A 58,290-nucleotide genomic window follows, 5' to 3' on the forward strand; every position below is an offset into this window, starting at 1 on the left:
CTCCCATATCTGCTTGTGTATTTCTGGGCTGCCCAGCAGGAAGAAGATGCCGTGCGCAGTGCAGAGGAAGAATGGCTGCAGGAGATAAATATGAATCAGCAGATCAAGTCCTTGCAGCAGCTTCAGCTCTGAGTACTGCTGCTCGGACTCTGACGTGAGGGCGTGAATGAGGATATCGTGCGAGTCTCCTAAAAAACAACACTGAAGCGGCGAGGCCAGACTGACGACAAACTGGGGTTTATTTGTCACACCTTTGTAAATGGGACACAGACTGAGCTCACAGCCTTCAGGCAAAAATATGTACAGCTCATCAGTATCAGAGACTACACACACACACACACACCTACACACACGCTCTGTCATACTGTGGACACACAACTTTGGTGGCATAATTCACTTCCAAGAAGAGATATTTAAACAGAAACACAAAGTAGTGGCTCCTCGTTACTGATCCTGTAGTGGTAACAAAGCATCCTGTAGGCCACGATCCATCAAATTCAACAACAGGGCATCGGCTAAAAAGCGGTAAAAATAGGCCCACAGCAGCATTTAGCGGATATGAGTAATGACAACATGCTTGCACATGCACCCTGCACTGCACAGACTCTCGTTATCTCAGAGGCTCGCCATTCATTGTAGCCACCGGCAAGAAGAGCATTTTCAGCTCATTCGGCACATTAACAAAATGCTGGAAGAGGAGCAGAAGATTTTCACCGGCCGTATGCAAATAAATGCCAAACAAATGTATTTTTGAGTAAATGAAGAAGAGCTAAAATCAGATTTTAGTAGACGTAAATTCACTGTGGTACCTTTTAAAGGAGTTTTATGGATGGATACCTGGTAATATTAAAGGTAATATTAAAGAAAATGTAATGATCATTCACACACCGAAACACACCAGCGCATAATAAAAAACAATATCCATGTTCAAAAATCTAAACATCACCAAGAACCTACGTTTCATTACAAAATATGTCGCAGCAAACACCCTGACATTAAATCCAAAAAGTTTAGCACTGCATTTATAAATTAGATACACTGATTATTAAATTATGTGTTTATATCTTATATGTTAGGACCACAGCGAGGGGCTCAAAGTGGGAGATTGGATAGTTTCAGAGGAAAAAAAAACACCCTCCAGGCAAACAAACTATACAAAAGCACCAAACTGAAGATTAATGTACAGCCAGAGTTGCCACTAACGCTTGATAACCATGTTCAAAGTCTGGAGGTCTCACTGTCGTTAGGGAGATAAGCAGCAGGTGGCGCTGCGGCACATCACTGCTCTTTGTCGTGCATCTGCTGCTGCATCTTGTTCAGCATCTCCTGCATCCTCTTCAGCTGGAGACAGAGAGGAGAGCAGATTAAAAACTGTCATTTTAAATATTTTGCTGGCACTTTGGTTCTTTGTGTGTCGTTTTACGCAGCAGACATTTTCACATCCTCAACAGAATCCAACAAAATTGTAACATGTTAAATCTTATTATGGCGCACATATATTCAATTACAAGTCATAACAGTTTGTGTTTAATCTTTCTTTTTTTTAAAAAAACAACAACAAAAGTTGCTTGGTACCTCCTCATCTTTCATTTTGATCAGTTTCTCAGTGTCCACATCTGGAGTGGACAGCGGTAGGATGGGGATCGGGCTCTCCATACGGTTGTCCTGAGCCAGTTTACTGAGAGATGAAGAAAATGGAGAGAAAACATCAGCATCTATTGAAGTTGTTTGCTACACGTTTGCACGTGCTCACGCTTTCATTCCTCACGTACCTGGTCATCTCCTGTATGCACTGCGCTCTGTAGTTTTCATAGTGGACGTCGCAGGTTACGTCTTTGAGGTCGTGCATGTGGGAACGAATCAGCATGTTCCTCAGTTTCACAAAGTCACAGTGCGATTGGTTTTCCACTGCGCAAAGAAATACGCATCATTAACTTTATTAATCCAGTCAAGACATGCAAACTATTTCAATTTACATTCAGGCTGAATAAAGCTGAACAGACGTGGAATATTCGAGTGTGCATACCTTCGACGATCCCCCAGGGGTACAGCCTTCCCCTCACTCTTTGTCCACGAGCTTCCACCACTGTGTTACTGCCAATCACAGCGAACGGGGTGCACTCCTGCAGAAGGAGACGCGAGGAAAGGTTGTTATTTCAACCCCTCTCTGCTCCGAGAAAGCTGTCTGAGCATGCTGGTACACACTGGCAGTTATACACGCTCACAAAAGACCCCTGAGCTGCTCAAGACAACTGTGACTTTATTTGTTGAGACAGGTAAAAGACTGTTAGCTGTTTATTTTCTCTCCACTGACTTTCTCAGCTGATCGGTGCGTTCATGCTCCAAGCCCGCATCTATCTCCCCTGAGCCGCTGCTGTACTTTCATTTAAAAGGACAGTAAATGGTTAGGAGCCCAAAATTCCACAGAAACACACTTGGGCCTCATGCCATTAAGCCATGCAGGTACATTTAGGTTAATGAACTCACATTTTAAAGGAGATTAGGTGTGTTTTTCCTTATTTTCATTTAGTATATGTGCAAGTAATCCAAGCTTCAGACTCCTTAAAACACCCTGTTTCAGATGTTTTTTCTACTCTTGGCTGTGTATTATGTCAGTAATAGAGGATATTTCAAGCTGTAAACGTGTGTATTAAACATGTGCTTGTGAGGGGCAGCCAATCAGAGATAAGCTGGCTTAACGGGAGGATGGTCTTAAAGGTAAGGGAGCTAAAATGGGTTGTTTAAGACTGAACTTTGAACCATATTACAACATGGTGGAAGAAAGGAGAAGAAAGGTCCTTTTAATAAATTTGTCTTTGAACTTTATCCATACACCATATATATCATTTAGTTCAGATACTTTCTGCCAGCTGAAGGCTTCTCTGTATCACAGGTTTTGCTCAGCTTTCCAAAACGCCATCCAACTATCACACCCACTTCAACGTCTGGCAGCATCTCTAGATCCATCTCCATTTTCTTCACAAAAATGCTTTTATCACTTTCCATCATGCTGAAATGTGCTCCTGTGTCCTTGTTTGAATCATTTAATACGACCTCTTTTAATGGTTACAGTTCATTAAAAACAAAGGCACAAAACATTGCTGTGAGCAGCTTTCACAAGCACTTCCAACCTGCCAGCTTAACAAGTGCAGATTATCCAGAGGAGCTGAGATATACATTCTGATGCAGCTTAGCCTTTTAGCTGCTTTAAGGAGGAAAAACAAAACTCCATTCACTTCCACTGAATGCAATGGAGGTCCAAGATTTAGAGGCAAATACCTTCGAGTTATTTTCCAGAGTTTTTAACTGGATTAAATAATCTTCCAGAGAACAAGAAGTTTGTTTAGTTTTCCACACCTGACCTGAGAAAGTGACATACCAAATGCTAACTGAGCATAATCCATGTATTAAGGAAGACTGTGACAGTGTGTTGACAGATCTGGAAAGACCTCATGTTTGTTTTATACTATAAAGTTCAAATAGAGGTAATAATTCAATAAAAGGTTAACTTTCTACACTATTCACTGAAACCACTGCTGGTGTATGAGCCTGGTGGTCTGCTCCACTCTGCATGGATGATAGCCATATGTGAGTCCCCAGACTCACCTTCAGCTCTTTGTCCAGCTGTTTAAACTCCTCATCCTCGTCAGAGTCGCATTCAGGGAACTGGTACACTTTGATCCCAAACTTGTCTATTTCCTCTCTTATCTACACACACACACACACACACACACACACACACACACACACACACACACACACACACACACACACACACACACACACGAGAGAGAGAGATCATATTTCATTCACCAGCCTGCAAAGCAAACATCTTGATTTTGCTGCAGAGCTCCTTGACTCACTCTGTCTTTAAGCTTTTTTATCTCGTTGGGCGTGAGGCAGTCGGCTTTTGCGATGAGTGGAATAATGTTCACTTTTTCATGTAGAGCCTTCATAAACTCAACGTCCACCGGACGAAGCCTGAGCAAGGATAACGAAAGAGCAGGAGACTCAAAATTGTGGCTTTAATCATGACTTCTTTGTGTACACCTGTGTGTGTGTGTGTGTGTGTGTGTGTGTGTGTGTGTGTGTGTGTGTGTGTGTGTGTGTGTGTGTGTTATTACCCATGCCCAAATGGAGGGATGAAGTAGAGGCAGCAGTGGACTCTGTTATCCTGGATGTTCTTTCTGTTCAACCCGCTCTCATCCCTGAAATATTGCTCGAACTGCTGATCTATGTAGTCTGTGATCGGCTTCCAGCTGGGACAAAAAAGACACCACAGACCACATTAGCTGCTCTTGCGAGGTCCCGGGAATTCAGTCGAGCAGTCTGAATCAGACACAAGCAGATCAGCGAGAGTCTTATGTTTACCATTCATTGTTGTTCACAGCATCTCCAAACCCTGGTGTGTCCACAATTGTCAGCTTAAGCTTCACTCCTTTTTCCTCGATGTCCACGGTGTGTTTGATGATCTCCACAGTTTGATTAATGCGTTCTGCAACGTGACAGCAATGAGGAGGAGAAGACAAGTGAAGTGGGAGGTCAGTGAAAGTGTACGAGAGCCGATCAACAACTCATTAAATACTATAAATACTATACTTTAGCACTTAAAGTACTTTACACAACATGTCTCATTCACACACACAAATTCACACAAGCACATTTTTCTATGTGTAAATGCTTTCTTACTAACATTCACACTCCAATGAACACATCCAGAGCAACTGGTGGTTCAGTATTTTGCCCACGGACACTTTCGAAGCAGACTGAATCAGCCAAAAATGGAACGATGGGCATGAGCACGAGTACCCTTATAATTGGGGTGCTATTAAAACAGCTGGCACTCATTCAGCTGTGTTCCCTTGTGTGAAGTTTGTCCTGCTGGCATTAGATTAGGGAGAGGTTACTCATCACTGGGACGCTTGTATATAACTTAGAGTACCCAGAGTTTGTGGTCTGCTGACTGATGGCTGCTAAGCGTGAGTAATGTAACTGACCTGTGTGAGTCCATCTGAGACAGGGAGAGCAAGTAATTGTTGACACATTTAAACACTTTGTTAGACACACTACGTTTAGGGGTGCTACTCACTACTATAGTTTTATGTTGAAGAGGCAGGCCAGCAAGCTTAGGACTTTATTTCTTTGGCCGCTGTTAAGTAGAACAGCTTGTAGGCTTCATCTAGAGATCGCTTTGTGTTTTATTTATTTCTAAACTACTCCATCTGGTTGGTTAATGCTACCTCACTTTCCACCGTCTGCTGGGGTTGTGTTATGGTCCCTCAGCCTCTATAGCTACGTCCAGGTTTTGGTGGCTTCTTGGATCAGGGAAACGACCTTAGCAATCATTCTCTCTCGTTCAGGTCGTTTGGATTTGTTTGAACTTGTTGTTCTTTAGCTTTTGATTTATTTTTTTTATCTATCCACACATATCAATGACAACAAAAGCGCCTTGAGGTGACTTTTGTTGTGATTTGGCGCTATATAAAGAAAATTGAATTGAATTGAATTGAATTGAACATTTGACTGGGAAACGTGGTCTCTATATTTTGTGACAGATGTCACCAAAAGTTAAGTCTGTCACATTCATATGTTGTTGTTGCACCCAATAAAAAAAACTAAGATTAATTAAAAGAAATTAACACACATGGGGAATTAAAGGTGGGGCTTTGTGAAGTTGCATTAAGTATTCAGCAAGCAGTGGATTCATTATGACTGCTGCGCAGAGATAATAAAGAGACCAAGGACTCACCCTCAGCGTTCAGTAGCTTCCTGTCTTTGTAGAGGTCTGTGAGGAACAGGCTGTTAACAAGAGTGGATTTTCCCATACCGGACTCTCCTGCAGGTCAAACACAAACACACGCACAGACACACAGATAGTTATCCTGTGTGTATATTTAATTATGAGATATTAATAAAATAAACTCAGCTGCCAATTTACTAATGTAGTGCTGCAATAAATCCATCTGCCATGATGACTTTATCAATGAGGATAGGCAAAATATTAGAAACAGCTAAATGGCTCTAAAAACAACTCAAACAAAAACTGGTCCATGGGAATTTATTATATGCCTAAATTGGTTTTAGTTTAGTGTGCCTATTAAATAGGCAGCTGAGTGTAAATAGGCAAGATTCAGCTTGAAACGCACCTGCCACCATCAGCGTGAAGTCGAAGCCTTTCTTCACAGACTTCCTGTGGACCTGGTTAGGCAGAGTTGCAAAGCCCACATACTGTTTCTCCTGGAACACAAAGAAAAGGAGACAGAGGTGTTCAGTGTGTTTATGTTGCACTTTATCTCATCATACGGCAGCTGTCAGGTGTGTTGTGACATCTGCCGGTATCTGAGCTGTAAGTCTCATCATCAGCCCAGAGATGAAACACAGATGTGTTTCTGCAATGTAGGAAAAATTCTTGGCAGATTCATCGGTCGTGAAAATAATTATTGTCTTGATAAATTATTTATCTGCTTGGTCATGTAAAAGTATAAAAAACAAATGCTTGTTTAATTTCCCAAAATTCCCATTTTGTGTCGCAATCAGGATAATCTAAATCCACTAAGCTTAATTCTTCTTCGTCTTAATTTTGGTATTATTTTTTTAGTTTAGTACCGTTAGTTTACCCAGTGTATGGCTGCTCTTTCTCCCTGTTTGGTTTGCTTTTTCTCAGGATCCCATATTTGTGTTCAGATTTGTAAGCAATTATTTCAAGTTTGAGTAATTCCTGAAAGCTGGTGCAGCTTTGCGTGCATCTTATATGTTGGGTTCCTCTCAGCCATGGACTTATAAACAGTAATATATGAGTTATTTTATCAGTGAAGTTGCTGCTTGGGTTATTCTGTGTCTTTTTATAACACACTGTCATGTGTAAGCCAATATGGCTTAAGGGGCTTCATCAGTTACCCAGCGGTAAATACAACATTTAAAATTAGCTCCAGTAAAGCGATGTGCATGATGTGTAGTGATTAACACATTCGCCTTACATGTGAAAGATCCTGGTTCGAGACCAGGCGGAAGACACAAACCCAGGTGCAGGGGTCACGAGCTGGTGCCGAACCCAAGCCGAGATAAATGTGGGGGTTGTGTCAGGAAGAGGATCTGGTGAAAAATCTGTGCCAAATCAAATATGAGGATTCATTATGTGTGGCGATTCCTTTGGTAATAAGGAAGGAGCCAAAAGTATTGTTAGAAACAGCCGTGAAAACCTTTGAATTCAAGTGTTTTTAATCCCTTTTCACAGGTGTATAAAATCAAGGACCTTAGCCACATGGATTGCCTTGACAAACATGTATGTGAAAGAATGGGTCGCTCTAAAGACCAAACTGAATTCCAGCATGGCGCTATAACAGGAGGTCAGTTTGTGACACTTCTTCCCTCATAGACTTACAGCTGATTGTGGAATTTTATTGCAAAGTAAAATTGTTTAGGAGCCACAGCAACTCGGCCTCCTCTGGCATTAACATCAGCACAGAAACTGTGTACCAGGAGCTTCATGGCCAAGCTGCTCCTGCAGCTGCAATATGTAGGCTGCCCAGAGTTTTACAAGAAATATTTTATTTGAAAAACAGTTTAAATAATTGAACTAATCCAAAAAATCACCAACTGACTTTCTATTATTTGACTAACCGAATAATTCACAAGTTAAGTTGAGCTTCAGGCCTACAATAAAACAGCGAAAAGCAAAAGGTCAAAAACAGAGGCAGAAACCAAACAACTGTAAGAGAGCGCTGAGGGAGTGTAATGTGAAGACCAAATGGATCTGGCAGAGGCAATAAAATCACCACAACAGACGGACGAGGTCTGTAATACAGAAAATCTACAACTGCACAGAAAAAACACGTGCAGCTGAGAATAACCAGCATCTCAGAGTTTCCACTAAACACAAAGAGAGCCACGGGCTACCAGGCTCTCGCTGTAACGCACAGCAGTAACTCCAGTATCCCGCTGCATCTGAACGTCATCTTTACACCACAGTACGACACACTGACATGTGTGGACATAAATACACACTCGAGGCCCGCGGAGAGCATTCACGCACGGACAGAAGCTGCATTCAAAGGACCTGAAAAGCTCTTTTTTACTCTGCAAACACACGAGCCAAGCACACAGTCAGTGTACTCATACGCTGTCATAACTTGTCATAGGCATTTCCGAACCCCCCCCCCTCGGGTGAGGATCTCATTTATAAAAACACGCACACACACACACACACACACACACACACATAAAAGAAAACCCACAAGCTGCGCAATAAGACAAGACACTTGCCAAAGAGCCAGAGGTGTAAGACCGAGAGAACTGCTGAGAAAGCTGCACATAAATCATTGGGTAATCTCAGCTGCAAACCTGACGCTATGTAGAAAAATTGCAAATGGAAACTGAACTCAAACAAATCCACAGAAAGCAGCAAAAACAGCAAACAGATGCTGAAACAGGGTCTACAGGTGTGGGGGTATTTCTAAACTCATCCCGAGCTATCTGCTGCTATTTTTTCTCTTAATATCCGCGTAACTGTCTGATTTCTTTTCCCAGTCTTTGGCTTTTCTTCACACATTTCTTACCATAAATCCAACTCTTTACCTTCTGTCTGGCAGTTCTCACTCGTGGGCACAGCAGCCGTTCCACCAGTTTTTCTTGCAGCATGATGGCATCCATCCTAAACCGCTCCAACACTGACGGACCAAAATAGCCGCTGGTTTCAGAAAGTTAAAAAACAGCCCAGCAGGGAGGCGGAAAGGCAAATTTGAATGCTCTAGACCTTGATAGCTCTGTCTCTAACACACTTCCCTCCTGTTTATGAGTTTTAAATGTGTTCCTCCTGCTCTCCTCTTGACTCCCTTTCTTCTCTTTTCTCCTTTGTTTCTTTATTTCTTTTTCTCTTCTGCCCTACAGCGGTCTTACGCTCCCTGCTCAGACAGGTATGGAGGAATTCTCGCTGAGAAAGAGAGAGAGAGGGAGCAAGAGAGAAGTGGCAATTTGAGGGAGGAAACAAGGGAGGGATGGAAGGAACGAAGGTCTAAAAGAAACTCATTCATTCGGTCTGTATTCCCTCCCCCAGCTCCAACAGTACAAAAATAAATCCTTACACTGAGAGAAATGACTACCAGCTCGCAGAGAGAGAGACAGAGGGGAGAGAAAGTGTACTATATCGTAAGATAAAGAAAAATAAAAGAACGTGTTTGAGCATGGCAGTGACAAAAGTTGCAGTGCAAACAAATGATAACTGCGAGTTCAGGCCTGCAGAGTAACACAATCAGATGATCGAGTCACCTGTCAGTCAAGTGAAAGCTCTGTATCTGCTGCCTTTGCTATTAGCCGAGGCATCTGTGTTTTACTGCAGGTTTGCAGTGACAGACGGTGACGGAAGAGGACCAATACAACGAGTAAATATTCTTCATTTAAACTCTTATGTAAGTGCAGGGATTACAGCAAAATTAGATAGATAAATAAAATAAATAAAAGCACTCCAAAAAATACACTTGTGACTGATATTTCTATCATTCACTCAGTATTTGAATATCTTGCTGGTCTGATGAGTCATGAGGAGGAAGTTTTACCACATAAATGTGCAGTCTACCTTTCAAAAAAAAAAATACTTGTTAAGTTAGGCTAAACATAAATTCTTATAAGGATTCACAACCCAAAAATGAATGAGGGGAAACCCAGTATTCAATGTTGCCATGAGGGAGTCACTGTGATTTTGATGCCTGGCCTGCCAGACCCTTCATGCGTGTTTTTCCTTGGCTGTCTTTACACGTTTCTTCCAGCTACTCTGAGCCAGCTGAGTAAAGAGTACAGTGAAGCAGCTCTATCAGAAAAAAACAAATACAAGAAATGAAATTTGATAAGAATCTTGCGTATTTTTATATTTTTAATTGTATTTTGCAAGTAGCACAGCAGTAACTTAACTACAAGACTTTAAATTAACAAAAAGGTTAAATGCAGTTAGCAGTGGTTATGTGTGTGTTTTCAAGCACCTTAAAAGAAGCATTAGAGATTCAAAAACACTGGAAACACTGCCGCACATCAGAGGAAATTAATGTTTGGGAAAGTCCAACTCCTGACCTTAAACCTGCTGAAATGCTGATATAACCAAAAGGGCAGTGCAATAAGGAGCAGGTCTTCTTCTGTAAAGAGGAATTTAAAGGTTTTATTCCAGACTGAAGAACAAACAGCAGCATTGTAATTAAATCACTTTTTAACTGCTGCGTTCTACAAAAATCACATTTTATAATCAATCAGTGCAGATTCCCTGGTAACTCTGAAGGTTGGTGTAGTTTGAAGTTCATGTGCATCGTGTAAAAGCACATAAACATATAATGCAGACATAACCAGATTCATCATCTGCCTCTATGCTAAGGTGAGCAAGCCAGCTTCTCGCAGTGGCTTCACATTTACTGTACACGCGCCCGCGCGCGCACACACACACACACACACACACACACACACACACACACACACACACACACACACACACACACACACACGAGTGATATCAGAGTTTTGATCTCTTATCAAGAAAGGCCCCCAAACCCCCCAAACTGTCACATGCTGCGTACTTTAAATAATTCAGGTGTATTTTTTAGGTCAGTGAATAAATTTTGTTATGCTGTATACCCACGGTGTGATTTTCAGTGGGAACATGCACATACTTATGTGCTGCTGCTACAAACTGCCAGTTTGGACTGAAATAAGAAGGATGTAAAGAAATCACTGGGCACTGTAGAAGTGTGTATGCATTTCTGTGTGTGTGGAGATAAACGAGGTACATTTAATGGCAGAGGCTGGACTCGATTGATTCCAGATGTGACTGTGGTGTGTGTATGTCAGCGTACGATGGGATGGGTGTGTTCGACTTGTGCATGACGTGGGCAGCAGAGCTAAAATGCTCTTTGAAATAACAGAAGCTGGGTTTTTAAAGAAGAATACTGTTTTTTTCCCCTGAAAAGGAATGTCTCGCAGTGACGCCACGTATGGCGTGTGAGCACCTCGCTCCACGCCACAGGAGGGAGACAGAGGACTGAACTGGGACAAAAAGTTAGTGGTTTCAGCTTCTTGGTAAGTTTTCTCAGCTGAGAGGAAGCAAATTGAAACGTCACAAATGGCAGATGAAAAGTTTACGGTCATTGTAGACAGAGAATGCGTGTGCGTGTGTGTGTGCGTGTGTGTGTGTGTGTAGGGCAGAGGGAGGCCCAATCAGAATAAAAGAAAGGAACAGATGTCTTGAAATGCTCTTACAATAGCCAGCCCCAGCCCCCCAGTCTTTCTCAATGGCCAGCTGTCCCTTTCTGTCTCTCTGTCTCTCTCTCTCTCACACACACACACACACACACACACACACACACACACACACACACACACACACACACACACACATGCAGACTCTGCTGATGTCACTTCACAAAGTATTCATTTAAACTTCTTGCTTTATTGATTGCTGAGTAAAGTCAAAGGTCTTGTATAATCTTTTCTCTCATGTGCTCATCTTATGCCTTGCTGCCACTTGAACTTCATGGGTAACGCCTAATAAACACTTTAACTGAATATTACACAGCAGATTCACAAATTAAACAGAGTCATTCTGAAACCACAGAATTGGCTTTATCTAAAAGGCAAAAAAAACAGAACTTGTATTGAAAATATGACTGGAGTCAAAGATACCAGCGTTTATTTTGAGACGGCATGCTCAGATATTCTCACTAACAAGTCTTGACAACCAGGTAATAAAGAAAAAAATTAAAAAAGCATTAACATCATTAAAAAAAGACTGTTTTGGATCGAAATAGAGTTATTGCCTAAGATGACTTAGACCTCAGAGTGTTAAATCGACATCTGTGTATCGTCCCTATGGAAGCGCTGATGAATATGATTATATATGAATATTTTACCCTTGATAATCCAAAAGCAGTGATGATGTCTGTAAATTGAATGTTCTGCTAATTTTTCAGTTTTAGTGGTAAAACTGGGAAATATCTTTTGAATCTTCAGTTTAAAAACACAAACCTGAGAATATTTGGCATTTTTGCTGTTTATGTTTATTTTTTTTAACTAACAAGAAGAAGAAACTTTTTGGCTGTCAGAATATTATTTCTGGATCTCTGCCTAACAGTATCTTTGCCAATATGTGGGACGATCCTGTTAGGCAGAGATCCAGAAATCAGCCACTTGCTCATCAGGCAGCGCTCAACTTCCTCCTCTCAGTCATACAAAGTTGTCTTTAAAGGAAGTGACTCTCAAAGGCTCACAGCAGTTATCTCCTCTGTCACACAAACACATGAAATCGCATGTCATCACTCTGGATGTGGCTGAAGGAGGAACAACAGTTGATGAGACACAGTTTTGCTGATGAAAACTTTAAAAATCTAAATTCATCATGAAAACTTTTTCAGACTGCAGAAACAGAGATTTCTACCATCAACGTTCAAGCTGCTTGTTTTTTTACAACATCATGATTATCCAGCATATGTGTGCAAATGAAGGCTGTAGTACAGAACATACTGTAGGACCGTTATTTATACCTTGAAGTAACAGATATGCAGCGGTCAAAAACCAGTTATAAAAACAGAGCTTTAGAAGGTTTATTATGTTTAATAGGTTTTGAAACTATAAAATCCTTGGGAAAATATTTGCTGAGGTCAGATCATGAGGTGCAGTGGCTGGTTTCCTCACTGACTTCTGTACAATAGACTTCTTTTGAAACAAAAAGCCACCCTGTTGGTTATCAGAAAAAATGAAAGATTTAAGCCTCTTCTGGACAGATGTCACTTTTCAGACCAAGAAGTTATTCTAAACTTTTAAACAGAGAATGTTTATAGAGGGCTTTAGCAGAGAGTATAAAAGATCGACACACAAACCCACTGGCATGCCTGGAAATGCACCCTTTTTGCAAAATAAGAACTTTTATTTACTTTGACCTGAAAGAAGCGACTGAGTCCATAAACTCATAAGGAAACTGTTTACTGAGGTCACAGAGGAAAAGCATTGAAAGCTATTTTCCCATAAACTTCTACAGCACCAGAAGTCTTTTTGCAAATCACCCTCTGGTGGCCATTAACTAAACTACAGGTTAGAAGCACTTCTGCACTGACGTATCCAAGCTACCATGGGGCAGGAGGCGGGGTACACCTTGGCCAGATCACCAGCCTCTCACAAGACTAACACACACAGAGAGATAAGTAACTATTCACACTTGAATTCACACCTATGACCAATTAATCTATAAATGCACTGATAAGTGAACCAAAGCAAAAATCTTTATGCTTTTCAGTGGAGACTGAAGGTGGAAGGACCAAAGCACTGACCATAAATTATTGTAAAAATATATAACAGATTTCCTAAGTTGTTAGAGAAAGAGAGAGCCTGTATCCAATTATTTTCCACCCTTTTTGCTCAAGAATCTGACAGCATGCCATGATCTTGTGTAGTGGTAACAACCCGGCTTTAATTCATGTGCTTCCAGCTTAAAGCAGCCAGACGGCCTGCGATGGAGCTGAGAAGAGTTGTGACCTTTACTGTTCACTCTTCTCCAGCTCCCAGCCATCCCGCTGACACTGTCAAGCCATTAACACTGAACGCTTCCTCTAGCGCACTGCCTGCCAACCGGATGGTAGCCCAGTAAAGTGAGGCAAAGAGGAAGATGAGGAGTAGGAGGGGTGAGGGCGGGTGAGACAAAGGAAGAGGGGTGCAAAAAAACAACATGAAGATGGACCCCCCTCCCTCCTTTGTTTTGTCTCCGTGGAGATGCAAAGGCCAGCATGCCCCCGGCTATTTAGCATGCTAATCTGACAGCATGTAAATGCTCAGGCAGTGATAAAAATGTTTCAAGGACATTTGGCCGTGGTTGCCCAGTTTTAGTTTTAGCATCAGCTCATTCAAAGACAAATGATACTTGGCTATAACCATATTTGGTAAGTAATCATGCTGAGGAATGTTGGAAACTGTGCATTATAATTAAGTAACTTCTGATGCTTCTATAATTTTCTTTTTGTCAACAGATCCCATGAAAACTCAAACCAACAAAGAAAATGTTTTTTTTGTACCATAGATGTATACAGACGTTAAAAACACACCAATTAGCCAAACATGTTGCACTGATCCTAATATACACTTACAGGATTTCATTTCTTTGTAAAGAGTCATCGACAGACCTCGTCCACATGTTTGAGAAAAGCTGGTAAAAATTACACTGTCCCATTTAAGCTATGTGGAACCACCTAGGGACTAAGTGTGCTGAGAAGGGTGAGAAGAATCAGATTGTGTTGCTTTTATTAACGATGAGAAGAAAATGCTGATTTACTTGTTTTACGTATTAACTGACTGACTGCATTACAATATATCCAATTATAGGTTACAGGTGGGATCCAACTTCCGGGGCAGCAATGTCAATGTCAAACTGTTAAAAGTTGCAGTTCCTCCAGTGGCCACTTGAGGTTGGCTCCTAAATTTAGTCAGAAGACTCCCGTGTTAGACTGTCCAACTTTACAGCATTAAACTGAAGTTATGGTTCAGCTGGGTACGGTCCATCTACCTGCAGATGTGCTCTGTTGTCAGATGCAGGCAGTGTACAAAGTTACGACCTTTAAAAGCAATGAAGTGTAAACCCTTTAAAAAAAAGTTTACAGCCTGATGCAAGAGACAGTTTTGGCCTCAATATAGTTGAGGCCAAAACTTCATAACGACCCCATGAGGATGAATTTTTTTTTAATATGTCATCCATCTGGATACTGACAGGGCTTCATTTTGGTGAGTGAAATTCCAGTATTTTATTAGTTTGTTTTTTTATTTAGCTTAAGGGTTCACCTTGCTATGGGAGTGTCCCACTCTTTCATTTGGTAACTCCTGGCTTCAATGAACTAGCATAGTTGTGGCCAAAATGCTGAGTCCAAATCAGTAGTTGTAGCCCTGGGAGCTGCAAAAGGCTGCAAAAGGCTGTGTTTTGGGGAACTGATTAACTGATGTCACTAAAGTGGAGTTTCAAGGTGAACACGAAGAGGAAGTGTCAAGGTGCTCAGACACATTGGAAAAGCACAAAGAGTCACTAAGATCCTCAAGCAAACTCAGCATGATCATGATCACATGATGTGATGCAAAACCACAAAGATGAATGAGCTGTGACCTTTTTAAAATTTTTCCAAGATAAAAAATTATCTTTCACGTACAGAAAAAAATGGAATTACACCACCACAAAAACACCTCATGCTTTAAATGGAATTAAATCATTTCAATGTTTTCTCTAGTGAATAACTCCATTAACTCCATGTGGTTCATGACAGTATAATTAAGATATTTTTGATGTTTCAAGAAAGGTTACAAAATATTCTTACTGCCAAAGTCCTGATCCCCATTACCAAAGAAGTTAATCCCAAACATAACCAGGTCGACCGAATACTTTAAAAGATTTCTCTCAAAGACTCAAAGATATCTGGGTCAGCTTGCACTCACTGAGCTGTCCAAAAAATGAGCTGAGGCTGAGCTGTAGCTAAAAATCAGAGAGAAAAACTGACTGCACACACAAACACACACACATGCACACAGGCTAATGGATCACTGGCAGTATAGGCGTGTTTGCGGCATGAGAAAAATGAAAGTATGTGCATGAGAACTCACTGCAGGGCATAAGCTCCTCAAACACCTGAACAACAACAGCGCAGGTAATAACTGTTACAGAGAGAAAATAACTTTCCGGAGCAGAAACACACCCAGGCTGCCTGATCTGTTTTTCAGGATCTAGATTATTCTCAGTTATCAAACATAATGGTGTACACACTCACTCTGGAGCTGGAAACATTGCTCATTGACGACTTGATCGCATCGCGCATCGATGCTCTGCATATTCTGACCTCAGTTCTCTAGTGGGCTGAGATCTGATTAACATGGAGGTCATTTGAGTTCAGTGAAATCGTTGTCACGTTTAAGAAGGCAGTTTGAGATTATTTGAGCTTTGTGCTGCCAACAGCCATCAGAAGATGGGCGCACTGTCGTCATAAAGGGAGATGACGTGGTCAGCAACAATACTCAGGTAGGCTGTGGTGATAAATCTAAAAATAATGATCAGTTATTACTTAGGAGCCCAAAGTGTGCCAAGACAATATATCCAGCTCCATTACAACATGGTCACCAGCGTGCACTTGGTTTTAACGACAATTTCTGACCGCACCATTCGAAATTCACAGCAAAAATCAAGAACAGGCAATATCCCAATCTTCTGTTGTCCAGTTTTGGTGAGCCTGCATGAATCACAGGCCTGCGAGATGCTCTTCTGTATGCCTTGGTGGTGGCAAGTGGTTGTTTGAGTTACTACTTCCTCCGTATTGACCTCAACAAGGCGTTTTCACCAAGCGAACTGCTGCTTATGCCATCTTTTATATACAGTCTATGGCCATGAGCTACAGCTAGCTTATGAGACAAACTGTAGAAAACATTTAAATTGGCACTGTCTAAAATTAACCTCAGCAGCTCTAAACTGATGCATGTGCACTGTTACATAACGTGTTTAAGCTGTGTTATGCGCTTAACTACTTATTAGCTGGGAACAGTTATTTTCTGAGCTGTTTGTAATTTGTCTGAGGCAATACAAAGTTTGGCACCTAACACAAGTAAAACCAGTATAATCGTTTCTATACTTGGCATGCGAAATATTTTAGTGAGCGTTAGCGGTCTGGGTTGGTTTCGGTGGCAGTTAAGTTCAGTCAAGGTCAAGGTTACGTTATTTATACCTGCAGGTAAGTTTGCTTTGCAGAAAAATGATAGCACTTGCCATCCCTTCATAAAACACACACACACACACACACACACACACACACACACACACACACACACACACACACACACACACACACACCTATTTAAACCTGACAGACAAGGCTCTGTGACAGAGGTCTGACTGAACCGTGCCACTAAACAAAAAGATAAAACAGACTTAATAAAAGAGATAAGACTCGTCACACCACTAAACCAATCATCAATGACTGGATCGTGGCTAGTTTCACCCTCTTTCAGTAAGCTGACAATAACAGAGTCATCTGTGTATTTAATGATGGCCCTGTTTTCATATCTGCTCAGACACATGTTTGTATAGAGTATGAATAATCAGGGTTATAAGACACACTGGGTCAGACAGAGCCCCATTTATTCTCACTCTTTGTGACCTATCAGTTAAAAAATCTAAAATCCAGTTCACCAGGTTTTCCACCATGTTCAATTTCTTCCATAATCATTTTCTGGGGATTTTTCCAAAGACTTTCATCACGACTGAGATGAGGGCAAAAGGTCTGAAGTCGTTTAGAACTTTTGGACGACTAGATTTCGGGACAGGAACCAGGACAGCTTCTTTTCAAAGAGAGGGCACAGGTTGTATTTGCAACGATTCATTAAAAATAACCTGAAATATAGGTCTGAGTTCTTTAGCACAACATTTAATTAGGCGGCCACTAATATTATCAGGACCCTGGCTTTTGTTCACATTAACTGTATGAAAGGCCTTTTGGTCATCGCTGAGTTCAACGATAAAGTGCTGAGTGTCTTTCAGTTTCTGTTTCAGTTCCAAAATATCCTTGCAAAAATCAGAAGAACTAAAGCATGCAACATATTCAAGGAGTTTGCAAAATCTCTGTTTGAATTAAAATCGTCTAAAACGGTCTGGCTGCTGCTCTGGGGATTTTGAAGCCCCGCTATGGTTTTCACACATGTCCAGGCAGACCCCAATTTTTTTGCAGCAAATTTGCTTTCAAAAAAGTTTTTGTAACTCTGTTTTGCTTTCAGGATCTCGATTTTCAGGCCTTTGGTAACTGACGGAAAATCAATCACCAAAGTCTGAAAAGCCGACTTTCAGTCAGCCACCAAAGACCTGAAAGTCTGCTTGTGGTGCACAGATCTCCTGCTGGCTGGTGCTCTGTTTAATGACTACTTTTCTAAAATTCATCCTGGATCCCTTTTTATGACAAATGACTGATAAAATCTGGAAAGTTTGGGGCACAAAGTTTGTTTCTTTTACCTCTGAAGCTGGTGTGTAAGAAAAAGTTTGAGAATCGCTGCACTAGCCTTTGACCAAGTGACTGTTTCCCTACATGTCAAATGGTTTCTTTTAGGGGAAAATGTTGTGCCCATATGATTAATGGAAGCTCGAGGCTTCATGCATCAGCTGCTCCCTCCTTTTCTTATCTGTTGAAGAGCTGCAGGAGGCTTAAATTTCCACGTTTAAGTCGACCCCCCTCTCTGAGCTGCCTGCTCCTGCTCTGCAGCTGGTCCTCAGTGGGAGCAGCGAGGGTCCCATCTGTGGCAGCGAGAGGGTGTATGTTTAGAGACAGAGAGAGCAGGTGAGAGAATTAAGTGAGATTGTACCTGAAGTGAAGTGACACTCATGCAGACACATCTGACTTAACATCTGTTCACTGCTCACATCTCCTGCCCGCCTATATATAGGCAACAGATAAGGCAGTAGAGCAAGGCTTAAGGAAATTCTGTAAATTTACGAGTTAATATCTTTATTGTAGGGGCAGCATGGTGGTGGGCACTGTTGCCTCACAGCAAGAAAGTCTTGAGTCAGGCTGGAGTCTTTCTGTGTGGAGTTTGCATGTCCTCCCCATGTTCGCGTGGGTTCTCTCCGGGTACTCCGGCTTCCTCCCACATTCCAAAGAAATGCAGTTAGTGAGGATAGGTTAATTGGTAACCCTAAATTGCCCATAGGCGTAAATGTGAATGCAAATGGTTGTCTGTCTCTATGTGCTAGCCCTGCGGCAGACTGGCGGCCTGTCCAGGGTGTACCCTGCCTCTCGCCCTAAAACAGTAGGGATAGGCTCCAGCCCCCCACAAACCTGACAAGGATAAGTGGAAAAGAAAGGATGGATGGATGTTTATTGCACTACTTGATGCTGCCGTTACAGTGAAATAAAATCTATTGATTGAACATTCCTGGTGATAAACAGCCGACAAACAGACTGATTGATTTTCTAATCTGTGCTCTAGTGGCTGCAATTCCAGCTGCACAGCAGATTACCCCTTAACAGGCTACAACACACAAAATCTCTGTGTGCAAACTCATCCTGCACAATCAGGAGTTGAGTAATCAAACTTGGCAAACAGGAACATTTTTGGCCCTTGAAGATTCTTATTTACGTCAGGTATCATGACTTCATCATGCTGCCCTGAGCAACCAGATACAAGTGGGCTAAAATTACTTTTTTGTAGCATATATGCACTTACAACATGTTATAAAAGCATGAAACTAGTCTACTTTTACGATAAAAACATGCATTTTATATCCACAAAACTTTCGTTATGTATGATAGATCATCATCATTATCATCGTGTTGCCTAGCAACCACCCAACACCAAATCACAGACCATACAGAATACAGCAGCAGTGGCATGTACCGCCCTCTTATTCTCCCCTGCTGCTCCTGAGCCACAGTTACTAAGGGGCTCATCATGACAGCATGTCTTCACTGATTAACAGCAAACTTCCAGGAACAGAAGCAAAACAGGACAAGCAATCATCAAAACATCAAAATCAGTCTAATGAACAGAACAATGAACAGCTACTAGTGAGGGTCATGGTGAGACCGATTTACTAGCTGATGTTATTGTAGAAACACTTTAGATATCCAAAAGCACATTTTTGAGCTCAAATCAGTGATACATCATCTGTGTGTCACTCCAGCAGGGTGACATCATGCAGCCGAGTGCTGGTCAAACTGGGATTTTTTTTTTCTTTTAATCTTTAATGAAAAAATGCTCAGTGAATATCCATCCACCTACCCACTCACCCACCCACACACACACGCACACAGACTAATCACCACACAGGATTGTGAGTAGGTCAGATGGCGTCGTCCACTCCTTCATATTGGAGCAGTCATGAAAACTGATTTTTTGTCTCCACACTATCACAGCCAAGGAAGTGAGCATTCAGGGTAACGTTAATGAGGGGAACGTGGAAAGAGAAACACGAGAGTCGGATGGGAGTTTTCTAAAAACATTGATTTTAAGATTGATTGTCAGTTACGGCTGTTTCTGCAGTTATGATCTCAGCATTAAGTCAGTCATACTGAGAAGGATTACTGTGCTTTCCAGCTCTCCCTCCTCTTCCTCCTCCTTCGCAGCATAAATGGTCCAGAATAGGAGATATTTTTCTCATCAGGGTCAAAGTCAGCACAGAGTGTGGGAGTGGAGAGTGAAGTGACAGCCAAAAGCAGAACTCACAAGGTGTAAAAACACTGTAGTAATGAATATTTTTATCAAGAGGCTTTTTTTTTTTTTTTACTGTTTATGCACGTAACGTAAACCATCCTCATCCAGGTTTTCCTCATAGTCTGTGCTGGATCTGCAGTACCAATACCATGTGACCACCATGAATTTAACGACTGAACTGGATCCAATTGGGAATTTTTGGAAGAAAGCCACTCCAACCTGTTCAGCATTTTTCTACAGCACTGAGGAGGGTGGAGTATACAGGGGGTAGAGGTAAAAATGAAGATAGAAACCACCTCTGTTTTTGGTTTCAGGTGGTGGAACGTAAACAAGCACGTTTACACAAATTCTATACTTCAGACAATATGCAGATATACTTTAAGAAGTATTTTTTTGCCATCCTTGGGAGAATGGCATGTTCTGTTTTGTTTGAATACTCTCCAATTTGCTGTGATCATGCAGACAAGTCATCATAATTATTACGCCACAAGCATACCAATTGCACTGGAAAGTAGTTTAATGTGAATAAATATAGGTTCATGCTCTCATCTAGAGAGTGAAGTCTTTGACATATGGGTTACTTAAACTGATTTTACATTTGTTACTGGAATTGGCACTGAAATGCGGTGAGACGGCATCAAAACGCTCTACAAAAGCAGAGAGATGACAGATAAACACAACCCTCTGAGAGTTATTGCTGTGCATACCTGTACCCTTAAATATAAGACCTCACTGATTCTTCCAAATCCGGGTCAAAGTACACATAAAAACAAAAATAAAACTAATAGTCTTACTTGAGCATAAATTTTCATTTGTTTCAGGGGGAACTCAGTAATAAGATAAACCCGATCTGCTTTACTGTCACCCGTATGATGTTATATTGCTCGGTTTTATTGAAACTACTAATTCAAGTTGCTGTTCTGAGTGAGGTGTTTCAGCTTTGACTAGAAATCTAAACAGTAACACGTTTCATTACAGTAAATCAATTCAATAACAGGGACGGAGCCACATAACCAGTAACAAGAGCCTATTAAGGGGCTCTGAGCACAGACCGCACATACAGACATAACTGGACTTAGGTAACAATTTTTTAAGGACATCTTTTTTCCTCTGACTGTTGTACCCACAGAAACACGTTCTAACAGTTTAAATTGTAATCATTTTATACTTCAAGTCGTTTTTCCAGTTACAAATTAAAACATATAAGAGTTCCCCTGATGAAACTATGACACTCATGCCCGAAAGACCGAATGATAATAATAAAAAAAAAAAATTCCACAAATGTTCATTTCTTGCAATGGGATACTTGAATTTTGTATAAGAAATAAATTAGTCTTTTTGCTGCATGTGGTTCCTGCTTTACTCACACACACATGTGTAACCACGCAGTTACTCCTGTACTGTCACCTTACACTATCTTCAAAGAGGAAGAAGAGGAGGAGGGTCATCAGAGAGCCGGCCTCCCCTGCAGGCTCATGTGGCAGCTGTTTTTAGCTGAACAATGGTCAGTAAAGGTTTACTAAAGGCATTCAGCAGCGGCGACTGTATCCACGAGTCCTGCTGACGCAACGCTGACAATTAGGTCAGCCCATCGGCCGATTCAGTGACCGAAAAACCAGAATAAACGTGGAGGCAGCAGAGAGTCGTGGAGGAGGGGATGAGGAGGAAGGATGCTGCCTTTTGGGTACCATCACGTTGGCTGCTCGCCTCTTGTCGCGCTGGCCTGCTCTACATATGCGTCTAAAAATTACTCTACCCACCCCTCTCCGCCTGTCAGTGTGGTGATCAGCTCAGCCTGTGATGGCACGGCTACCCTCAGAGCATCGTGCGATTATTAATCTGACGCGCACATGAGAAAAAAAAGCGAAAACATGGGATCTGAGAAGCAAATACTAGTGATGCTGCTGGAGCCGAGCTCTCCCTGTGCCAAAGCTATTGCATCGTAAAAAATCCTCAACCGCAACAAATATCACAAATGAATACAATAAATGATGATTCCTACCTCCGTGCTGTCCTCTGTTAGCCATCATAGGATTGGATGAGAGGGGGTTGCAGGTGCAGGGATGCAGAGCGACGCCCAGAGAGACGGAAACATGGAGACATCACTGCACTGATCACATTTAAACTCAATCCGACGAATAAAAGCGAGAAAGCACGCTCACCTGTCTTTACCGGGATCCGGCTTTTGTATCTAATATTGGACGTCATGTTCACCGTTCTCCTCCCGAATTTCACCGAAGCGACGGCTCACAGACAGCGGACCCTCGCCTCCAAACCCCCGGACAGACAGGAGGAGGGCGGGCCGAGCTGACACGACACATGAAAACCACTCCTTCCTCCTCCTCCTCACAGACTCAGCCAAACAGCAGGAGGATGCTATGAGTGTCAAATCCTCAGTAACATCCGTTATTAAGTAAACCTCACTTCTCTCTGAGCATTAAAGCTATTTTACTTACGCTTGAAATCACTGGACCCAACACGTGAACACATATTTACCTGATGAACCTACAAAAGTTTGCCTTGTTTTTAGTGTCTTCAATGAAACATTCATATTTTTTGTAACCTTTGTACCTTTTATTTACGTTTTATTTATTCAACTTGAAAGTCCTCAGTCTGACCTAAGGTTTTACTATTTATAACTATCTGCTCCCCTTGTGGTTACGTCTTTGCGGTATGTGCAGATTACACTTTTACATTAAAAAAAAAAAATCATTATAGAAAGAAATAAAATTGATAAATTCACAAAGCTTAATAGGATTTACTTTTCATGCTGCTGGACTTTGTGCCAGCAACTTCATAATGAACAAAAAAAAATAATAATCAAAGAAACGTCTGGAACGACTACCTCTTTGAAATTTCTTCCTATGCCTGTTCTCACGGCGAAATGGTTGCCCCACAGTAACAAGGTCCCTAGTTTGAACTTCCTGTTTGTCTCAGACCTACGTGGGCTTTCTCTAGCTTGTTGGGTTAATTGGTGGTTTCAAGCTGAATGTGTGTATGTGAGAGTCTGTTGCTGTCTCTCTGTTATCCCTCCTTTAGACAGGCGACCCAATCCAGGGTGTACTGCTCCTCTCACCATGTTACAGCTAAAATTAGCTCCTGCTCCCTAAATAAACTTAATGTGAATAAGTGGACAAGAAAATGGATGTTATGAGAGTTTCCTGTGCAAGACCGATGTCACATTTTTTTCTACATGTTACATAGGAAACCAAACTGAAAACACAGACAGTCACACGTTTTAGAAACAGTAACAGTGCCAAGTCATGTCGATCATGAGTCTCAAAGGTACCCCCTGCCCCCAAATGAGCAAATGTCAACTTTTGTTCTCTTAACAAATTTTATTTGAGACAGGAAATACAAAACATGTCGACATCTACAAAGTCTTAACTGACACATTAATAAGAAATAATGGCAAATGAGTGAAAGCACGATTAAACGGCAGTGCTGGGGAAATGTTAAGGTCTGCTGTTCACAGTGGGCTGGAGGGAGTTTACACACAGCTCAGTTACATATTTAAACTGAAATGAGTGAATACAGTAAGTTGAAAAGCTGCACATGCAGTGTACAAGCTGACCGTTTTATACATGAAATGATGTCTCTGAGACAAACATGGGAACATTGTAACTTACAGTACTGATTGATTAGTTTTCAGTCTGAAGTTATAGTTTGGCACATTAAAACCAGGTATTACAGATACATTTTAAAAAAACAAAAAAATCCTGAAATTCTGAAGCCTGGAGGGTTTGCATTAGTTTTAGCTGTTGGTTAAACAATAAAGTTTCTAGTCTAACACATTTAGGAAAACCAGATTTGGTTTACCGCATGTATCTATCTCTGTGGTAATTATAATTATTGCGTTATCAGGCTGAAGCAAACAGGCACTAATGGTTATTCAGAGGTGAAGGTGATGGGTGAGTGATGAGTAACCAACAGAAAAAACGAGAAGCAAACTATTTGTACCTTTAAGTGAATGAGTTCAAACCCAATAGCAGAATAAATGGAAAATAATGCATTGTAAAGTTTTGACCTGTGAGGCGAAACTCACAGTTTGTATATTATGTAAACACGTGTGTGACGGTAAAACCGCTCGGTACCGCTGTCACTGTCAACGCTGAGGATAACAACTAAGAAGGCTAAATAGCAGATAAATGATAATCACCCAGTATTCAAACATCGTCGTCATAACTTGTTTCTTTTTTTACCCACTCCCACAAGGAGACTAGTTTGAATGTGGAGTCTTGAAGAGACAGAGCTGCCAAACAGCCGATGGATGGAAGAATGGAGGGAAGAAGAAGAAGAGGTGGTGGTGGTGTGCACATAGATGATGTGGTTCTGGAAAATGGCTCCTGGTGGGCCTGCAGAGTGGCAGGGCTGGACAACTAAGTGTATGCATGTGTGTGTATGCTTTATGTATATGTGTGTGCTGGTGGCTTGGGTCACAGTGCTTCCCTTCACCTCCGACCCTTTTAGTCATCCGACTTCATCTTCATCTGTGCCTGCATCTGTGCGATCATCTCCTGCATGCGTCTCAGCTACAGAAAGAGAAAGAAGATGAAAATAAAACCCCATTGAAGTTTTTTTTCAAGCAGTGACCACTTTCACATCAGTAAGTTTCATTTAGTTTGGTCAGATTTAGGCAACCAAACTATCGATATAAACTTATCAGAAGGTCGTGGTCTGGGGTTAAAATACACACATATCTGCTGATTCAGTCAGCCTTTCTTAGAATATCAGCTTGTGGCGAAATGTAATGTGTGACTTCAAGACCTAATGTCTGCTTCAAAGAGTACTTCTCCTATTTCACACACACCCAGAAAATATTCACATATTAACAGAAAAGAAAAAATAAGCCTTTTTTCTCTTTAATAATAAAATATTTTAATTGTTTTAAGCTTAAGAAATTGGAGGACTTTCTCATCTGACAACAGTATAATTCACTCAGTATTTAACTAGGCTAAAGCAGCCAAATAACTGCCATCTGAAACAGCTTACAGAATAACATTTTGTTTACACAAGAAAAAAAAAAGTGTTTGTTTAGTCACCATTTAGTCAAATAGAGAGTATTTATATCAGCTATAATGTCAAAAAGCTTAAAAATAAATAAAGCATAAAATCAATGCAAACTAATAAATGAATAATTGCTACATGGTAGACGTTAAAGAGTAAAAAGCACTAAAACAAAGGCAGTACTTAAAACTAACAGTGAGGATGCACTACAGAAGGATCACAGGTGTTCTTATTAAACAGCAGCTCTCCTGTTAATATCTCTCGCCCTCTTGTGGCAGAGCACAGAACTTCAAGCAGTTCAAGCCAGATTATTTTTTCTCAGTAGGTGAAATATGGTTGTTTCCACAGAACTAAGAGACTGAAAAGTCTGCTACTGTATAGTATTATGTTGTCTAAAACAAGGGAAGATGGCATCTTGCTGCAACTGAATTACCTACTTAGAAAGTCTAGTTTAAGCCTCCTGTGGGCTGTTAACTCTACTCCAGCTCTGACTGTAAGGAAAACAAACCCTAAAGTGTCAGAAAATGTATATTTAACCCTAACTGTAAGAATGTATTGAGCTATTTGCTGAATTTGCCTGAAAATTTAAGAAAAACAAATTTGACATTACTGCACATTGAACTGACATTCATACGGTGCATTATCCGATCATTGAATGTGACACAACTCGGAACTCCTAATCAGTTCTCAGTACACAACTACTTCCAAGAACCTCTCATGTAAATAACAATTACTTATTCATTTACTCTGGGACCTTTTAGGAATCTAGGGAGTATCACAGGTCATTGTGATATTTCCTCCCAGCAAAACCTCTCACGACATCTAAACAAATCAGCCAAACAAACGATCCCTCTGGCTTTGTGGCTTCGGTTCCTAACATTACTGAGGTTGTTCCCACCATAAAAAACACCCAGGCAGGAAGTGATGGCATATCCTGCTTGGAGACATTGTTTACAAACAGCTCTGATTGCACCCCACCTGCTCACTATGGTGCCCTGCTGCAGTAACAGAAAAAGGCCAATCAAAGGCAATCAGGAAACAGGTTATGACCTGATGACATGCAGGCTCAGCGGCCCATAAGGTTAACAATGCATATCGAGTGAAAATAAGAATGTTTTTGCGTTCCAACATACAACCAGACAGAAAAACAGGCTGCTTTCCTTGTTTGCATTTTCAGCTTCTAAAACTGTGGTCATGACCTTTGAAAGCACGTTATGTTACAGTGCTGCAGGCTCAGTGTGATTCTGCATTTATACCTGACTATACACCGAGTGCCAGAGTTGACCTACTTGAGTCATCAAATCCTCGTGTGCTGTCTGAACACCATGTCAGCCATTTTTCACCCTGAAATATTCTACTGAACTGTTTTCAAGATGAAACGATCAACTGAGCCTTTCTACATTTACAGATTTATGGCTCACAGACATCATGATTTCACTGGGAAATCAAGCTACTTTATGCTTTTTATTTATGCTTTTCATCTGTGTAGTTCTGTTACTTTAACAAAAAAAGAAAAAAGAACAATGATAGAAATCCTTTTTTTTAACCTGGAAACACACACGTGAAAATATGTTATGAGTGCTGAATTGAAAGCCTGGAACATTGATTTAGTTTGGACAAATGTGAAGCACCGTAAACAGCCTTAGCCTTTAATGTATGAATAAAGTTTCATTTACTTACAAAGGTTTACAGGTCACATTATTTCTCTTTAAAACTGAACAGGTTTCTATGTAGTTTGCAAAGAAAATGAAAATTTGTATATATACTTGTAATGATGTAAGACTGAAATGTAAGTATTCGCTAAATTATGCACGAGTCTGTGCCTTAAATGAGTAAAGTGAAAAAGCGCCACAGGCTAGTATTTTTTTAATTCGATTTCAGACTGCTGAGGTCTGTGTGTACGGCTATTCACTTTTATTGCTCAAATACACAAATCTGCTCCGTGTGTTTTTACCTCTGCCTCCTTCTGTAGCAGGATCTGGTCCTTATCCAACACCTCCTCATCCACAGCTCTGCAGGACAAATGAAGTGATTAATATTATACTCCTTGAATGAAACAGGAATAACTAACGTGTGCTTTGCTATATCAAACAGGATCCCACCTGCCCGCTCTCTTCAGCCTCTCTGAGCGGAAGTTCTCATAATGCAGATCCTGAGTTACCTCTTGGAGGTCTTGCATGTGGGTCCTGCAACAGACAGACACCAATCACATCTTCAAACACTAGAAGGCAGCAGAGCTCAGATTTTAACTTCATCTCTGGCAGCAACAAGCTTAACAGGGCAAAAGTTCTGGTTAGATTTTATAAGACTTTACTTTTCAAATTATAACCAAAGATACTCACACAAGCATGGTGCGCAACTTCAGGAAGTCATTGTGCTCAGGATTCTCCACCTCTACTACACCCCAGGGGTACAGACGACCACGGATCTTCTTCCCCTTCACTTCGATAAGCTGGTTGGAGCCAATGACAGCAAAGGGAATGCTTGCCTGGGAAAGGAAGTCAAATGTTAGTGGACACCCAAAGGCAGAGGAAAGAATATGTGGAAAATAAAGGTATCAGCGAGGAGCAGTTCCAGTGAAGGGAAGCAAAGATGAATGGGAAGAGAATGCTGAACCAGCAGAGGGAAATGGCGGACCTCCTATGGGAAAAGATGGCATTAGCTGAGTGCCCCTCTCTCACCTTCAGGACTCTAGTCTGCTCCTTGAACTCCTCGTCCTCGTCAGAGTCGGCATCAGGTAGCTGATAAATTTTTATCCCTTGTTCTGCAATCTCATCCAGGATCTGAGAAGTGGAAACAAGAGAAACTGAAAGAAGAGGCCATGCTGTGGCGTCACTGTGATCCTGAACTCTCCCACTGTGATGGGAATCTCAACTTGAGCCCAACAAATGTGCCACTGCAAATACTACAAGACGGGTCAGCTTGACCTTTACCAACAGGGTACTGCAGCAGTCCAGAAAGCCAGATGTCTCATTTGAACAGTAAAATGTTCACATTGTTGCTACCTATGAGGACCATTTCATTTTTATTAAAACCTCTAATCATATATCCTAACTAAAACAAAATAAACTAAAACAACATCGATACAGCTGATAACTGCAGCAGACCATTCCAGCTCGGCATATAGGTACTGTTCATCCAAACACATTTTCTCTGGAAAGACCAATGCCAACTTTTTTTCAGGCTGTCTGTCAGCAGGATTATGGAAAAAGGAAAGAGAAAAATATTTCAATCTTTATGCGGATGCTCTTTTTAGAACGAGCTGACAGATTATCTGCTCTTAAAGCACCTCTCCAGTCCTGGAGAGTCTCCAAATGGTGCACTGGTTCACAGTACATTCACTGTAAACTGTGAATTATATGTAGAAAATAACAGCCGCTGTCCCATAAACAGAAAGTAAGGAAACTCTACTGAGTAATAGGAGGGTGTGAGTGAGCACCTGTTGTTGCAGCAGCACATTTAATTAAAGACCCCTGTGGAGGAGAAGGAGTTGAAACAGAAAGGTTAGACAGGTGAAAAAAAATAGCCTGTGTGCGCCTCAAACTTCCAAAGAGTCCGAAACAAAGATCTCGCCCTCCTTTATTTCTTCTCTGACCGGTGAAGAAACAAGCTGAAACAAAGGAGCTTTCTTCTCTGCTACCGCTGGGACAGATGTCAGTATTTATTATTGTAAACATCAAAGCTGCATTTTGCTTTTGTGTTCCCGAGAGGAGAATTTTGAAAACGACAATGCAATCTTGTGTAATGGTGCCAAAAAACGTCAAGCGCTGTTTTCCTGACTTTTTGGGGACTTTCAAGTACTATAGTGTATAATAGGATGGTGGTGAGTCAGCCACCAGCCTGGGAAGTGAGTGCAGCTTTTCCTACGGAGTGCAGCTCCTGTTTAAGTCCTTGTTATGGCTGTCGCTTGTTTTCTCAGTGAGCTCTGCACGCAGTGTATGTGAGATAGTGTGTGCACGGCGGAGAGTCGGGTATTGTTGTGGGCCAGATCTAAAAACAAACAGGCTTTGCAGGACCGAGAGGAGACTGTGACACCAGGCTAGAGCCTCAGTTTCTCCCTCACGTACTCAAACACCAGATTTACAGGGACGTTCTACACGGAGGCTCGATAAACATCACTCTGGTGAGGTAGCACAGACAGAATTTTGGGAAACTATGCACCCAGCGGGAAAATAAACATGTGTGACACAATGACACGAAAAAAAAAAAAAGAAACAAACAAATCCTGTAAAACAAGTAGATTAGATTAGACACAAATGCAGATGTGATATGTGATAAAACAGAAAGAAATCCAACAAAAAAGTGAACTGAAGAACTGATAAAAACAGAATAACAATTTTTTACAAATGCAAAGTACAATTAAATATCTACAAACCTGCATCAGTCATTGCGCAAACACAAGTCTGTTGTCTGCCATCATCTGTTTCCAGACCTTGTTAATCCTAAATGGCTGTTTACCTGAATTATTCTGTTCTGTAACATGTGCTTAGCACAGGCTGAGACCTATAATCAAGACCGCTAATGGATCATGTGATTTCAAAACCACCACTCGCTCCAAATACCTGTTGTCTCCTGCCGATTTACTGTACACAATGTAGGCCTTAATCCCCAACGCTACACCAGCCTCTCCTTCTCGTAATTGAGTGTTTTAGTTGGCACAGGGATATTGGCAGTGGGAACCAAGTTAACTTTATGACCATCATGTCAGGCCATAATACGCCACACACTCCCACCCCACTGTTATGATTGGCTTTAGTGGTTTGTTCGAAGCTGTCGGAGCAGCATACAAACAATTCAACTCCAGACTCTGCCTGAGCATTAATTAGAAAAGGAAGCCAACAATTTATCGGTTTACATCACAGAATATGAAGTGATGTTTGTAGAAAGACTCCATCATGCTGGGCAGCTCTGAGTCCAGTGTGAGGGTATGATATGAAATGGTACTGTTAGGTTTGAAGATTAGAAATAGGGCAAACGGCAGGTGAGTCATGCCAGACGTGTATTTACAGAGAAAAGCTGGTATCACTCAGTTCTTGAAATAGGAGTATGAAATATACTGTAACAATTATGTACAGCCCAAATATAGCATACCCGCAGGTCTATACATAGATATAATTACACAGGGTGTAGTGGTGGGAGATGTGACTAAGCACTTTTTCAACTGCAAAGTAGGTTGAGCCAACACCTCCAATCATAAAGAAACAAGATGCAAACCCATCATTAGAGGGATTCCACATTCATCTCTTAACCTGCCGAGGGAAAAATATTTTCAGGATTTGTTCATTCTCATAAGCTAAGCAAAAAAAGAATATGAATGACTCAAACACCTGCCAAGCTATGAACAAACATCACTGGAAGGAAACAAACACCAGCCAAAGAAAAGAACACAGAAACAAAAAAAGGGGATTGTGGTGATCACTGTAGTACTGGCATTCAACAGGTGACTGCATGCACAAGCAAACACTCCCAACTATTAAAGGCTTTTTTCGTGTGATTGCTGAGGATAGAGCTGAGTCTCTTGGTTTGGTCTGATTTGTATCCAATAAAGTCAAACTGTGGCATGGAACAATACTTGGAAGGAGAAACATGGCGCAAAGTACTCTTGGGAACTCAACAATGCAGACATAGAAGAATAACATTACAGAAAGCCAAAAAGGATTTAAAAAAAAAAACTGCATTTCAATTCCAATCAACCGTGACCAACTAAGAATCGTAAGACTAAAGATCAGACCAAGAGCACTTTCAATAAGGTTTATGTAACCTTAAAGATGCATGCCAGCTTCTTCAAGGAAGCTATGGGAATAAAACAATGCATCCCTGCCAGTAGAAGCAGGACATCCGAGTAGCTTTCAAACCTTCTTTCATACCAGAAACTCCTTAAACCTTATGATGCACTATTCCAATTTCTTCATTAGAGACTGAGAGAAACCGAACAGATTTGTTAAGACTGACCCACATGGAGGGTCGCTGCTTGTTATGAGATTAAAGGACAGGGGTCCCTTTTTTCCAAGGCTGAAGACATTATTAAAGGAAAATCCACAGTGTGCCTCTTGTAAGACTCCAGTAGGTCCAACTGTGTGTAAACTACTGCTTGCTCTACACCTTATAAAGCCATGCACTTACTTTAATGTTTAATTTTTACTTTTCTGAAGGCAAGAGCTAATATAGGAGTACTGTAAAGGTTTTCAAAGGTCAACTGGAACTAAAACTGGCATTGGTATTTACAGTGGGGCAAAAAAGTATTTAGTCAGCCACCGATTGTGCAAGTTCCCCCACCTAAAATGATGACAGAGGTCAGTAATTTGCACCAGAGGTACACTTCAACCGTGAGAGACAGAATGTGAAAAATAAAATCCATGAATCCACATGGTAGGATTTGTAAAGAATTTATTCGTAAATTAGGGTGGAAAATAAGTATTTGGTCAATAACAAAAATACAACCCAATACTTTGTAACATAACCTTTGTTGGCAATAACAGAGGTCAAACGTTTACTATAGGTCTTTACCAGGTTTGCACACACAGTAGCTGGTATTTTGGCCCATTCTTCCATGCAGATCTTCTCGAGAGCAGTGATGTTTTGGGGCTGTCGCCGAGCAACACGGACTTTCAACTCCCGCCACAGATTTTCTATGGGGTTGAGGTCTGGAGACTGGCTAGGCCACTCCAGGTGTGTTTTGGATCATTGTCATGTTGGAAGACCCAGCCTCGTTTCATCTTCAAAGTTCTCACTGATGGAAGGAGGTTTTGGCTCAAAATCTCACAATACATGGCCCCATTCATTCCGTCCTTAACACGGATCAGTCGTCCTGTCCCCTTGGCAGAAAAACAGCCCCATAGCATGATGTTTCCACCCCCATGCTTCACAGTAGGTATGGTGTTCTTGGGATGCAACTCAGTATTCTTCTTCCTCCAAACACGACGAATTGAGTTTATACCAAAAAGTTCTACTTTGGTTTCATCTGCCCACATGACATTCTCCCAATCCTCTGCTGTATCATCCATGTGCTCTCTGGCAAACTTCAGACGGGCCTGGACATGCACTGGCTTCAGCAGCGGAACACGTCTGGCACTGCGGGATTTGATTCCCTGCCGTTGTAGTGTGTTACTGATGGTGACCTTTGTTACTTTGGTCCCAGCTCTCTGCAGGTCATTCACCAGGTCCCCCCGTGTGGTTCTGGGATCTTTGCTCACCGTTCTCATGATCATTTTGACCCCACGGGATGAGATCTTGCGTGGAGCCCCAGATCGAGGGAGATTATCAGTGGTCTTGTATGTCTTCCATTTTCTGATGATTGCTCCCACAGTTGATTTTTTCACACCAAGCTGCTTGCCTATTGTAGATTCACTCTTCCCAGTCTGGTGCAGGTCTACAATACTTTTCCTGGTGTCCTTCGAAAGCTCTTTGGTCTTGGCCATGGCGGAGTTTGGAGTCTGACTGTTTGAGGCTGTGGACAGGTGTCTTTTATACAGATGATGAGTTCAAACAGGTGCCATTCATACAAGTAACGAGTGGGGGACAGAAAAGCTTCTTACAGAAGACGTTACAGGTCTGTGAGAGCCAGAGATTTTCCTTGTTTGAGGTGACCAAATACTTATTTTCCACCCTAATTTACGAATAAATTCTTTACAAATCCTACCATGTGGATTCATGGATTTTTTTTTCACATTCTGTCTCTCACAGTTGAAGTGTACCTCTGGTGCAAATTACTGACCTCTGTCATCATTTTAAGTGGGGGAACTTGCACAATCGGTGGCTGACTAAATACTTTTTTGTCCCACTGTAGCGGTTCATTTTAATAGTAAAGAAATGTTAGAACCAAGGTGAAAATTGTCAATGCATTGTTATTTGGCAACCAACTTTTATTTCACCATCTTTGTATACTGGTGCCACTATACAAATTTGCTTAATACGTTACAACCTTATATAAGAGATGCTTGAAGCAAAGACTTTAAAATATATTTTTTTAATTAAAAAAATAAAAAGGGCATTTAATGCAAATGTAATCAGTAAATGCGTTAAAAGATGAGCTATAGCTGGAGTTTCACACTGGATAAACAAATATTATGGTCAAAAACACATTTTCTGTTAATGTGTTTCAAGTCACAGTAAATCTCATGAAAAATAGAGTATTGATGGGTCTGATGATGGATTCCTACTTTCTGCGTGACAAAAAAGAAGAAATATGAGCAAGCAGCAATATAGCCTTACAAAAAATAAAAGGGACAGTACTGTTAAACAACACCATGATAAAAATGGTCAAAAAGCTGTCTAGAAAGGTATGACCCCTTAAGACTTTTCCAAACTCATAACAAGACTTCTAATTCTCTCTCACAAAATCAAAGCACGTAGCTTTTAATGAAATATGTCAACAAATATTGACACTTGCTAGAGAGTACTGAACTCGTATCTTTGTAAATAACATTCCAGAAAACACATTTCACATACCTTCACATATAAACCTACTATTTAGCTTCCAAATACAACCTCAAGACACATGAGACCGAACACTTTTGTCTTGCAAGGAAACGCCTTTCAGCTAACCGGCTCTCTCCTGCCTGCAGGGAGTCTGAGGGGGTGAAGGAGCCCCAACAATACCTGATCTGAGGGGGTCGGAGGGGGATTTAGATCTCATACCAGCCATCTAACCCAACACACACACACACACACACACACACACACACACACGCACGCACGCACACACACACAGCTAAGTGCTAACATACTGTGTTCAACTGGTATAATCTGGCATTAGTAGCAGGAACAGAGCTTGTATGTTACGTGCATGGAGCCTTGTAGCTCAAGGAGGTCAGTGATTCACCAAAGTAAAAGAACAACAACAAGGCAGGTTAAAAAAAGCCATTGTGACCAGACAATCTACAGACTAAATCCCCCAGAAAGTTCCCTTAAAAGTACAAAACTAATTGTGACACACAGCAGCACCAGTAGAACACCACAACACACAGAAACACTATCTAGAAATATTTTGTTGGTCCAGATTTGAATGTTTTTAAAGTGAGGTACTGATGTAAAGTACAAAGGAAGTCCTACAATCATAGTACCACGAAGGTATCGTATGAGTAATAATGAACAAACAAACACACAGCCACCCACACTCCTATTGTCTGGGCTAAGCATTAGTACAGTTAAGACCACCCACCTTTCCTTTGATCAAAGAGCATACACAGAGATACAATTGAGCCATTCACGTAATCTTGTATTTATGTGAGATTTAAAAGAGGACAGCCACAAACCAAGTTTTGTGACTTTATTTGCTAATCAAAAGGGACTCAACAGCTTCAAGTGACTCATCAGCAGTAAGCCAAAGTCCAGAAATGATCTTTTCAGATTTGTAATGCTACAGTTGACCCACACTTTCTTCACTTAAAAGCAATTAATAGTGTGTAACAGAGTTGTGTGTTCCATGAGACAAAAGCCCTATTTATTATTTTAAAATCTTTGGAGATGGGGAACGTTCCCTGGCACAATGACCAAAGGAGGGCATAAAAATAAATATATCACCCTGTTTGAAACACTGGAAGGAAAAGGATCAAGCACAAGCTGATCAGGGCTTGACACAAGGAACTTGCAATCACCCCCATAATCTCACTGATAAGGTACCAGTCTAAGCCTGCACCAGTGTTGGTTACTTGAAAAAAGTACCGTAAGCAGTAACTAATTACTGATTAGTAATCAATTACTGATTAGTAATCAGTAAGTAATTACTGATTACTTCCCCCAAAAAGTAATCCTGTGACTTTACTTTTGAAAATAATTAGTAATTAGTTACTTTAAAAAAAAAGATTTACAACCTGAATAGGTAATAAAGCAATAGATCTTTCAGCCCAATTCTACTTTTTCTGCATAATTCATCATATAAAATGTAATCAAATGAAAAAGTCTCTTTTTGAAACTTGTTTTATTAGTTTTAATCTTTTAACTTTATGCATCAAGCAAACATTAAATTATATGCAGCATTTTGCAGCACCAGAAATTTGTTTCTGTGCTTACACTCACTCTTTCAAATAGATGCAAGTAAAACACAGCAGAAAATAAATAAAATCAAAGACTCAGTGGTCCTGTTGCTCTATTTTTACCTGTATAGCAGGAGTGGGGCAGGCGGAGGTTTGCCCTGGTGCAGGTGTGTCGTAGCGGTCAGTGGAAGGATCTGGGAGTTTCACATTCCCGTGGCAGCGTACTGTTGGTGCTTGCTCGGAAGTTTAGGGGTTTTTTTTCGCTGTAAAAATAAGTTTTCTTCCCACGCAGTGAACAGCGAATGCTAATGTTTTTGTCACTTTTTACGGAATCTAACTCAAAGTAAGGTCAGTACTTCCACGCCTTAAACACTGCACGGTCATATGCGCTCCCACACTCGATATATTATCCTTTGTTGATCTGCACACAGCTGTTGCCACGAATGTCGCACTGGCTTACGTCATTGTCATGAGACACTCTCGCAAAAAAAAAAAAAATCAAAAAAAAAAATCACCGTTTTAGTAACGCAGTAACGCAGCGTGCTTACGGGAAAGTAACAGTAATCAAATGACCTTTTTTGCAATAGTAATCCCTTACTTTACTCGTTACTTGAAAAAAGTAATTGGATTACAGTAAGGCCCATCTCTGGCCTGCACAATAAGAATTTAAACTGAAGCTCATCAGGAAACTCCCACAAACTACATATCATTAATCATGTGCGTATAATTACCTCAAAAATATGAGGTAATATCCTAGAGTAACATATCTGACTACTAATCATGCATTGATTTTGCCATTTAACTAAACTTGGTTCAAATTATTAAAATTAGAGAGAAAGTTTAACGCAAAAAAAAAAAAAAAAAAAAAGAAAAGGAGGTGAACAAGTTAGGTATGATCACTATTTATGAAACACTATTTATGCATTTTTGTATTGAATTTATTCAATAATTCATTTTTTTAATGTATTATTTTCTTTTACCTTTATTTTGGTGATATTTAGTTTTACACATTTTGCAAAAATAATCGGTGTAAAAAGCTGCAGTTTCAGCCTTTTCAGTAAACTATGTGGATTCTTTCAGTTTAGGTAAATTTTTTGTTCTCAATGTTTATTTAATCGGGTTTCTGTGTCTGGTTTCTGTCACTTAAAAAAAAAAAAATTAATAGTGATGCAAATAAAAACAGTCATTATTATTACCGACTGTGTCGACACTGGTAACGTGCACCAGTGGAGAGCTTATTCACAAAGTAGGAGTATGGCGGAGGAGTTGGGGACATGGTAGTAAGTAACAAAATGCTGTGCGAACAAGGGCAAACAGAAAGATAAGGAGAAGAAAGAAGAGGAGACGAGGAAGACTTGAAAAAGAGGCTGCGGTATTGTTTGCGGTCTACAGGCTTGCGCGAGAACAGCAGAGGGGCTGGGTTCTCTGGCCTTCACTGACCTGTGACTTTAGTCTTTACACAAAAGGAAAGAAAGCTCACACAGTCGCAATCAGCTTAATACAACTTTCTTACGCCTTTGCCTATAGCAAAGGCATCCTTATCCACTCTTTTACCTTTTAGTGCAAATTCCTCACACTTTAAATATGCTGATCACTTCCAAAAATCACAGACTGGGATCTTAGATGTTTTCCCTTTGTTCTGGGCAGTGTTTATTTTAGGCACATTTAATCAAAGCATGAAAACAACACACAGCGACTCGTAATTTGCTTGAGAGAGGTAATTCGTCAGTGCAAGCAGCTGGCCCAGTTTTTAGTTACATTCACATAAATCTTGGATTTCTATTAGTTTTTTAAGCTTCCTCTCTTCCTCAATTTTATACAAAAAAGGTGGCTGTTGAAATCAGTCAATTTTAGTGTTGTAGCTACAGAAGGGAAAAAATAGAAATATGCACTCTATTTTTTTTTTTTAGATAAGAATAAAGGTCTTTACTCTTTTTTTGCTCATCTGGATTCCACTTTAAACCAGCTGTGTACCATCCTCTTCACTCAAACAGAAAACAACCAGTAAAGCACTTTCAGACTAAATCCCCACACAGGATATGACTTTAGGGACCCAGACTGAGAGGATCAGACCCTCAATATACCCTCCTCAGGGCAAGTTATGAGCTAGAGACCACGATGACTCTGGTGAAGGAAATTGGCATTAGAACAAGCGTAAAAAAAAAAAAAAAAGAAAAAAGAAAAAGAAAAAAAGAGGACACAAAGATGAAGGGCGAGAAAATAATAGGCTGGTGGGGGAAGCACTGCCAGGAAGGGAAGAACTGGTTAAAACGCAGGCAAATGACGAGTAGTTCCGGTGAACGCTTGTTCAATTTGTTCTTTGAGCCTGAGCTGTGCTACTTGTGTCTTGTCAGTGGAACAGTCTTGACACGTTGCAGGAAATTTATATTGTTCTATACAAGCTGTTTCCCACTAATAATAGGGGAAAGGACTGTACGAGCCTTTGAGGGAGGGGAAACAAATTCTCCGAGCGGTGAGAAACTGCTCTCCAAAAAACAAACTAATAAATTGTGTGGGAGAAACACTGGAGGTTATCAATCATTCTCCAGCATTCAGCTTTCTGGCAGGTTCTTGGCTGATAGTGCTCTGACCTCAAAGGAAGGCCTTGGTGCCATACTGTACAGGACTGTACAGCAGGAGTCAGGCACGTATACCTAAGAGCCACTTGAACTTATCTGATCAACCCAACAAATACTCCCGTCCATTTTCCCGAGAGACACTTAATAGAGATTAATGGGCATTACCATGGCACGTCAAACTTCTAAACATGCAAAAAAAACAGATTACTGGGTCAGATATGTGAAATATCCTGAATTCATTGTAAATTAGTCAGCCATCATTTTCATTCCAACATAATTTCCTATGTAAAGAGTGATGAAAAGTTCTGCTGCCCAATTTCATTTTGAACAATTTTGGACCATTTTACTGTCCCTTTGACTATTTGAAGAAGAAAGTTTGCGATTTCACCAGAACTGCCAAACTTGTACAGAGTAAACATCAAGTCCTGTGTCAATCTGAATTGACTTTGATGGCAATGATCCCACCACCAAGTAGGACTTTCAGGGAAAATAAACAGGTTGAGCATATGAAAGCAGATGCGCTGGGAGCTGAAAAGGAGGCAACATTGAAGTGCATAGAGCCCACATTGAAATCAGGTATGGTTTTTGTTTTTTTTAATGGGAAAAGATGTGGAAGTTCTTGATCTCACCCAGTATATGATTCATTTTAATGTAACTCAAAATGCTGGAAAGCAGCAGTAGAGTTTATGTGCTTCCACTTTCTAAAAGGAGTCTCTTGTTCACTGGTTCATCTTTTTACTTCAACAGTTAAATCAGTACAATTCTGTTCAACTTCAGCTGTGTTGTAATATGTATTTTCTTTTTTATTTAAAGACCAAAGATTGTAATACTGACACTAAAAAGTGCAGCTTTGCGATCATCAAAGTAGGGCATCCTTGTATATATGAAATACACAAAACCCACATAGAAGCGCCACAGCAGTTTAGTCATTTATACAAGGACGGAGATAAAAGTTGTACATGCCCAGATTGTAAACAAACAAGAGTCAGTAGGAATAATATACATTCCCAAGAGCCACATGGTGCCATTTTTAAATGTAGGGAAGATAGCTCATCATCATCGTCGTCGTTTATTTATATAGCACTTTAAAAACACACCTGGTAGACCAAAGTGCTGTACAATACAAATATAAATATAGTAATAAAATAGCAAAAACCAGACATAGCAATAAAATTAATGAAAATGTCAGTTACCCACAGAGTTAAAAGCCAGGGAATAAAAATAGGTTTTTAATCTGGACTTAAAAACTGGCACTGATGTAGCTTGCCTAATATGGAGAGGAGGTTATTCCAAAGCATCGGAGCTGCAACAGAGAATGGTCCGTCTCCTCTAAGTTTCAGCCTTGACTTAGGGACTGAAAGCAACAGCTTCTCAGCTGACCGAAGCGAACGAATGGGGACATGGGCCTCAACAAATCAGACAAATAAACAGGTGCCAGACCATTTATAGATTTAAAAACCAATAAAAGGACTAGTTGCAAGCGTGACAAAGTGCCCTGCCCAACCCCTATTAAAAGAGAATTGCAATAATCTAAACGTGAAGTAATAAAGGCATGAATAACACTTTCCAAGTCACGCTTGGAAAGAAAGGGCTTAACCTTCGATAAACGTCTGAGGTGATAGAATGCTGATTTTACCACCCTGTTTACATGACCATCAAAGGTAAGTGCAGAATCAATTTTTACTCCAAGATTTGTGATCGAACTCTTTAAATGGAAGTCAAAGCGGCAAGATCAACATCTGGAGCGTCAGAAACACGATTTGGGACAAATAAGATCGCTTCCGTCTTATGATCATTAAAATGTAAAACGTTTTTTGCCACAATGCTTTAACATCACTAAGGCAGTCAAGCAGAGGTCGACTTGGGAGACTATCTGAATGACTAAAAGGTAAATAAAGCTGGCAGTCATCTGCATGTAGATGGAATGACACTATGTTTTTGAAATATTGCGCCAAGAGGCAAAAGATACAGTGCAAACAATAATGGCCCAAGAATAGATCCCTGTGGCACACCCCAAAGCAGAGGGGCCACAGGGGATGAAGCCGACCCCAACTTAACACAAAAGGTCCTGTTTGAGAGATAAGATTTTAACCACAACAGTGCTGAACCAGAAATTCCCACACAGTGCTGTAAGCGGGAGATCAGCAAATCGTGATCCACTGTGTCGAATGCAGCAGTCATGTCCAAGAAGACCAGCACTGCATATTTACCATGGTCTGTCGCTATCAGAACATCATTCATAACTTTTACGAGGGCTGTCTCCGTACTGTGAAATGGCTTAAAGCCGGACTGAAAGATTTCCGACAATTGAGAGTCATTCAAATAGTCCATCAACTGAGTATAAACAATCCTTTCCAGGATCTTACTAAGAAAGGGAAGTGTGAAAGGGAATGTGTCTAAAATTTTACATGACTGAACTGTCAAAGCCTGGTTTCTTAAGTAAAGGATGTATGACTGCATGCTTAAGCTCCTTAGGTACTTGACCAGACAAAAAACTAGTATTAATAATGTTCGGAATGTGTGGTCTGATGGTAGGAAATACCTTTTTGAGAAAACTGGGAGGAACGTCATTTGGAGAGCCACATGGGATTAGCTGACTAATCCTCTATATTTCCTGTTTTCTTCATCGCTTTAGATGTTATAGATCTTATTGGGTGTGGGTATGCGTGAGTTTGACAGTTTTGTTAAACTCTGCAGCTAATTGCTGCTCATTGTACAGTCGGAATTGTCTGTTAAGGGAACACTTAGCAGAGCATGTGAACAAACTGAAAGTTTAGCTGAAAAGAGGTCAGATCAGAGTGATACTGTTACAGTATTTCCTTAGAGTCCCTTGTCCCTTATTATTTCTCACTTCACTTCTCCTGGCTAAACTTTTATAGTAAAGGGAGAAAAATACACACAAAATTAAACAAAAGTTGAGCCAAAACTCTGATAAAGACAGCTGACCTGCTGAAGGCTGGCAGCTGGAGCAAAAAGCCAAAAAGCTTGGGGGTTTCCTTCAGCTTGAGGTGGGGGTCAGCAGTGGCAGGAAACATGGTATTTTTTATTCTTAACTGCCAAAGGAACAGACTTGAGGTTTGAGTTGCAGTTAAGTGCAGTTACTGAGTTTTCATGTGCGCCCACTGTTAAATCCTGCTGTCTCAGTGAGTACAAGAAGAAATATCCTGAATGACCAACTGTAACCTGCAATTTGCTAAGATACTGCATCGGTGATTTCAAGAAATTTAACAGCCCAGGATTCTAACAAAACAGATTGGCTGTTTGGGAGAACAAAGCAGAGCTGGACTCCGGTCAGCCGATCAGCCTGACGCCTTCCAGACCACCGGCTCCGAGACCTGAATGAGAAGCAGGTGGGAGGTCTGGGCATCCGGGGAAGGTGAGGAGACAGGCTGACTTTCAATTAAAGAGGGCTGACAGAAAAAAGTTATTAGCAACTGAGGCACAATATGCTTTTTTACCAGGCTGCAAAGAGTGGGTCTTTTTCTCACTTAATCATTTCAAATACAAAAAGTGCTAAAGTTCAAAAATAATTTCTGATGTAACTTCTCAGTCTGAGGCAACATCTTTACATTAAAATCAATTAATTATATAAAAACAGAAAATGACATTATCAACCAACTAGTTCCAATTTTCTCTGAATTGAGACAAAAAGCACAGAAATAAGGAATACTCAAGTTGTCTCATAGATATAAAAAAGGAAATAAGACAAGGAAAGACGAGGAAAATCCTCCTAAATCATCTGAAGCAAGACGTTATCAGCTGAACACACTGCTGTGAAGTGTGTGTGATGAGCGGTACTACAATGTCCTTCCCCTGTGGACAGCAGGAAGCTGAGAAGCGTGCAGGCAGGCAGGCAGACACTTGGGTCAGGTCCAAGAGGAAGTATGTGGGACATGTTGAAACTGGATGAAATGTGCTTCATCTAAATTATATACAACAAACTTTCCTCAGTCCACCCCTTCTACTGTTTCCTTTCTTGGTTTGTCCCTCCCTTTACTTTGAAACTGGTGATTTCATCAGAAACGCAAAAACTTAAAGCCGTTCATCAGCGCAATCACAGGGAGAAGTGCACGAGTGCTTTCTCACACGAACGCAAAGAGGTGTGACATGCTAAGCTGCCATTATAGACAGATAAGCTATATAATACTGTTTTGTTCCATTCTATGATTATAAGCCACTTTCTAATGGCGTACACATATATCTGCTAATTGGATTAACAGTGTCTTTAGTAAGTGGCATTTGGGCTTTGTGGTAGTATTTGAATAAAGATGATTACATGTGGTGTATACACCAGAAAACAGACATCTTAGGATTGAAATTATGTGTCTGTGGGTGTAAAATCAAACCCACCCTCCTCTTCAGGCGATCCCTCTCCTTCAGAGTCAGTGTGTCAGCCTTGGCAATGACTGGGACTATATTGACTTTGCTGTGGATGGCCTTCATAAACTCCACATCCAGTGGTTTTAGACTGGGAAAGAAGGAAAAACAAAGAGGGAAATTAGGACACAGTGAAAAACTGTTTTGAAATGACAAAAATGATAAAATTGGACAAGGAATAACTGCCTTTCACAGCATATGACAGTACTGAGAAACAAAGCAGAACTGAAATGTGTGAAAGGAACTCAAGTTAATCAAAAACGCTAATGCTAAAGATGTCATAAACAGCAAGAGTTGTGTAGTTTTGAAATACCCAAATTAAGGAAGTTCTGTTTTAGAACCACCAAACATGATTAAAAGTAGTGTGTTAAGTACAAGTCAGCTCATTTCTGGTGTCTTTAGTGTTGTGTCTGTGCTTACTTACCCATGTCCAAACGGAGAAATGAAGTAGAAGCAGCAATGCACTCTGTTGTCCACTATGTGTCTTCGATTCAGCCCACTCTCATCATGGAGGTATCGTTCAAATTGATTGTCGGTATACTGGATGATGGTCTTAAAACTGAAATCAAATACAGAACATCCCATCCCCCCAAAAAACATTTATCTGCACCAGTAAGGAATTTGTTAGTTTTAATACACAACTTATTTTCACTCCAAGTTAGATTTTCTCATACACAAAGAGCAGGTTAGAGCTGTAAAACACCTGTCATTAGGTTAGAAGGGTCAAAGTGAAGAAATAGTTTCTCAGAATAAGGCCAGGACATACTTCCACTGAATTGAACACACAGGATGATATAGATCTTCAGAAACCTGCTTTAACTCCCACAAAAACCCTTTAGAGTGTAGTTTTACATGTCAGGCAATAGATCACTGATATTATAAATCCTCCCGGTTTATGACTGAATGAATAGGTCATTTCCAGTTGAAGGGGTTTATGTCCCTGTAAGAGCTGGAAATTCAATGGAATCAACTTAAAATGAAAGGTTTTGTTGCTGTAATTGGCACACCATCTCAACCTCCCTAACAACAGCAGTGTTACTTTTTTTAAAAAAAAGGAAAGCAGCCATTTTCACACCATCTGTTTCTGACTCATAAGATAAAAAATGTAGCTGATGGGTGCAGTTTTATATCTTCTAGCCAAACAGTCAAATATGAAAATCAACTTGTAGAATGAACATCATTCCTATTTCTATCAGTGTTAAACAAAGCAACCAAACATACATAACGTTAATGTTTAATCATACTATTCCATCAGTTTTAACTTTTACCTCTTTACCTTCTCAGTTCAGTAGTCTAAACTAGCGGTCCCCAACCCCCGGACCGGCACCGGTCCATGAGTCGTTTGGTACCGGGATGTGAGAGTTGTGAAAGTTATGGTTTTCAGGGTTTTGATTGTTTTTTATCGTTATTTTTTATTATTATTTTTTAATCATTTTTATCGTTAACTCTGTTTCCCTGGGTCTTTTCCCATGTGTTATGAATAAATCTTCCTTTTTTTTGGTACCAGTACTGGTTTTATTTTGTTGTATTTATCCGCGACACCTTAAAGGCCGGTCCATGAAAATACTGTCGGACATGAACCAGTCCGTGGCGCAAAAAAGGTAGGGGACGGCTGGTCTAAACTGTTGTCTGAAATTTACTCTTCGTCTTTAATTTCTAAATAGCTCTTAAAATTTGGTTTCATTTACCTACCATTTAATATTCATAATCTAAATGCTAAAAAAGTGGCACACAAATCTTGTAGAAAGAAATGAAAGGTAAGTGAAGATACGTTTCCTTTTATTAAGTGTGGAGTTGTTATGAAGAGGACCCAAGAATGTAGAAATACAGCTATGCCAGCACAATTAACAGGAAACGTATCCTGGACAGAGAGCCCACGTTGACAGTAGGACGCCCCACAAGTAAGCACACATACCGACACATTACAGACGCATACACACATAATAGGAGACACGGAGAATGCAGGGGGAGGAGAGGTAAGAAATAAGGAGCCTGAGACAAAACTTGGAAAAAAAGGTGCATCGGGGACAGGTGGGGAGGATAGGAGATCACGCTGCACACGTCTCAAGTTGTTCTAACTCCCCCACAACAACAAAAACAACATAACAAAAACACACCAGTCCTGGCTGTTGATGGCATCGCCGTATCCAGGAGTGTCAACTACAGTGAGACGAAGCTTCACTCCCCTTTCTTCGATCTCCACTGTTGATGCCTCAATCTGCACTGTCCGCTCAATCTTCTCTGTTAAAACAAATCATAAGAAAAATTACACCAGATTTGGCCCAAACCGCCGGTTTTGCCATATAAGAGTGATATGTGTTTTCTGAACTGTGAGGGCCTGGATAATTGTTTTCAAGCTAGAGCCCAAGTCCTAATCTAAGTCAAGTCATAAGTAGGGCAGGGTCACATTTTGAGACTGCAGCATTCTCAGCATTCCACTTGAAATAACACTTTGCTGGAGACATTGCAGTAGGCCTTTTTTAATATTAAAGTGTGTGTGTGTGTGTGTGTGTGTGTGTGTGTGTGTGTGTGTGTGTGTGTGTGTGTGTGTGTGTACATACCTGCAGCACCAGGGATGTAACGTTCAGGGTAGAGATCAGTGAGAAACAGGCTGTTTATCAATGTGGATTTGCCCAAACCAGACTCCCCTGAAAAATAGAGACTAAACTATAAATCTGTACTTTCAAGAGAAAACATATGGAGTACTTCAAACCTTTTCTGGTATGCCCACTTTGAAACTTGAGCACTCGACCACTCACCTACAACCATGAGGGTAAATTCAAACCCTTTTTTCACTGATTTCCGGTGCACTTGGTTAGGCAGGTTAGCAAACCCTACATAACCTGCAGCATCTGGAAACTGTAGCACAAGAAAAACAAATAGGATCAGAAACTACAAAAAATAAGCTGCAAACTAGTCAGAAGTATATGTGATGTTTTGCATTTAGGTGATAGCATAGTATAACTATGTTACATGACATTTTTCTGCTTATTTCTTTCATCTGATAAATCCTCTAAACAACTCCTGCCTCATCATTTTATGAAGTCTAGGTGTACAGTTGAAGTGTATAAGAGAGAGATTGATGATGATACATATCACTGAGAAACTTTAAACACACAATAAAGCCAAGCCATGAAACAGTTGCATTTAAACAGGATATCCTCTGTGGATGCTTGTGAAGGCGTGTGTGTTAGAGATTACAAGTACCATGGCCCTTAATCACCAGATCCTTATTAGAAAACCACCCACCAAAAATCTGCATAGTTTAATCTAAACTGTGATGTGAGGAAATTTCTGACATTTACTCACCTTTCCTTTCTCTCCAGACTGAGACATCGCTACTGTTTATGTGATGTCTGTCAAGCCTGTAGGAGAGGGAAAAAAGAGTGGTAAATGACATGTCCTGCTGCGACCCATTGTAATGATTCAGATAACTTTTATGCATCATAAATATCTATTCAGTTGAACAATACATATATGTACACACACACACACACACACACACACACACACACACACACACACAACTTTTCACTCTGTAAAAGTTGTATCCAGCAAATTAATAATAACATTTTGTGTAGCCTATAAGCTCAACGAGGCCTTTGTTTTTCCTTATGTTTTAAAATTTTATTGCTGTTGTGACTTACACGGTTACACCCTTATGGTTAAATCAGTTGTTCAAGTTTAAGCCTGAAAAAACACTGATATCTGTTAAACCACCATAAAATAAGTGACATATTTATACTGGATTTATGCTGCACAGCTGAAAAAAAAACACCCATTTGACTTGAGTCTGCTTCAATTTTCTTATGAAAAACAAAATGTAAAAAAACAAACAAACAATTAAATCAACCAAATCATGAATGTAATCATTTAGTTTAAAATACTGATATAAATTTAAAAACATTATTTTGTGGAAAGCAACTGAAACAACTTTTTGAATAGAATAATTAATTGATGTTTTCAAGGTTTTAGAGCTGTGCTGTCACATTGATTTGTGGGATCCTAATAACCTCAGAGAGCTACAAAGAAAGGTGGCAAAAAAACCTGTAGCAACAGCAAAAACTTTGATATTTGACTATTTCTTTTTATACAATTAGAAAAATGCTACATTTATACCTTATATCTTTGCAAAAAGACCAAAACATGTAGTCCAAGTTCAGATGCCGATGGCCACACCATTGTTAACACTATCACTCTCACTGCAGACGTTATCAAATCTGCACAAGTAACTTCCCAGACTCTCATTAAGCTGTTACAGTATTGCCTGCTCATTGCTCCTGGCTCTCCCTATGACCCTGAGCAGACGACAGAGCAACAGCCTCATTTGATAAATTCGCTACATAATGAGTGAGCAGGAAGAACAGGCTCCATTTTATCACCAACACACTGGGAGTTGACAGGTGGAGTGTGATAAGCATTAGAAAGAGGCAGGCTCCTGTGTGTTGCCAAACGGAGATGCACTCTGGTTATGTAATCTTTGCCGGTGGAAAGACATGGCATGGGAACCTGATTTGACCGTGGCATTTGACAAACACATTTGTGGTCACCTGGGGAACCATTTCACGCTGTTAAATGTATTAGATGGTAGTTGGGAGTGGTCTGTATCTAGATCAAAGTGGGCAGCGATCTGTCCTGCTGACAGGGTGGTTTCACCAAGCACACAAGGAGAACAATGGCTGTTTATCCCTTTCGTTCCTGAAGCCTTTCCTATATAGGGCAGCTGGGCTTACAGAGAAGGGGAAACACGTGCCTGAACCCTGAAGACATTTTAAGACCAACCGCATGCAGGACAGTAAGGGGGGAGACTCAACCCATTTAGAATGGAGCAGTGCTGAATTAAGGTAAAGGGGCAATCCAAGTGATCAGAGACCATATGAGGCCTTGTCCTTAAATTCATCAACTTTAAAGCAATCTCCGTGGAAACCTTGAGTCCCTGGATTCATGTGGATGTTAACTGGATGAGTGCCATCTACATAAACATTGTCGCCAACCAAGCACTCAACAATAGCACTCCCTGATGACAACAGCCTCCTCCCTGCTGTCATACCACTGCTCTGAAATTGCTTGAATTACACTATAAAGAACCAGAAACCTGAATCCAGCCTCCAGTTCCCAGATACCAATCCAACCCATCTATGCAGCCTAGTTTCTGTTAGTTTAATTTCTGAGCCATAAAGAAAGGTAATTCTGTTAAAGCACAGAATGAGATGATAAACCAAAGACTTATGCTGCCGCTGACCCTCCAACATCTTTACACAGACTTTGTGGGTCTCAATTAGGACACTAATAAAAACATGACTAATGACTCAAGGCACCAACATTAAAAGACACCATGTGTACTCACACAATGGTGAGATGAATACACCCTCTAATATAATGGCATCACGTAATGCTTTGGAATGAGAAAGGATGACTGGAACAAGCTAAAGATTCAAAGATTCCAACCTACACTTTTGAGTTCCCAAGGATCTACTCTTTCAGACACAGAGGGCAACAAATCTCCCATTGGCCAAGCCCTGGTGGATCAGAGCTACTCTGGCTGCACCGGATGAATAAATACAAAATTAAATAAGTGGTTATAATAATCAAATCCATGACAGAATTTTGCTCAAGTCACCACTAAATACAGAGTGAAGAATTTGGAAACAGAAAACCACCTGCTTCTTGTTATTTTTGCAAGTACTGTTAAAAATTAAAAATGTTTCAGAAATTTGAATACATTAGGAGGACAGGAAAATTTAATAGACAGCCAATCAGCAGCCATACATCCTGAAAGAGTAGCAATATATTCAAGAATTCAGAAACGTTACCCTCATAGTGGCGCAAAGCATCAAAGTCAGTGAATGCAGCTTTCTGACCAAAACTGGTAGTGTTAGAATATCAGAGCCCTTTTTTTCCCCTAAGGAGGCTACTGAGAGCTAACCACTTTTACTAAGGTTTTAGTCTCGGAAACTGCATGACAGGCCAGCCAGCACATTGTGGAAACATAAATATTGCTGGCACAGTGCTGCCATGTTTGGAGTATGTACACATCACCCACAGTTTGAGGAAGGTTGAGCAAATCCCAATAGACACTACACACACTAAACACCGGGTGGGTGACACCATGGTTACACTCTATGGTCACAACTCATGACCTACAAAATCATTTGTTTCAGGCCTAAAAACACAACAAAGGCAGTTAATAATGTGTTTTTACAGTTAATGAGTATCTGAGTTAAAGCAGCAGCCCACACAAGTGCATTCAGTTGTGTTGCACACATACACACACTCTAAGTGTTATTCTTCTTCAGGCTCTGTGGGAACCAGCATTAGACCAGCAGCAGATTAATTAAACTGGTCCAATATCTCAGTTGTAATCTCTCAAAGACAACACTACAGGACAGACAGGCAGGAGGCACACTTCAATAATACGCTCTTAATAATGGCCATTTAATCGGCCAGGCTGCTGAGCTGCTTACATACACATACACACTGGCATCAGTGGGCCAGACATGGGGGAGATTAAACAGTTAGGGCCAAAAGGGAAAAATGCCACCTTAGAAAGCCAAAGTTGTTGGCATGTAATGCATTTACAGTTGATTTATTGGCTGGAGTGAAGCCACGAAGGACCAGCAATGCTAGAAGAACTATTCACCTTCCCTGACAGGCAGTGTCAAAGGTCTGCAGACTCGCTCTTCTTGGATTAAGGCCTCTCTGAACTTATTGAAAAAGATGAAACAATGATTTAACAATGTGGAGACTTTAAGAAGTCAGTGGCATAAGTACAAAAATGGTAAATTACTGGCAACTGATCAAAGCAACAGGAACCTCGGAGCAGCTGAGCATAATAAAGTGATGTTTGGCAAAAGACCTCCACACGTAGACAATACAACACACAGAGAAGGGGGCTTGACTGTAATTAAGCAGCCCTTGGGGGTCTGAAGGTAGGAATGGTGGGCCAAAGTGGTGTAATAAAGACATGACACAGGCTTTTAAGCTGTGGTTTTGGAAACACTTAAAAATATGAGCCCACAGAGAGGAAAAAAAGCCACAATTGGCGGAATAAGAAAGCCTTTCGACCACAGGCAAACCACCAGGACTGTTCATAACACACACAGAGTTTAAAGCTTAGGATGATTTATGACAATGAGGACAACATAGGAAATTACTGAAAACAAGTGGGAGCCATTCAGTAACAAAATATTATCTTTATAATACTCACCACTGCTGTACACTGGTGCAGAGTTAAAGGTGCAGGTAATATAACCTGTTCATTTCCATGCTCATTTCCTCCCATTAAACCTCCATAATAATATTTGTAGAAAGCCTTTTATCAAATCACAACACAAATTCCACACTGACTGATTGTAAAGTGCATTCATTTTTAAAATTTATTTCAAAAACATCACACTGCAAAACTACTTTCTCCAACATTAGAAAGCACTAATCTTCTCTATAGTTGTCTTACAATATACTCAGCCAATATTAGCCAATCAAAGATCTGTCTCTATACATCATATGCATAAAAACATCATGTAGAAAAAGATGTTTGGGTTCATTTAGAACTGTTGTAATTTTTCATCTGCAGCGGAGTATAATTACAGCCACAGGCCTTGGGGGCCGGTGTCCTGCAGGTTTTAGAGCTCACCCTGGGTCAACACACCTGAATCAAATGATTGGTTCATTACCAGGCCTGAACTGGAGGTAATTTAGCGATTTAAATCAGCTGTGTTAAATCAAGGACACATCTAAAACCTGCAGGACACCGGCCCTCGAGGCCTGGAGTTCGACACCTGTGGTATGAAAGATGGATGCAACTCCTGTAATGCCACCAACATAAAGTCACGAAGTCCTGTTAGGAAGCTTTGATGTTTTGAAACTGGAAGTTAATTGGCTAATAGCTTGAAAATTGCAAGGCTAATCCTCCTTTCTGACACTTAAAATCATCAAAATTAAAATTCTCTCTGTGTTTACTTAGGCCCATTTCCCCATAGACTACTGCAGGACGGATGTTTATCGGAAGTCTTTTTGACAGCCAACTACAATCAAGGGAAACTAACAGGCCTGCTGACATTTAGAAATGCTGCAGGTTTAAGGCTTAATTTTTCACACTCAAAAGGTTTGCATCTATTTCATACAACTGGTGGTGTAAAGTCATGCTGTGTATTCAAGGCCAGTTTCTAACTAGCTGTACATATAAAACAAACTGAAGAAACAACGTTTATTCTGGGTTTCAGCAACACAAAATAAAGAATCTCTTAATAAATGCAAGAATAAAACAAAAACCTCATCCAGATAAGCCTAAGCTTATGGATAACATGGGTAAATTAAACTTATGCCCTCAATATTTGAAACTTGAGGCATTCTTAATAATTTTTTTAAAAGTCAGGGATGGGGGACTCCACACCTCAAGTGCCGGTGTCCTGCAGGTTTTAGATATCACCCAGTCAACACACCTCAATCAAATGATTAGTTAATTACCAGAAAATAAGGAAAGGTATAGGTTACTTTAAAAACTTATAAACAAAATGTTTGTATTAATGTGGCAATCCACATTGATATAATTTGCTTATAATTTGTTTTGGTAACAAGACAACATTACTGGGTCAACTTATTATCTTCAAAAATGTGTCTGTTTAACTTTACATCAGTGTGTTTGGCAGTGTAGAAACTGCTAAAACTGTGTTCTCCTGGTTTTTTTTGTTCTGTTTTACTATTCAAATGGATCTTTTTTAGGACATTTCAAAAAGACATTATTGCAAAAAAAATTCACATTATGTAAAAACAAAAATCACATTTTGACACAAGTCCAGCTTAATTGAAAAGTATCCTATATTTCACATCAGCAGTACCCACAGTCCATTTGGCTCTGCTGGTGTGAATGAAGCTTTGCCTTTCCATTCACACCACAGCACAAAATGATCGGAAACATCCCTGTGTAGTTTCAAACAAACGTGATCCCTGTTGGACTGTGTTAGTGAGATAAAGTCGGAGGAAGGGGAAAGGTCAGAGAAAGGTGAAGGTGCTTGATTTGAGCCATGGGGCGTCTTTCATTACGGGAAGATGTTGTTCTTTTAATATCAAATTGATCTCTGTTCAGCTGGCCATAAAACCTACTTGTTTTCTGTAGTAAGGGGCAGCTGCCGCCTTGAGATTACAGCTTGCAGAGTCTGCCATAGTGCTCACCACTTAACAAGAAAGGAAGTGAAATATGCATGTTTTCACCCAGTCCAAAACACAACAAAGATGGATGACAATTCTTCAATAGTGGCCCTCAGCCACATCTTAGACAGACACATAATGAGAATGTGTTATCGTTTCCCTCTGTTATTGTTAAAGATGTCTGGAGGCAAAATTTACTTTTGTGGAAATGTGCTTTATAACCAAAGGTCATGGAATAATCGCATGTTAGAAAGCAAGTGCAGAGGTCAGGAAGGGTACACAAGAGGAATCTGGAGCAAAGTTCTTTAATGGTTCTGATTTATGAATTGATTAAGCCTGGTGAAGTGTAGCAAGCTTCCCAGTAGTTGGGCCATGGGGCAATAAATGAGCTCAAAGCAGTGAGTAGCGCAGCTGTTTTTCAAAACATGAAGAAGGGGAAGTGTTTATTTGGACAGTTGTGTCAAATAATGAAGGAGAATTTAATATAATGCTTTAGTCACTGGCCAGGGGGAGTCTGAAACGTGTGTGAAGGCCTCAGTGTCTGTAACAGTCAGATGTCCACCACACCCAGTCTGTCAGACACTCACAGAGTTTTCCAAATATCTGCTACTGGGACAATGACTTTGCAATTTGCCTGTACCCAGCTTAAGTAAACACAGTAGTTCCTTAAATAGTTTCCTCTTTAAAAACTTGCTCGATAAACCAACGTTGGGTCTACAAAAGCGATGAAACTGTGTTACATGTCAAACTTTAGCATTCAACAGTTGCTACCGCGGCTGGTGTCATATTGCCAGCTAGTCTTCAAACTGATTGTCCGGTTTGTCTCCCTTAGGGTTCCATCGACTAGTCGCTACACTGTTTAAAGTTAAAAATCTATATATCATAATAACCGCAAACAACCGAGCAGTACCTTACCTGTCCGTACCTTTGAATGCTATTAATCCACCGGAGCGTTTCGTCTCTCTCTGCTGTCCCAGCCCAGGAAGGGAGACCCGGAAACCGCTTCCCTGAGTCCGCCCTCGTCCCAGTGTCTTTTCGTTACCCACGGCTACCGTACAGCGCCACTGACGCCATTTCGGCTCAATTGCTAGAAAGGCGTAAGTAGGAATGTATCATTAGGCAGAACCAATATGGTTACTTCAGCGGAACAGTTTCTTTGGTACTTTACCTTGTAACGGTTTTTCTTTCTGCCGTGGAAACCGTTAAATATACAACTCTGCGATAGAAGTTGTGACTATCTTATTAAAAATGTTATAATGTTTCCCAAGAATCCGCCGAATTATGTAATCTTATGTTAACGATGAGAGAATCGCTTAATTTATCTCAAAGTGGGTAAATTCTGTTAAACAAAAAAAAGCTAAACAAAGTTACAGGCTAACAAAATAAGTAGAACTCAAAAAATAAAATTCAATACGAGAAAAGAAATATCTCAATAAAGTAAAAAAACAAACAAAACGAATTTGAAATAAAAGTAAATTAAATACAATAAAGCAAAAATAAGAATCTATTCAAATAGATAATTTTTTTTAGCATTTAAATTTGGAATTAAATTGACATTTTTAATTTTTAATTTTACTTTATTATACAATAAAGTAAAACAGGAAAATAGATGTAAATATGACTTAGAAAATGTAGGGGGAAAAGCACAGCAAATATTAAATGGCATTAAAAATAAATTAAAATGAAGTGCACAGTGCAGTGCAAAAAACTGACATTAAAAGATAAAGAAGTATGTTTTTTGCTATGTTTGTGATGGTTTTTGCATAAGAAAGTAGGCTATTGTCTATATCAGGGATGTCACACTCATTTTACATCGTGGGCCACATAATTCGATTCTAAGTGAAAGAACAAGAACTTTTCTTTCAGTTAATTGTTTATCTTCTTTTTTTTTTTTTTTTTTTTTTTTTTTTTTTTTTTGGCCTGTCCCGTTTGGCTCTTTTGCCATCAGAATTGTTGTCTAAAGGCAAAGAAAGATGCCCAGCGGATTTACTTTACCAAACTGACCATCCCAGCCTTGCCGTAATGGTCCATTTGATTCACCTTTTATTGTTTATTTTATTTTCACTTACTGAATACGGGACAGACTTGACTGGGGGAAAGAAGGGGAGAAAGAAAGAGGGAAAGAGAAACAGCTGAGAAGAGGGACGGGGGAGAAGGGCAAAAGACAAAAACCAACAGAACGGGCAGAGAAAAAAAATGCATATATCAATCACCTGGATCACCTGCTGAGAAAGAAAAAAGAAAGCAAGCAGAAGAGAACAAGAGTAATAGAATAAACAACATCACAATGATATATGGGAATATGACAGTAAATACTAAATGTTAAACATTATTGTGCAGCACATAAGATCAACAGAACACAGTGTGCTTTGAGGTAGGAGCCAAAAAGGGTGTAGTTTGTGGGTGTGATCACCCGTGTGTACACCTGTGAGCATGGACGTGCTTGTTTTTTGTTTTTTAAAAGGTTCCTTCATGTAATAATCTGCTAGAGGGTGTGGGGGGGGGGCCACAGCCCCGTCCTCCAGGGCATGAAGCAGGTGTGGATGAGATCAAACTCCAGACATCCAGAGGCCCCCAGAACACAAGAGACCAAGGAAGACCAACAGAGGGGCAGCTGCGCCACTGTCCCGGAAAGAGCTGAGGAGAGTCCCAGATGAGGGCTCACTCAGCAGCCGCGGAGCAGAAGCCAGGGGGAGTTGCAGTGACGCGCCCGTGAGCTCCGCCGGCAGCCAGCTGCGCCTGAGTGACCGAGCCCCAGGCCGAGAGGCCGGGGGCACCCCACCTCCGAAGTGGCCCGAGCGAGCCCCAGGCTCCAGGCCCCGATAAGCGGCCGCCAAGGAGTGAGCCGGTGTGTACCTGGACGCCCATCCCCGGACACAAAGAACCACCAACGCACCGATGTCTGAGGGGGTCCGCCACTGGCAGGGGAAGTGGTGGTAGGGGGAGATAGGCCTCCAAACCTTGGAGGGCCTGAGATGTCCCCAGAGAGGTGGCGCCTGACACCCAACCTGACATATAGACACAGACATACAGGCACACACAGATACAAACATCCATTCCCACCCTCATGCTCTCATATGCACTTACTCCACACTCAACCAACGTGGAGACAGACATAAAGAGACGTTGTACACACGATCACACTCCCCAAGCGTACTCTACAAACCGGGTCTAGGTGCCCCCGCCCCTGGAGGGGGGAACTGCACCCAGACCCAGGTGGTGTTTCCCTTTTCCCTGCGGTGGGGGGAGGCAGACCGCCCCGACTCCGCAGCAGCAGGAAGGCTCCACACTCTAGACCGCAGTCGGACGGCCAACTCCTCCTCCTAGTCCTAGCCCCCCTGCTCCAGCAGGTCGCAGAGAATGGGGGTGAGTTAATTGTTTATCTATTACTTAATTACTTTGGTCTTGTATGAATGGCTATGAGGGAGTTCTTTATCAGGAAGAAAAGCTATAAAACTTGTGAAAATAAAATGAAAAATAAAAATCCTAAATTGACGTCACTCTTCATATTTTCAGAAGTCATCCAGTGGGTCCCTGGGCCTACCTACAGTGTTGTAACACATTTACTAATGATTTTGATTTGTATTCATTTGGCCTTTTAAAAAAAATAAAGTACTTCTCTACTTGTTGTATTTGTTATTTAAAATCCCTCAGCCAAGACAATTCTTTCACTGAGAGTTATATTTTGGTAGTACCACCTTAAGCAGATTAAAAGTTCTCCCAAGTTCAAATCAAGCCTGCTACACTGAACATATCCTGGAGTAAAATTCCACTTTGTGCTGGTAGGACTGTATGAATCCTGTGAGGTTTTTAGAATTTGAAATCTGCCTGCACCACCAAGGGCACTTGATAGGAAAAGTCAACTCATTGCAGTCATTGGGCGCAAACCCTCCAGTCCAAACACTAAACGTATAAAATTAGCTGTAGATAGTTTATGAACTTAAAATAATCTATTTAAAAGTGCAAGTTGACTGCAAACGATTGACTGAAGATGAAGGTGAAATTAAGAAAAAGCAACAGCAATAAAGAAAAGCATTAAAAAAAACTCTTGTTGTACTTGTACTTCAAAGATAAGTGGACATATTTAAAAGTCAGATTTGTACTTCTTTTCTGACTAATGGGTTAGACAAATATAATATTCCTATGAGAATAGGTGTGAAATGATAATTATACCCAACAGACAAGTTGCATTATCCTCCATGTCTGAAGAATCAATAGCAAGTGCCGTGATACATCACACCACTGCACTTCAGCTGTTCCACAACGTTAACGCGCACACAGAGGTCTGCCATAAAATCTCTTCACCCCTCTCCCGCCCCCTCTATTCATTGTAAATAACTGTTCAAACGCACAATGCGCTCTGGACCGCTTTATTCAGTCGGTCAACTTCCCTGCGCTTTCATTGGTCCCTTGAGGATGCGGACGCAGCGGATTGGAGGAAAGTTTCTCTCCGAGTCCACACACCCCACCTCACAGATATTCGTGGTCCGGTGCGACTGTGATTCCAGTTGTTTTCACATCCCCTCGCTAACAAAGAGACTGGGAGCTGCTGCCTTACATCTCTGCGTAAACGTAACGAGTGATGCGAGACTAACGACTCACCCTCCTGTATCGAGTTGAGAAGGAAGAAGACAAAAGCAAAAACAGCACTTTGCTTTCAAGGAGAAAAACAAGCGGAGAGTTTAAGCACCTTCACGCGGACCTGACTGAACATAACAAGAGAGAAAATGGTGTCGGCCGGACTGGAGATTTTGGGACTTTCCATGTGCGTAATTGGCTCGCTCCTGGTGATGGTTGCGTGCGGGTTACCTATGTGGAAGGTGACGGCTTTCATCGAAGCCAACATCGTGGTGGCTCAAACGCTCTGGGACGGCTTGTGGATGTCGTGTGTGGTGCAGAGCACGGGGCAGATGCAGTGCAAGGTGCACGACTCCGTCCTCGCTCTCTCCCACGACCTGCAGGCGGCCAGAGCGCTCACCATAATCTCCTCCGTGATGGGAGTGCTGGGTCTCATGGTTGTGATTGCGGGGGCACAGTGCACCAACTGTATCCGCACTGAGTACATCAAAGCTCGGGTGGTGAACGCCGGTGGGGTGATCTACATCCTCAGTGGCCTGTTTGTACTCGTGCCCCTTTGCTGGATGGCAAACAACATTATATCGGACTTTTACAACCCGCAGGTGCCTGCATCCAAGAAGAGGGAGATCGGCGCTGCGCTCTACATCGGCTGGGCGGCCACAGCGCTGCTGCTGATCGGAGGAGCGCTGCTGTGCTGCTCCTGTCCTTCCAGCGGGAACTCGGGATATTCAGTAAAATACGCACAGACCAAAAGAGCCGCCACGCAGAACGGGGACTATGACAAGAGGAATTATGTGTAGCTATGTGGCTCCCAGGAGGTGACGCCTAATAGTGAACCTGCCGCTTTTGAAAAAAACTGTTTTTTACGGACTTTATCTTTGCACCAGCAGTTTGTTTGTTTTTTTCATAAATTTGAACTTTGAAAATCAGTGGAACCACCTCTATTGTTTTTACACTGGCCCTTCAATACGCTCGGACCACGTCCTTTATGTGTCTGTCTACAGGAGATTAAACAAAGACTATCAACTACAGGAGGTAGCTCACGACGTATATAAAAAAAAGAGTATCTTTCTTAGGTACCAGCTTTGTAAATTCTCGAAATTATTAGTATTTTGAATTGTTTACTGCTGTAACTACATGTTGTTGTTGTTTTTTCTTTTATTGAGGAACTCTAGCCACCGAAAAATATAGGCTGTTCTTTTGCCTTGATGTGCATTGTCAGCACAACCTTGTACAGTAACTGAGAATGTTTGCACTCCCACGCGTTCAAAGACCAGTTTCCTTTAGGGGGACAATTGACAACAATGTCAAAGTAAAATGTTGTGTCAAAGCCCTCATAAATCTCAGATAAGCTTTTGTTTTGCTCAGAAGTTAATAGGAGTGGGGTGGCTTTGAGGCTTGCTCTTATTTTGGACCTGTAGATTCTGGAGATTTGGCCTATATGTGACATGAAAATGTGCAACAGATACAGTGTAGGCTACAGTCTCGAGAACCTGCAACTTTTCCCTTCATTGCAGGAAGTCTTTTGTTTTTTCACAATTTCCAGAAATAAACTTTGTTTTCTGTTATTGATGTTTGATGTAATGATTCCATATTCATGTATCTGAAGATGCAATACTGTTTCATTTTATTAAGATTAAACTGAATATATTGTATATAATCCTCATTTGAAGTGTTTTTTTAGTGCTAAAGTCTGAGTTATGATGGTCTGCAGGGGCAGGAGTGCCCTCCATAGCTGTGTGTAAGACTTGCCGTTCCCATCATGAATCCATAAACCAACCCCCACGGCGGGAGAAAGTATTTTGGTTAGCCATAGAAATCCAGATGACAATACCCATTCAGCCAGAGTGGGGCTCTGCTGTTCAACTCACAATACCCCCACCCCCCTTCAGACCACCTCCCCTCCTCATCCGCAGTCAGTGAAAGACGTTCAAATTAAAGCTGTGGAGAAGCTGCTGCAATCGTTGTCCTGCAAGTCACTCCATTCATTCATAAGTCTTCACATCTTCTTCCACCAAGGTGCTAAGATAGGCGGACTCCATGACAAATTGGTATAGAGCAATTAGTTTACTTACTTCACAGGCGAGGAATTTACTCAAAACACTGGGGATTACTTTGGTATATTAAGGTAATGAAGTTACAGTCCTATTTAAACAGTGGAAAAATACACAAGATATTCCAATAACAGCTCTCTGACAGAGGTGTGGACTCGAGTCACATGACTTGGACTCGAGTCAGACTCGAGTCATTAATTTTATGACTTTAGACTTGACTTGAAAAAATGTTCTAAGACTTGTGACTTGACTTGGACTTTTACACCAATGACTTGGGACTTGAATTGGACTTGAACCGGTTTACTTGAAAAGACTTGATATTTTACCCCAAATATAAAATTTAACATGCATATTATATAGAGATTGAAAATGTGAGGTCATTCACGGGTAGAA

The 58,290-nt window shown here is 40.8% G+C and overlaps 3 protein-coding genes and 1 long non-coding RNA gene across 7 annotated transcripts; 2 read left to right on the forward strand and 2 right to left on the reverse strand.

Moving 5' to 3' along the window:
* Window positions 1-221: 221 nt before the first annotated feature.
* On the reverse strand, window positions 222-22,486 carry septin5a (septin 5a). Of its 4 annotated transcripts, XM_082554801.1 has the most exons (12): window positions 22,344-22,486; window positions 22,184-22,197; window positions 6,147-6,237; window positions 5,750-5,836; window positions 4,372-4,495; window positions 4,125-4,259; window positions 3,864-3,981; window positions 3,607-3,708; window positions 2,027-2,123; window positions 1,773-1,908; window positions 1,576-1,678; window positions 222-1,341 (listed from the first exon to the last, which is right to left on the reverse strand). In XM_082554801.1, the coding sequence occupies exons 1-12, from the start codon at window positions 22,387-22,389 to the stop codon at window positions 1,279-1,281; spliced, it is 1,116 nt and encodes a 371-aa protein (XP_082410927.1). In that variant the 5' UTR covers window positions 22,390-22,486; the 3' UTR covers window positions 222-1,278. The 4 variants fall into 4 exon arrangements, with proteins under 4 accessions (XP_082410927.1, XP_082410928.1, XP_082410926.1 ...); XM_082554802.1 differs by lacking the exons at window positions 22,184-22,197; window positions 22,344-22,486 and adding an exon at window positions 15,318-15,416; XM_082554800.1 differs by lacking the exons at window positions 22,184-22,197; window positions 22,344-22,486 and adding an exon at window positions 8,575-9,038.
* A 1,013-nt stretch (window positions 22,487-23,499) lies between these two features.
* Window positions 23,500-52,308, reverse strand: LOC309718215 (septin-2). Its single transcript, XM_082553239.1, has 12 exons — window positions 52,181-52,308; window positions 45,428-45,483; window positions 44,878-44,977; window positions 44,680-44,766; window positions 44,236-44,359; window positions 42,543-42,677; window positions 42,092-42,209; window positions 27,870-27,971; window positions 27,531-27,676; window positions 27,291-27,374; window positions 27,143-27,200; window positions 23,500-24,713 (listed from the first exon to the last, which is right to left on the reverse strand). Exons 2-12 carry the CDS (start codon window positions 45,452-45,454, stop codon window positions 24,648-24,650), a joined length of 1,047 nt encoding a protein of 348 aa, XP_082409365.1. The 5' UTR covers window positions 45,455-45,483; window positions 52,181-52,308; the 3' UTR covers window positions 23,500-24,647.
* On the forward strand, window positions 42,684-44,043 carry LOC309718217. Its single transcript, XR_014279921.1, has 2 exons — window positions 42,684-43,589; window positions 43,626-44,043. It is a non-coding gene; the product is annotated as an uncharacterized lncRNA (long non-coding RNA).
* Window positions 52,309-55,678: 3,370 nt separating the features above from the next.
* Window positions 55,679-57,509, forward strand: cldn5a (claudin 5a). The gene has a single exon (XM_082553240.1). It carries the CDS (start codon window positions 55,993-55,995, stop codon window positions 56,641-56,643), a length of 651 nt encoding a protein of 216 aa, XP_082409366.1. The 5' UTR covers window positions 55,679-55,992; the 3' UTR covers window positions 56,644-57,509.
* The last annotated feature ends 781 nt before the right edge of the window (window positions 57,510-58,290 follow it).

Source organism: Aulonocara stuartgranti, assembly GCF_965226115.1.
Source record: "Aulonocara stuartgranti genome assembly, chromosome: 12".
In the NCBI taxonomy this organism is placed as follows: Eukaryota; Metazoa; Chordata; class Actinopteri; order Cichliformes; family Cichlidae; genus Aulonocara; species Aulonocara stuartgranti.

Coding starts and splice junctions, on each gene's coding strand:
- cldn5a (XM_082553240.1), top strand. CDS start 55,993: ATGGTGTCGGCCGGACTGGAGATTTTGGGACTTTCCATGTGCGTAATT.
- LOC309718215 (XM_082553239.1), bottom strand. CDS start 45,454: ATGTCTCAGTCTGGAGAGAAAGGAAAG. Junction 27,375..27,530: donor AAGTTGCGCACCATGCTTGT/GTGAGTATCTTT, acceptor TGTCTGTTGCAG/GACCCACATGCAAGACCTCC. Junction 24,714..27,142: donor TGCTACAGAAGGAGGCAGAG/GTAAAAACACAC, acceptor CTCTTTCTGTAG/CTGAGACGCATGCAGGAGAT.
- septin5a (XM_082554800.1), bottom strand. CDS start 8,649: ATGGATGCCATCATGCTGCAAGAAAAACTGGTGGAACGGCTGCTGTGC. Junction 1,679..1,772: donor TGCATACAGGAGATGACCAG/GTACGTGAGGAA, acceptor TTCATCTCTCAG/TAAACTGGCTCAGGACAACC. Junction 1,342..1,575: donor TCAAAATGAAAGATGAGGAG/GTACCAAGCAAC, acceptor CTCTGTCTCCAG/CTGAAGAGGATGCAGGAGAT.